The sequence below is a fragment of the Morus notabilis genome, unplaced genomic scaffold (genome assembly GCF_000414095.1).
Source record: "Morus notabilis unplaced genomic scaffold, ASM41409v2 Scaffold99, whole genome shotgun sequence".
In the NCBI taxonomy this organism is placed as follows: Eukaryota; Viridiplantae; Streptophyta; class Magnoliopsida; order Rosales; family Moraceae; genus Morus; species Morus notabilis.
In genome coordinates, this window is record NW_010362482.1 from 1762811 (window position 1) to 1833666 (window position 70856).

A 70856-nucleotide genomic window follows, 5' to 3' on the forward strand; every position below is an offset into this window, starting at 1 on the left:
TTTTTTTCCCCCTCACAATTGTTAGAAAAGAAGCATGTCAGTATAAATTCTGATTGTAGGACACTATGTATTTAACCATGTTTAGAAGAGTCCTCAAAATCGAAAAATTATTCCCTGAGTTTTAGATGAATCTCATGTTTGTCCTTATATTTTTTTATCATTCACACAATATTCATTGTGTTTTTAAACTGTCCAAAAATTGTTTCTTAAGTTTTTTTAAAAGAAATTAAAATAACTCTTTAATTGGTTAAATTACCTTAACAATCAATATTTTCTTAAATATGAATAACTAATTAAATAGATTGAGATAAAAAAAATAAAAATTTTAATAAAATATAATTATGTTTAAAAATCCAAAACTTAACAGGTTAAATTGGTTCAACGTCGTGTTGGATCTTAAGCCCTCTGTTATTAACACGTCACAGATTAGACTTTGACCAGTTAATGGATTATTCTTTTAACTATTTAAACACTTAGATGATAGTTTTGGGGTAATCCAAATTTATGCGGAAGGTGTTTTGGTTTATGAAAAGAGTAATTATATTTGCACCCTAAAAATTTATAAATGTCCCCACTAATTAATAATCCTTTAAGAAGATTTAAAATATTCATCCTTTTATAGATTATATTTTCATAATACTTAATTTAATCCCTACATACCCCACTCTAATGTTAACTTGATTTGATTTATGGAAAACTATACACCATCTTGTGCTTTATATTATATTGAAACATTTCTATTAATGAGCTTTTCAGCTTAATATTTTTTTGTTTGTTTTTATATTGTTGTATGCTTGATAATTCTTTTGACTGCTAGATTGAGTTTGCAAAAATGAGCAGCTATTACATACTATTGCATGTTGCAGTTTTAGATCCGTTATTTTCCTTATATTAGAGTTTTTTCCTATCAGCTATTATCATATTAGAGTTGATCAAATGATTGAATATGTCATCGATTGATATTTATTGCATTTTCCTGTTTTTTTATTAGTGTTCAACAAAATTCTTCCTATATCAAATAAGTTTCTATAGTTAAATAAAAAAGTTAAGCAACAAAAATAAAAATAGAAAAACATTATTGACTTCTAATTATAGTTATTGTGCGTGTATGGTTTCTTCATTTCTTTGAAAAGAATACCATTTCTATTAATAGTTAATATTGGGTGTGTTATTGGGTTTTAGTGTAATTTTAATACAGGGAAACTAGTAATAACCATAAATTATTATTTGATAGGGGTATTAATAAATTTTGCGGATGCAAATATAATTATTCTTATTAAAAATATAGAGGTAAATGCGATATTTAGCTAAAATTGGGGTAGTACTTTTTGGATTTCACCCTAAAAATATGCAGTAGTTATGTAGAAATGCAAACTCCATTAATTAAAATAAAAGCCAGAAAGAATATGAGCAGGAAAAGAAAAAAGAGTTAGGGAAAAAAACTTGTTATGATCCTATATATTATCACTTAGCTCTTTTTTTTTTTTTTTTTTTTTTCCCGTTTATCTCTTACCTCATCTTAACAATCCGTAATTCTAACATGTGTCCATTATCGGTAATATATTGAGCGCGTTTGTAACTCGTTCCAAAATGATTTTATTTTTTGTATGAAAATGAAAATGAAAATGAAAACATTTTCAATCTCATACATAAATTATTTTTAAAAATGTGTTTGGTAGTGTTATCAAAAAATTGTTTTCAATGTAAAAAACCCCATTAATGTCTCTCTTTCTCTCTCTCTCTGTGCTCGAGGGAGGAAAAAATAAAAATAAAAAATAAAAAATGATTAAAAGTTGTTTTTCATTTCTCTCTCATTTTACACTAAACTAAAAAAATCTTTTTCATTTTCGTTTTTTATCTTTATTGCGCCAAACACTGTTTTGGAAACGTTTTTATTTTTTCTTTCTCAAAAAATGTGAAAAATAAAACGAAAGTAATTCCAAACACGGCCATTGAAATATTAACAATCCTACAAATATTAAGTATTGTTTTTATCCCTTGTAAATAGTGACAGGTGCTAGAGTGCATGTGTGAAATTTTTTAGTTCAAATGTTAATGGAAAATATTTTGTTTTTCATTTTAAATGGTAATGCAGTGTGTTAAGCGGTCATAAACCTTTTATTAAAGGCTAAAACAGCGTGTGGTTGGAAACCCTATCATATATATATATATATATATATATATATATCATAAGTGATAGCTTAACTAAGGTTGCCAATTTTGAAAATGCACATCCTTCTCCTTTGACCCAATTTTTTAAATTTATGTAGGGAATTGTTTAAGAACTTTTATTCCACTTGGTTATCTTTTCTTTTATTTTCCTTTTTCTTATCTCTCTCCCTTTCTCTTCTTTTTACAAGAGACTGGTAAAAAAGGTTAGAAAATTATTAGTATGTGTTGATATCTATGAGCAATGTAAGCAATGTAATAAAGTAGTGAAGTTAATCATTTGCATGCATTATAATGGACACTACAATATTTTTTTCAATTTACTTTTTTTTATAAGCGTTTTTTCAATTTACTTGATGAATAGAGAAATCATTATTATTATTATTATTATTTGCTAATCAAAAAGAGAAATCATTAGTTGATCATGAGACTATGGTACCAATTCCCACACAACTAAAAACCATCGAAACAAGAGATTAAACAAAATTAACAAATATGAATTAATAAGTAATAAAAACATAACTAAAGGCATTTTTGCACGAAACACCAAGCATATTCTTTTCTCTTTTTTTTTTCTGACAGAAAACATATGATAACGCACCCATTCCAAATTCCCAACCCTAATCGATACCCTTATCATTTGAAATAGTACACTGCACAAAAAAAAAAAAAAAAAGAAACCAAGGAGAGAGAGAAGTTATCATCAGAATTAGTGTAAAAGGTAGAGTCCGTTTAATTCGCTGATATAAATTTTTAATTTGAGTTAAAATGTGATTTTATATTAAAATTTTTTACTGTAATAAAAAATTAAATGTGACTATATTTGAGAACTTTTTACTGCAGTATAAATTAAATTTTAAATTCGAATCAGTGAAATGAACGGGGCTGTAGAAACCCACAATTACAACCTAATTTTGCAAATATGATAAAAAAAACTAATTTTGCAAATTTTAAGACTCACATTCACATGCAAAAATAAAGGGGAAAATAAATAAATGGGCCAAAAAACAATCAACAATAACTAGAGAAAAAGGTTAACTATAGATAGGGCTGTTCATGGGTTGGGTTGGTGCGGGGTAGGACTTTTTTTTCCCCGCCCCAAAGGGTGCGGGTGGCACATATTTGGCCCCAACGATGTTAGAAAAATTTCACAACCCAACGTTGTTCGGGTTGGGTTGGGACGGTGCGGGGTGGGTTGGGTGGTCGGTTTCAACATTTAAAAAATCAAAGACTTAAAGATCAATATAATATTCAAACTTCATCATTAAATAGAAATAGTAACCATCATTATCAGTCCGGTGAGAGAGCACCGGAGTAAGTGGGCAAGACGGCGGCCGAGAGGACTGAGCAATGAGGAGAGAGTTATGAGGGGGTTCACGGGAGGGGAAGAAGAGGGAAAACTGAAAAGGAAGAGGCAAGAAGAGGGGGTTCACGAGAGGGGAGACCGAGAATGAGATTGTGAACCCTAATGTTAGTGTGCCTAGGGTAGAACTTAGGCAGTTCGGCTTGGGCCAAAAGCTTGGGGGTATGTTGTGCGGGTTGGATTGGGGATTGCGGGTTGTTATGGGCCCAACCCACAATCCACCCCAAACACTTCGGGCCAGAGGTTTAATGAGCCGCAAATTTAAAAATAATACTGCGGGTTGCTTTTTTCAGCTTGGATTGGGACGGGGTGGGTTAGGTTTGCGGGTTGTTCGGGTTTATGAACAGCCCTAACTATAGACATGAAAAAAAAAGAAAAGAAAAAAAAAGGTCTGAAAGGCAAAAGGCAGTTTCATGTATCGCGTAGTTCCTAAGCGAATGATTCTTTCATCTCAACAGTACAAGACTCGAGATTTTCTTTTTCCTTTTCTTTTGTATTTTATGTCAATTTTCGATTTCGATTTTTTACATCATATAATTATACAGTCTATAATTGTTTACTTTCAAATTTTTTTTTAAAATCTATAAATACCCTTTTCTCTCTAGTGTCTTTTTGTATAAAAGGCAACCCAAAGCAAAACAAAGCAAAGCAAAGCAAAAGCCTTGGATTGTGTGTGTGGCGTTTCTCTTCGCGAAGGAGAAGCGAAAGAGCAAAGAGAAGACGATTCTCTTTCTCTCACTTAGGTTTTGACAGAGAAACGAAAGGAAATCCATGGCCGAAGAGTTCGTTGCTGGCTCTACAAACGGCGTTCCCATGGATGCCGCCGCCGCCAAATCCCCCAACTCTATCTCCACCGTCATCCCCGGCTGGTTCTCCGAGATTAGCCCAATGTGGCCTGGTTCGTTTTCTCTCTCTCTATCATCTCTTATATGTTTTGTTTGACTGGTGAGTAATTGCGGGAAAATGAGGCGGATATTCGGGTATTTTTGTCTACTGAAGCTTTTGTTAATGTTTTTCGTTATTTTTGTCTGTGAAACTGATTAAAATATGCTTGTTTCCGAGTTTCTGTGTATGCAATCGGTTTTTGTGTCAACGGAATATGCTTGGCTTTTTTCGTTTTTGTTTTTGTTGGGATTCTTTACAAGCCATGAGTGTTCTTTGAATGAAATTTGCTTTCTTACAGTTCTTGTTTTGTGTCATTTTTGCTTGTCTGTTGGTCTCCGATTGCTTGCTTATCCTAATAGCTTAAGCTTTTGGGATGGATTGGTTAAATAACACCACCATATTATACTTTGCAATTTGCGAGGTTAAGAAATTTGACACCTGATAAGAAAATGAAATAGTTAGGTTTCATCTTTTCATTTGTTCTTTAATCATATGGTTTTTTCAGAAGGTCAAGACATTAGTTTTTTGGGTATGATTGGTTTGTGTACAATATTCATGTGTGGAGCTACTTTATATGCAGGGGAGGCACACTCCTTGAAGGTGGAGAAGATTTTATTTCAGGGAAAGTCTGATTATCAGGATGTGATGGTTTTCCAGGCAAGTGATGATTCTCCGAACGATGTTGCTGAAACTTTCTTGAGCATTGTTTGGTTCTTTCAGTGACAATATTGTGATGCTGTTATTTCTTTCTTTTTGGTTTGCAGTCATCAACGTATGGAAAGGTCCTTGTTTTGGATGGGGTGATTCAGCTCACTGAGAGGGACGAATGCGCTTACCAAGAAATGATCACCCACCTTCCCCTGTGCTCAATTCTAAACCCAAAGAAGGTTATATGTTTAGGAACATGATTTGAAATGACAAGTTTTATTATTTTTTTCTTTTGTCTGCTTTTATAATTTATTCACAAAGTTGTTTTTCTTTAGGTTTTGGTTATTGGTGGAGGAGATGGTGGAGTCCTGCGGGAAGTTGCTCGGCATACCTCCATTGAGCAGATTGATATATGTGAAATTGACAAGATGGTTGTTGATGTGAGTACTGCTGTTGAAAATTTTGTTTTGTGTTACTATTTAACTTGTTTGTGGACCAGCTACAAATTATATATGTGTTTCCTTTATGTGTTGATTGGTAATGAACAAGTAAATCATTGCCTTGTTTTATGAAAGGCCAATTTAAGTGAATTCTTTAGAGTTGCTTGGTAGATATTCTCATAAATAAGTGAGTACAGCATGGATATGCATTTATAAACTCTATCTTTGTCCCACTAGAGGATGCTACTTTACCACGAAAATCTCATACGATATTATTTCAGGTGTCTAAAGAGTTTTTCCCCAATGTAGCAATTGGATATGAGGATCACCGGGTGAACCTTCATATTGGTGATGGTATGATTAGCTTGTTCTATTGCTTCTCGTTTTTTCCTTCCTTTTGTATTTTTTTTTTATCCTGATTTCTTATGGTTTTTTCTCAATCTTGTAGGAGTTGCCTTTTTGAAGGCTGTCCCCGAAGGGACTTATGATGCAGTTATAGTGGATTCTTCTGATCCAATTGGTAATTATATTCTCAAGCAGCATTCTTCCTGTAGAAGTTGCGAACTGCGTTTAATAAGTTCTTAACGTCTGGTTTTTAATTAGGTCCCGCTGAAGAGCTCTTTAAGAAGCCGTTCTTTGAGACAGTAGCTAGGGCTCTTCGTCCAGGAGGAGTTGTCTGTACTCAGGCTGAGAGTATATGGCTTCACATGCACATAATTGAGGACATTGTGGCTAATTGCCGGCATATATTTAAAGGCTCAGTCAACTATGCGTGGACTACAGTCCCTACATACCCAAGGTACAGACTTTTGAAACTATATATGGGTGCAGCTCTCTTTCTCTCTCTCCATGATGAGTATACTTTTACGCATTATGTGTGTGCTACTAAAAAAAATGGACGCAGGCATGCAATAGGAACAGATGTTTGAATTTATTATGACCTGCCAAATGGCATGTTTCTGCATTGCTGATGTTGTTTTATCCTTAACAACTTTCATTTGCGTCTCAGTGGGGTGATTGGTTTTATGCTTTGTTCAACTGAGGGACCACATGTCGATTTCAAGCACCCTGTGAATCCTATTGATGCTAATGACAAGTCCAAGAGACCTTTGAAGTTTTACAACTCCGAGGTGTGATTTGAGAGGAAACATCCCTTCTCCTTTCGTTTTATCCGTATAACTCTCTTATAAGTTATGTGCTTAACTTTTCCTTTTATTCTTATGCCTATTTCTTTTTATTTCCAGATTCACACAGCTGCTTTCTGCTTGCCATCTTTTGCGAAGAGGGTGATTGATTCAAAAGCATGAAGCGAAGCGTTAAGAGCTACAAAATAAGATTGCCGTTTTTCTTCCATTCTCATGAAAGAGCTCATTTAGCAAAAGAAGCAATGAAGGAATAAGCTGAGGTTCAAAATTGACGTCTCTATTTCTTGGCTGTTAAGCGTGATTTTTGGTGGATTACAATGTCTATCTCTTTTTCTTTCAAATAGTATTACGAATTGCAAGTTAAGAAACCCTGCAGGATTTTGTCGATGCAATCAGCTTTTTTGTTTTTCCCATTTCGTTTGGATGAACTCAATCTAGCTGTTCTATTAATAATAATAGCAATTTGGTTAGTGCTTATGCCAAGTTGTGAATGGCAACCAAGTAATTAGAGGAGTATTCATGAACCTGATGGGCGTGGTCGTAACTCAAAAGCATTTTTTTTTATAATTGTATTAAAGTTGAGAAGTAAAAGTAGACACTTGACAAGTTGTTTGATGCTTCGTCCACATTATTGGACCTCGTCGGTTCTATTGTGCAAGATTTGCCAAAGAAAAAGACCCAAACATTGATTAACAAAAAAACTGAGAAATTATTGGCAAATGAAAACAAGTGTTTGCTCCACTAAAATCGTTATTTAACCTGGTTGTAGCTTCATAAGGCTAACAATGCCATGGAATATAAAAAAAAAAAAAGTCACATATACAAGACTTTTAATTTTTACATTCCTTTGCATATCAAGAACTTTGTTTATTCTCATCAACAGCTTCAACCTTTTTGCCTACTTCTTCGTCAACTTTCTTCTCCATAATCCGATTCTTGCAATCGTGGAAATACACAACGCAAGCGACCCATTTAAGCGCATTCCCCAAACAGAACAAGCCAATCTGTGCAACAATCCAACGCTCACTTCCCAAGCAGCCAAATAGGAGGCAAGACAACCTCAAACTCACTCCCAAAACAAAGAAAACAAGCATCAAAATCAACCCGCGACGCTCATTTCCCCTGCTGAAATAATTAGACAAAGCCATTGCTTCAACCCCATAAACACCCTCCAATATGGAAATCACAAGACTCATGTTCCACATGGCACTCCACTCCAAGTAAATCCTTAGCAAAAACATAAAAGCTATCCCACATAATAGTCCAAATATAACATCACATAAAGGGTTCCTTAAAACAACAAAGTAGAGTGTTACTAACCAGATCAGCCCAAGAAGATAACATGTTGACAAGATTGTTATGTAAACAAATGTGACAAAACTGCCCCTCAAAGTTGTTCCGTGGATTGGTCTCTGTACCATATCCTTAAAAGTCATCCAGATTTCTTCTTCTCTGTAAATCTTTGAGGCCAAATCAACGATCACAAGCACGGTGCTGAGCTCGAAGAGATGAAGAGGCAGCAAATAAAGAGAACAGAGTTGAATAAGCTGGTAAGAAAATCCCTTGTCCAATTTTCTTTCGCTTTCAAATGGTATCGGCCAATTATAGCGGAAGTTATCATAGCGTCGTTGTAGAAGAATCTGAGAGGTTTTAACTAGGAAACCTTGTAGGAAAGTTTCATAGTAAACCAAGAAGAAGAAGAAAGGGAGGGAGGTTAGAACAGTGAAGATGATGAAGCTAGGATTCTTGGCAAAAAGTTTCGCAGCTTGTTTGAGTATACCAATGACCTCTAGTTTCTGATTAACGAGAATTACGTTGTTGCTTTCCATCTTCTTCCTAGGTTCAGAACACAATTTTTAAAGGATTTTGAATGAATATCAATGAGTGATTCAGGACTATTTAGGACCTCATAAATCTTGAATGAGATGTTTGTTTTAAGGTTTCGTTCTTGATTCTGAATCACGGTTCTTAGTTTTCTACGGTGTTTGTCTCTCATAAAAAATTTAAATTTTAAAAATTAAAATTATAAATTATGGTTCTAAACCCATAAATCAATCGTAAGTTTACATTGAGGAAGTGGGTTGACTTTGACGTTTTCTTTACCTTGAAGGCTTGAACTTGTCTATTTCCTAGTAATTGGGTCATCACCATTCACAATTATTCTTATTATTAATTATTATTGGCCTTTCGAGATAGAAGGACTAGGAAGGTGTTGGCTTTTCATTGCGTGGAGAGTGGAATTTCATGTTATGGGAGTTACTGTAGAAGCATGAAAAATTTAGCAGTCGTTTTTCTTTCCTTTTAGTTTCTTTTTTGACTCAAAAGAATTGGCTTTCTGCTCCTCCATAATTCACTATGTTTTTTGTTCGTTGTTATCTGGGTAATCCAGTCTGAAGTTGCAATTTTAAGTATCACAGATATCAAAATATGGAATTTTGTAGTCCTTATTATTGTATAAAGTAGTTTTTCATAATATCATAAAAAAGTACTTTTTTTTTTTTTTTGCTCAATAATATCATAAAAAAAGTACTTATTTTCATTTGTTTTTAAGCTTTCCGGTGTTTGCTAATAGTCTTCGCTCTGTCAAATTCAAATGAAAAAAGAAAAGAAATAAATAAAGACGTGATCCCAAAGTACATTAAGAAGCATTTACACCATCTTTTTCCGCTAATTAAACAGACAAAAGGGCTGATAATCAGCAAAAAAAGGCCATCGTCGATTAAAAAGTTGACATATAACAAACAAGGCTGATTTATTATAAACAGATATCTACCACCACAACTAGTAAGATCTTTCTCTGTAACGACTTTCATGCTTGTGTATTATAGTGATCGTCAACAACTATAATTGATAAGGAAATTGAATGCTTAATTTTGACTTTGGAACGAGGGGTTTACAACAGTGAAGACAATAAATTATATAGTACTTGTTACCTAAATCTAAAAGCAGCTTAAATATAGACAGATTATATAATACTATATGGTTTCTTTGCCTTTAATCCACACAAAAAAAAAAAAAAAAGGTACATCCCAACTGAATTACCAATCGTACCTTTCATCTCAATTGAATAGACATTCACTAGTTAAACCATGCGTAACCAAGTCTTCCACTCAAATCTATTAAATAAAGAGACATACTGAAGAAAAATAAAACAAAAGAGCAAGTTCATAAAACAGGCAAGGTGCCTTTACTTGGTAAACACGTAACATTCACCAAGGAAGCCTTGTATACAATAATAGTCTACAAACCTTCATTTCTAGTCAGGTCATATATGTGGAGAGACATCGACAGAAGATAATTGAAAGCTCATTATTATTGCTTTGCCATTGGCTTGACTCTAAATATGGTTTGGAATCATAAGCTTCCCAGACGATTAATACGATTTTTTCATCTCAGTAGTTGTGTTTATTCACGAGCTGTTTTGACCTCTTAATTCTTTACCTTCTTCTGCATCAACTTTCTTCCCAAAAATTCTCTTAATGCAATCATCAAAATACACCACAAACGAGACCCATTTAAGCGCATTTCCGAAGCAGAACAAACTAGTCTGAGCAACAATCCAACCCCATGTTTTATACCCACCAAAAACTAGGCATGGAATTAGCCTCAAACCAACTCCCCAAACAGAGAAAACAAGCATCAAAATCACCCCATTGTGAGCATTCCTTAAGCTAAGATAAGCTGATGAACCTAACGCTTTGGCCCCATACGTTCCTTTCAACAATGAAACCACAAGACCCAAGTTCCATATAGCACTCCAAACCAAGTAAATTCCTATGAGCAACAACAGATTTGCCCCATATACTAGGTGAAAAAAAACATCAGATCCCCTTCCCAACAAATAGGACCTCAAAATAAAACCATTGTCAGAGTCATAATACCTTAAAGCAGAAGAATAGGTTGCGAGTAACCATATAAATCCAAAGAGAGTACATGTCGACAACAACACAACATAGCCATAAGTGATGAGAATGCCCCTTAATCTTGCTCCGTCGGTTTTTACGTCGAGCATGTCATTGAAAGTGAAGGACTTGTCTTCTCTGTAAATCTTCGACGCAAAATCGACAATCACAAGCACGGTTAAGAGCTCTAGGAGATGGAAAGGGACCAAGTAGAGAAAACCCAGTTGGAGAAGCTCGCGAAAAAGATCACTGTTCAATTTTCGGACTATATCAAGTGGTAAAGACCAATTGGTTTCGTGATGCTCGAAGTAAGAGTGAAGGGTAATCACATAGGACCCATTTCCAAATTGAAGAAATTCACGTTCAGGGGTTTCGTGATCTTTTCCTTGAAGAAGAAACGCAGAGGTTTGGAGAAGGAAGTTTTGGAGGGAAGTCTCGAAGTAAAGAGAGAAGCAGAAGAAAGGAAGGGAGACTAGAGATGTGAAGATTATGAAGTTGGTGTTTTTGGTAAAAACTGTGAGAGCTTTTTTCAGGATACCAGAGGCTTTGAGTTTATTGCTTTCCATCTTTTTCTTTGTTTCTCCTCGCTTCCAACCTCCAACCAAACTAGAGTAATATAAAATATAAATGGCGAAAGTTTATTGCTTTCAAAGTTGCCGGCTGAATAGACTTTGACCTTTAACTTATTTGTCTAGAAGATAAGCAATTAAACACCGATGTTTTATCTTAATTTTTCATTTTTGCAATTCATTTTTGAGTAGATCCGAGTCTTATAAATAGTATTAATTTTTAACTGTTAAATTAAATTAATTTTTAATTTTTTATAAAAATTTAATATATAAAAATAAAAAATTATCAATAATTTATTTTTTCTCGTCTCACGAAGCTCCTTCATTTTCCTGTTATTGTAATATAAAGTTAAAACTAAGAGGGATCTCTATGGCTGGCTGATCTGATTATAAGCAAAGGTGAAGTAAGATAGTGAAGCTTCTTAGAAAGTGTTGGGCTTCCGATTTTCAACACTAGTTAGTCAAGGTTGGGATGTAGAAAAAAAAAAAAAAAAAAAAAAAAAAAACGACAAGTCAATTGCCACGTATAACTTGTTATCGTTTTATTTGAAAATGACATTTCGTTTCATCTCACTAGTTTTCTATCGTTTAACCCTGCTGAATAACAATCCGACAACCTCCCATTCCAAACGACGTAGTCGTGTTTTGAAAAAAAAAAAAACAAAAACAGTAGAGGAATTTGTGAAATGAAGCAGTATTGCTTTGATTAGAAAACCGAGAGAAGAGGGGTTTATACACAATCTGGGGAAAAGGAAGCAGGGGTTTGTTGTAACAAACCTCCAACTCAGCAAAGAAAAGGAAAATAAAAAACAACACCCTACTTAGTCTTATTTTCAAAACAACAACTAATTAACCTTTATTTACAATCTCAACCCCTAAAACTCTTAATACTCCCCCTCAAGATGGATGATGAATGTTCTGAATTCCCATCTTGCGCAAAAGAAAAGCAAACTGAGATGAAAAAAGTGACTTCGTCATTATATAAGCAATTTGATGTTGAGAAGCTACATGCAGAGTCTTTAAGTTTCCGTTTAAAATCTTCTCTCGTATAAGATGACAATCAATCTCTATATGCTTGGTTCTCTCCTAAAAGACAGAATTGGCTGCTATATGGAGGACGGCCTCATTATCACAATACAAAACTGCAGGTCATGAATGGTCAACTTCAAGGTCCTTGAGTAAGGAAAACAGCCACATAAGCTCACATGTTGCATTGGCCATTGATCTATACTCTGCTTTACCTGTAGATCTAGCAACAATATGTTGCTTCTTGGATTTCCAAGAAACCAATGAGTCTCCAAGGAAAATACAGAATCCACTAATGGACCTTCCACTATCCGGACAAGAAGCCTAGTCTGAATCAGTAAAGCCTCTCAAGTGAACTGATGAGGTAGAAGGAAAAAGGATCCCTTGCCCAACTGAGGAACTCTTGGTTTGGCAAGAAATTGACTTAACTTGTTGACAGAATATGACAAGTTTGGCCAGGTTATTGTGAGGTATAACAGCTTCCCAATAATTCTTCTGTATTGAGATGGATCATCAAGTAATTCTCCCTCATTTTGAGAGAGTTTCACATTGGGATCCATATGTGTCTTCCTCATTTTACATCCGAGATACCCAGTATCTGTAACACCTCGAGAAATTAAACGAGATTAATTAAGATAATTATGATTTATTAGTGTTCCTAATCTTGTTTAATTAATTGATTTTTGAGTAATAAATGTGACGTATAAATTTAAATATTTCTAAAGAATTTAAATGTTCTAAATATTTATATTTTTACCCCAAAAGTATGTGTAGACACATTTCCTGGACTATCAATTTAAATATTGTGACACCAGTTTCTTTTTCCCTTTTTCTTTTCTTTTTCTTTTTCTTCTTTTCCTTTTTCCTTCTCGTGCATTGCTCACTCTCACTCTTTCTCACTCTCGTTCTCCCACTATCTCTCATTCTCTCACTTTCTCTCTCTCCCATTTTTGTCTCGAATCAACCGGATCTTGAACCAAAAAAGGATTTAAAGAAGTTTTCAACGTCAAGAGAAGAAATTGAGGTAAGATTTATGAAAAACTTCTCTTGAATCTCGAATTTTTCGGATTAGAAAACCTATTTTGGTTCAAAACGGATTTTCATGGATTTTGAGTAAAATCATGGTAGAAATTTAGGATTTTTGGTTCTTTGGACTGTATTTTTCATTTGGAACCTGGACAGGATGATTTCCCTTTGAAATATCACAGATTAAACTCAAATTTACAGGTTTTCAGACTCATTCGGTGAGTTTTCTCGCATTTCTGTCCTCCACCGGTCGACCGGATTGCACTCCACTAGGTTGACCTATGCGGTCAACCGAATTGCACACCACCGGTCGACCGGTGTACATGGGGTTTGACCCTGTTTTGCTTGAAAACCCTGTTTTGACCCAGATTTTTTAGGGGAACCCAAATTAGCTTCATTTTGGGACCTAAAATGAATGGATTACCATCTTTAATCCATGTTTTGAGATTAAAACCCTTGGAATGATGATTTGAAACATGAAATGATTTATGAAACTTGAAATTTGATTAAGGCACACTAATAGGAAATCAAAGGATATAATTGAGATTAAATTACTTTAGGAATGAGAATTGGATCCTAAAGTGTTGCTTTGTATCAGTGCTAGCTGAGGGATCGAATTGAAGGCTTTGAGGAAGCAAAAGCCGGAATTGTGCAACGCTAGTCACAGGTTTGGTACTTGAGAGGTAGGATTTCTTACCCCTTTCCCTGTTGGCCTGATTTTCAAAGAGTTTTGGCCTTGCAAATATTTTAAAGAAATGGCGTGTTTGCGAAAGAAAAGCATTTTGAAAACAATAGCTTGATTTTAGCAATTGGAATTATAATGAACTATTTCAGAAAGTTTAATGAATGATTTCTTAAGATAAGAGATCTTGCGAAACGATAAACCGGCTGATGGCCTAGATAGGATATGGAGAGTGTATCCTTGGGGGCAGAACCCGAAACCCAGACCGGGCCACTACAGTGGTAGAAAAGGCTTGTGCTTGTGTAAGTAATTCATCAGAGGATGAATTACTTGTTGATGCCTATAATACGGAAATTTTTAGTTTGTATTCTTTTCAGAAAAATGATGTGAGGTTCTGGCTGTTGTGTTGGAACTGAATGTCTATATTTATTTAATTGCTTATTCATTTATTTATTTACTCATTCATTTATTTACTTGTTTATAAAGTTATTTCAAAATACATCCTACTAGGCCTTCCGCTCACGTTTTATTTGTTTTATAAATATTAAACCCCTCCGAGGCAACTCTAGAAGCAATGCGGAGTAGATGAGTTAGATTGCTACCATCCGATTAAGAGAGGATCGTGTCCTTCCTCCTTGTGAGTAAATGTAAGAATTGTAAACTCTGGACTTTGGATTTCTAGACTATGGTTGATGTCTGTAATGTTATTTACATGTTCATGTATGTACAATACTGCATATCCTGTGGGTGAAGCCCTGAACGATGTTTGAGGTTCAAGTTTTAACCTCTTGTGATCAAAAGTGGGGGCGACCCCGTAACTTTCATGTAATTTATTTTCAGCTAAATAGTGGGGCTCGTTTGGAGATTTCTTTAATATTTTACTTTTGATTTTGACTATTATGATTATAAATATTTAATTACTTTCTTAATCGCGTTTAACTACTATATGAGCCTCCACGTCACTAACCCTGGCTTCGTGGCGTGACAGTATCTGAAAGAAATTGCAAGGCATAATGTCTCTGGCTTAAGGAGATACTTGCATTTGATCTAGCCACTTCTAACTCCATAAAGTATTTCAATCTTCCTAAGTCCTTAAACTTGAAGCTGGTGTCAAGGAAAGCCTTGAAATCCTCCACTAGTTTCTCATTTTTAGTGGCAATAACAATATCATCTACATAAACTAACGAGGCAATAAAGAAGACTCCATTCCTCTTAATAAACAAAGAGTTATTCGCAACAGCTTGTTTGAAGCCTTGCTCAAGTAATGCACTTAAGAACTTGGAGAACCATTGGCGAGAAGCTTGTTTAAGCCCATAAAGAGACATATAACCAGAAAACATGATTAGGTGGTAGAGGCTCCCCCTCACGATGATAATCAGGAGGTAAGGACATATAAACTTCCTCTTGGAGATCACCATGAAGGAAGGCATTATTTACATCAAGTTGGGTAAGATGCCAACCATGAATTGCAGCGAGAGCAAGAAGAACATTAACAGACACCATTTTAGCAACATGAGAAAAAGTATCAAGGTAGTCAATAGCCATTTGTTGTGTATATCCTTTGGTGACTAGACGGGCTTTGTAACGCTCTAAAGTTCCATCAGCTCGGTACTTGAGTTTGTACACCCATTTACAGCTAATGGGATGTTTCTCAGGGGGAAGAGTGGTCACGGACCAAGTGTCATTTTGCTCAAGAGCCTCAAGTTCTGCAGTCATTGCCTATCTCCATTCCGGGACAACAACAGCCTGTGAAAAACTAGTTAGTTCGAAGTGTGTGGAGACAGCATGAACAAAGGCTCTATGTTCATGGGATAGCATGTCATAGCTCAAACATGGGAGAGAGGGTGAGCTGTGGATGATGGAGTGTGGGAGACACTAGAACAATGATAGTCTCGAAGGTAGGAAGGTGGTTTGACATGACAAGTTAGACGTGTGAAGGAGGAAGGGATAGAATCAGGTAGATTACCTTATATGGGAACATGGGGCTCAGCATCATAGGTACAAGGCAACACTCGGTCAGAGAAAAAGTCTATGGAAGAATCTAAAATACTTTCTATCTTAAAGGGAAACATTGTTTCATGCAAGATAACATCCCAAGAAATGTAAATTGAGTTAGTGGCAAGATTAAAGAGTTTATATCCTTTATACCCGGGGGGTTAACTAAGGAAAACATACTCTATGGCTTGAGGAGAGAACTTATTACGATGTCTAGGAAGTGTGGAACCATAACATAAACAACCAAAGGCCTTAAGATAGGAATAGGATGGCTTCTTCTTCCAAAGAAGCTCAAAAGGAATTTTATTGGACAAAAGAGGTGATAGAGTTCGATTAATGAGATAAACAACTGTGAGTACACAATCTCTCCAATAATGTAGAGGTATGTGTGATTGGAAGTGAAGAACTCTAGCTACATTTAGGATGTGCTGGTGTTTTCTTTCAACAACAGAATTTTGTTGGGGTGTGTCTATGCAAGAGTGATAAGAGATGATCCCTTTTTCACGAAAAAAAACTCAGGTAATGACAATTCCTTGGCATTATCGGACCTAACCGATTTTATGGTCACATTAAACTGGTTTTGGATTAAGATGAAAAATTTTGGAAAAACAGTTTTGACATCTGATTTGGCACGAATCAAGTATACCCAAATAAAACATGTACAATCATCTACAATGGTTAAGAAATAACGATAACCCCCAGTAGTCATTAGTGTAAAAGGCCCCTATATGTCACAATATATTAATTCAAAAGGCAAAGCAGACAAAGAATTGGAAGAAACAAAAGGTAGACGACGTTGTTTAGTCGAATGACATATTGAACAACGCCAAATTTCATTTGTAACATAAGTAATTTGTAATTCATTCCTCAATGTATGAATATTTACATAAGAAGGATGTCCGAACCTATAATGCCAAATTTCATTTTCTGTTAAAGTAGCATTATTACAATTTGCTGTAGACTTAGAGAAAATTGGTAAACAACTAGAGGAAACAGGAAGTAAGCTTGTAGAGTCCAAGATGTAGAGGTTTCTTTCTCTTTTACCCATCTCAATCATTCAGCCCTGAATATGTTCTTGACACACAAGTTGTAGAGTGGAAATTAACAGACAAGTGGTGATTATGAGTGAGTGAACTGATTAACAAGAGATTAAAATGAAATTGTGGCACGTAGAGAACATTGTGGAGAGTGAGATTATCTGACAAAGGAACATAACCTATGCGAGTGATTTCTACGGTGAGACCAGTGGGTAGTGAAATAGAGGAATTGGTTATAGGCTTAGAGCTGTCAAAACATGATAAGGAACAACAAACATGGTGTGTTGCTCCTGTGTCTAGAACCCAAGAGGTGGAAGGAAAATGAGCAGTGGATAAAACAAAGATAGTAGATAGGGAAAGAATACCACTGAAGCTTGACACTGATGGTTTGGGCTGTTACAGATCCGAAGCAGAGCAGGCATTGGTCTGGAGTTGAGAACTCATGAGGGCAATGTCCTGCTGGCATTGGGAGGCAGTTAAGTCCCTAACTGAGGGCTCTAAGGTGCACTATTCAGGCAACGTTGCTGTAACCTGATTTGCTTGTGGCTTAGGCAGGGCTTGCTTAGGCTTAGGCGGGGCTTCCGCCTGGGCCTCGGGGTGAAGTTGGATGCAGCAACAGTGGGAGCTGCAGGAGGTAAGTCTCCCATGGCTAGAGAGGTGGGAACAGGAGCCCCACTGTTGATTGCCCGCTGACGCTCCTCTTGTACCACAAGCGCAAACACCTTGGTTAAAGGCGGCAAAGGGTCCATCAAGAGGATCCGAGCTCGAGTCTGAGAAAAAGACTCATTTAAACCCATCAAAAACTGCATCACGTACTCTTGCTGTTGATACTCCATCCAGCTCTTCATGCCTCCACAGTGACAAATATGGATTGGTTAGTATAACTTCAGCTCCTCCTAGAGAATCTCCAATCGGGTAAAATAAGTGCTTACATCAAGAGCACCTTGATGCAGAGCCGCGAGGTGAGTTTTCATCTGGAAACTCCGCGTGTCATTACTTTGATGGAAGCGTTTCCGAAGATCTAACTAGATCTCAGCAGCAATATCAATATAAAGGAGATTATCAGCATTCAGGATCCAAGAAATCACCATGTTGTTGCAGCGAATCCACACGCCGGAAAGAAGATCGTCAGCTTCAGGATGAGGTATGCTCTTGTCGATGAAACCGAGCTTGTTCTTGGTGGTCAAAGCCATAATCATGGCACGGCTCCAGGTGTTGTAATTGGATCCAGTGAGGAGATTAGAAACTAAAACATACCTGGATGATCACCATTGTGCAGGAAATAGGGACATGTAGAATCCTCCATGGCCGGTGGAGCTGAGGTTCCAATAACCACACAATTGTCGGAGTTGCCGCCGGCCCTATTCATTGGACGAGTAGAGGAAAACTTCCAGAGATTGGCAGAGGATTATCTCTCTGATACCATATTACAAAAAAAAACAAAAAACAAAAAAAAAGTAGAGAGGAATTTGTGAAATGAAGCATTCTGTATTGCTTTGATTAGAAAACCGAGAGAAGAGTGGTTTATACACAATCTGAGGAAAAGGAAGCAAGGGTTTGTTGTAACAAACCTCTAGGTCAGCAAAGAAAAAGAAAATAAAAAACAGCAACCTACTTAGTCTTATTTTTAAAACAACAACTAATTAACCCTTATTTACAATCTCAACCTTCCAAAACTCTTAATAGTGTTTGTCCTACTCCTACACAAGTTTGCGCCGCCGAGTACATGTTAACAACAACACAACATAGGCATGCGTGACAAGAATGCCCCTTAATCTTGCTCTATCGGTTTTTATGTCGAAAATATCGTTGAAATTCAAGGACTTGTCTTCTTTGTAAATCTTCGATGCAAAATCGACAATGATAAGCACGGTTAAGAGCTCTAGGAGATGGAAAGGGACCAAATAGAGAAAACCAAGTTGGAGCATGTCATAAAAGAACTCTAGGAGATGGATGCGTTAGATTTGCCACTTTTGGTCCCCTGTCGTCTCCTTTGGCGCTATAAACTAATCTGTCCTTGCAAATAAGGCAAATATAATATAAGAGATAAATTAAAGAGGGTTGTTATCTTAATAATTATTGTCAATACTTTTCATGTGCTAATGAGCTAAGTCTACTCTTGGTCACATGGTAACGTCATTTTCTAGTAATGATAATATAATGTTTTGAGAGATCTCTGTGGCTGGCCGATAAGATATGCCGAAGGTTCAGAATCAAGATAGTGTATCTTCTCATAAAGTTTTGTTTTTTTTTTCTTTAAAAAAAATCATGTTTTTTGAAAAATGAGTTTTAAGTGTTGGGTTTCCCGTTTGCAGCATTATCAATTCGCATTCAAAATGTTACAACACTAAAAATATTAGTTGGCATTAAAATGGTACTTAGCATTGTTAGTAAGATCTTCAACTTTTAACTTTATCAAATTACTCCTTTTTTTTTTTTTTTTTGCAGTTTTAGTCCATAACACTTAAATTAACGAAAGATTCTAGAGATTTGATAGAAGTAATATTGCAAGGACTAGTAGTGTCACAACGCTCAGAATCATTCTATTATATATATATATATATATATTTGGTTGCTATCACTTTTTATTCGTTTGGTACGAGAATTTAAATCAGGATTTTAATCATGATTCAGAATCAATGATTTAAATCACCTTAAATCAAGAATTAAATCCATAATTCATGATTTTAGGTTCAAATCATTATTCTGAAACCATGATTCAGAATCTATGATTTAAATCACCTTAAATCAAGAATGAATAGTTTTAGAATTATGATTTGAACTAGTATAAAACATCACATCAGATTCTGACTCATCAAAATAAAACACTAATTTTGAATCATGATTCAAAATCACTATAAATAAATACTGATCCTGAACTAAAATTTAAAATCATAATTTTGAATCTATTTACTAAACACACTTGAGTCTCTAAACCAATAGTAGAAGAATGTTCTACTTTTCAGTTGTCAGTCATTTCAACTACACGTTCTTCAACAAGTTGTTAGTCGTTTAATCTAGAAAACGAACATCCCTTCTAGTACAAGAATGTTATATTTTTTCAGCTTGAAATTAAAAAAAAAAAAAAAAGTATCCTTGGGCCAATGAAAGTGTGTAACGTGTAACGGTGAAACGGATATGTACTTCACCTTTAAAAGTTTGCTATTGCTCGAGGATTTGCTGTCCACCTGTCGTCTACTTTCAGAAAATACAAGTAATTTTTGTTCATAAATTTACTAAATACATGAACAATAATGTGCAAGAAACGACAAGTTATTCTCAACAAAGAACAGACGACAAGTACAAACCGTCCCATATTTGGTCCATCTTAAAATAGACAGAAAAATTAGAATGAATACTAGAAGGGTTATTTAAGGATTTGAGAGCAACCCTTATGTGAATAACTTTATTGGAGGTCCCTAAATCTAAGTCCTCTCTGACCAGCTTAAATTATTTAACTTGGCAAAATACCATGCTTTCTTTGTTTTAAAGCTCAAAAAAAAAAAACACTCCTATTGTGATTTTTACCTTTAACAACACTCTCCCCTGCTTCTTGGGATCACTGATATGTATCAAAAACACTTTTATTTCATTGATAAAACAAGAGTAAATGTGTCTCACTTAGTCACATCTTTTATACAAGAGAAGATATAAATCCTGTATCTCAATTCAGCCCATATATATGCAGACACATTGACAGAGAAGAATTATAAAATGCTCATTATAGTTAATTGTTTTCCATGATCATTTGATCCAACTTCTTCATCTCAGTAGTTTTGCCTCTTAGTCTTAACCTTCTTCCACATCAACTTTCTTCCCAAAAATCCGCTTGATGCAATCGTCAAAATACACCACAAAGGAGACCCATTTAAGCGCATTTCCGAAGCAGAACAAACTAATCTGAGCAACAGTCCAAATCCAGTTTTTATAGCAACCATAAACTAGGCATGGAAACCTCAAACCAACTCCCCAGATAGAAAAAACAAGCATCAAAATCATCCCACTCTGAACACTTCTCAAGCTAAGATAAGCAGATGAACCTAATGCTTTAGCCCCATATGTTCCTTTCAGCACTGAGATCACAAGACCCAAGTTCCATATAGCACTCCAACCCAAGTATATTCCGAGGAGTAACAAAAAATTTGCCCCATATACTAGGTGAAAGAAAACATCAAAATCCAAGGACCTAAACGGCATATAATAGTAGAAAAGGTCAGAATATTCATAGGGAAAGTACCTTATAATATCAGAGTATGTTATGAGTAACGTCAAGAATCCCAGTAGAGTACATGTTGAGAAGAACACAACATAGCCATATGTGACAAGAATGCCCCATAATCTTGTTCCATCGGTTTTTATGTCGAAAATATTATTGAAAGTCAAGGATTTGTCTTCTCTGTAAATCTTCGATGCCAAATCGACAATTACAAGCACGGTTAAGAGCTCTAGGAGATGGAAAGGGACCAGGTAGAGAAAACTCAGTTGGAGGAGCTTGTGAAGAGAATCATTGCTCAATTTTCTGACTATGTCAAGTGGTAGAGACCAACTTTTGCCGTAACTCTCAGGGTAGGAGTAGTAATATTGAACGATAAAGTCAGAGTTCTCATCCACTAATTGATGAAATTCTGGGGTTTCATGATCTTTAGCTTGAAGAAGAATCGAGGAGTTTTGAAGAAGGAATTCTTGAAGGGAAGCCTCAAAGTAAAGAGAGAAGCAGAAGAGAGGAAGGGAGATTAGAGATGTGAAGATTATGAAGTTAGTGTTTTTGGCAAAAATTGTGAAAGCTTCTTTGATGATATCAAAGGCCTTAAGGTTATTTCTTGCCATTTTCTTCTGCTTCAGTTTCCTTCACTCCAAGCTCAAAACCAAACCAAACGAAAAAAGCGCTTTTTTCCGAAAGTCTATGGTGATTTTTCAGGTCGTTGCCGTCTAAATCATCTCAACGCGCTGAAGAGATATTAGCTTGACTACGTTTGTGACACCAAGATGAACTGATAAATGTGTGTTCTCTATTTATTTTTCTTTCGTTTGCTTCTTTTTTTTTTTTTTTTTTTTTTTTTTTTTTTTTTTTTTTGTTAAGTGCTAAGAATAAGAAGTCAAGATTGCTGTCCGTCCACACGGTAGTTGAGTCCAGCTGTCTTGGTCTAACATTCATTTTTAATAATTTAAGAATTTGAGAAATTTATATTCACGTTCATTTTATTGATTTGAGTTTTATTACATTAAAAAATTTTAAAAAATAATCGTATTTAATTTTTTTTTGTAATTTTAAATTTTTATATAAAGTCACATTTTAATTCAAATTAAAAATTATAATCAACAAACTAAACAGATCTTCTTACTGGTATTCCAAAATCCTAAGGTTCAAAATTTAAGATACTCCCGTTTAATTCGCTGATTTGAGTTTTTAATTCGAGTTGAGATGTGATTTTATGTGAGAGCTTTTTACTGTAGCAAAAAAATTAGATGTGATTGTTTGTGAGAGCTTTTTACTGTAGCAAAACTCAAATTTTAAACTCAAATCAACGAAATGAACGGGGCCATACACTTGTCAGTGCTTTCCTCACTCTCTCTTAAGAGTGCCACAAGTCAGTTTTCATATAAAACCGTCGTTTACGAGTGTGTTTACTTCACATGAAAGGGAAAAAGAATCATAAAAATAGTAGTTTTAATCCTGCATTTACTTACAAAATTAGGGATAATAGTGTGGTAGACTCCACACAATATAAGAAATGAAAAAAAGAAAAAAAAAATATCAATCTTTACGCCTCTTGGTATTAATTCCTTATTAAAGTGAATGAATTCAAAATTATTTGTATACCCTTAATAAGTTAAAATGTTATAAATCAACAATTAGTTATTTATGTACATTTTAATAAATTACAAACAATATTAAGTAAACATTAGAAATAAATAACTAATTGTATTAATCTTATGACTTGTATTATTTTAAGCGAAAATAGTAGAAAATAAGCCAATATGAAATGTTTAAAGAAGTATATAGGCCAACTTTTAGTTATAGAAATTAATAGGCTTCATAACCAGATAAGTTATGGACAAACTTGTCAAGTTATGGTTCATAGCCAAACAAGTTATGGACAAAATCCGTGATTTATGGATAATAACTTGTCAAGTTATGGTTCATAACCAGACAAGTTATTGACCAGACAAGTTATTGACGAAAACAGTAATTTGGCTTATTTATTAACTTATGTAAACTATTGGCTTATTAATTTTAATTCATCTCAAGTCTTGATCTATTTCTCTCTTTCTCTCTATTTTAAGCTTGACGTGATCGCCAAGGTCATTAAGAAATTAAATTTGACTGACTTCGGCCCCGTTCATTTCGCCGATTCGAGTTTAGAATTCGAGTTTTGTTACAGTAAAAATCTCTCAGTCACATCTAACTTTTTTACTACAATAAAAAGTTCTCACACAAAATCACATCTCAACTCGAATTACAAACTCGAATCAGCGAAGTGAACGGCCCCTTCTTAATCCTTGAGATTTTCATTAAGAAAATACATCGTTGAATTTGACAGAACCCCAAGACTAGAAGTAGTAGGATTTATTCTCATAAAAAAATATGTTAGAAAATTTTTGTAAAAAATTATTAAAATAAAAAATAAATGTAAGATAGCAAAATAAGTTAAAGTTGATCGGTTAGTTCAATTAAGAAATAGGCGTTAGCACTCAATTTCGTTGTTAACAAACATCCAACTAAATTCAATTATTTACTTATTTAATTTCAATGAGTGAATTTTTAAGTTCAACCAAAACTCATTAAACCCCATTTTTAAAATAAAGCATCAAGTGGATGAATAAAAATCATGCTACACGAGTAGAACAAAGAACTGAAAAAGTCAACTAAAACTATCCATCATGATGAATTTCCCATGGCATACTAGGCAGAAACGAAAAAAATAAATAAATAAATACATAAAAACAAACAAACAAAACAATTAAAATCCTTGAACGTTTAGAACAGACAATATAAGCATGAACGCAAAGGAAAGGTTAGTTCGTTAGTACAAGAAAAGATATACTTTCTAAACAACAATTGTTTTTGGGATCCGCAGTTAAGAATATTATGGCCCTATTTACTTCGCTGATTCGAGTTTAGAATTCGAGTTGAGATGTGACTTTATGTGAGAGCTTTTTACTGTAGCAAAAAAGTTAGATGTGATTGTTTGTGAGAGCTTTTTACTGTAAAAAAACTCGAATTCTAAACTCGAATCAGCGAAGTGAACAGGCCCATAGCCTTTTATGCCTCCCAAGAGACGCAAAAGATGAAAAAGAAAAAAAATTCGTTTAATTTGTTAATTTAAATTTTTAATTTAAATTAAAATGTAAATTTATATGAGAATTTTTAACTGTAATAAAAAAATTAAATGTAACTGTTTTTAAAAATTTTTTACTGTAACAAAATTTAAATTTTAAACTCAAATCGACAAAATAAACGAATCCTTACCTTTTACTCTTTTAAACACATTATCCGATCTCGTACTGGTTAATTTATTCACATAGATTTATGTATGTAATCGTCTTTACAAGAGTGATAACGACATAAATTGTTAAATTACAAATGCTTTTCTACGCCAATATTTCTTTTTCAAACGTAACTGTGACTCGAGGAGAAAACAAGATACAACGAGAAGAACCGCCCAACAAGAAATACTCTTCCAATTTGAATTCATAGACCAGAAGTAATAACAAATATTTAAGCCCCGTTCACTTTGCTAATTTGAGTTTTACTACAGTAAAAAGCTCTCATAAAATCACATCTAACTTTTTTACTACAGTAAAAAACTCACATAAAATCACATCTCAACTCGAATTAAAAATTTAAATCAGCAAACTAAACGGACCCTTAGACCCTAATTTCGACAAACCAAAAAAAATCAGCAAACTAAACGGACCCTTAGACCCTAATTTCGACAAACCAAAAAAGAACAAATGAGAGAAAATAAACCATCATGTAGTCTTAGTCTAACAGAAAAAGAAAAGAATCGGTCGTCTTTGTCTCTTTTTCCAAGACAAGAAATTCAACCTCATCAGAAAGGGGAATCGAAACAAAACGTAAAAATGATTTTTGAGAACAATTGTTAACAAATGCATGCTCAACCGAATTTACAAAGTTGTCACCAACCTGAACGTTAAAATTACAACATATACTGTAAGTATCGAGGGTTCGTGCATCTCCTTTTTTTTTTTTTTTTTGACATAAAGGTCATGGTATCTAAATCAAAGAGATAACAACAATGACAAAAAGGAAACAGCAACCAACTGGCGAAATCCCAAATGCAAGATAATCTACACGAGCTTAGAATAAAACAACTTGGTTGACGGGTACAACCAACCACTGCAATCACGCAACTCCATTTTGGGTGCAAAAGCTCAACACCAAATCACAAGACTGCAGTGATTAAAGCGGGAGACATGTCATGGCCCGACAAGGTAATGAACACAATAAAAGGAGAGAGGAAGTTTGGTGGTCACTATTTCCTAAGATTACTACCATGGAAGCTGAGTACCAACCAGTCGAAAACCAAACTTGGACGCATATAACCAATGGTCCAACAAACACCTTCACCTTCTTCAACCAGCTAATTGAGAAGTGGGAGTCTATGATGGGAGCTTTACGACGACAGGGGCGTTCATAAATGGTTGACAGGTTGAGTGCAGCCGAGTTACTAAGGATATTTCAACATGCAAAGTAAGCGAACTAAAATGCAGAGAAAGCAACGAGAAGATCATGTGCAGAGACGCAGAGGAAGCGAGTGCAGTAAACAGCTTCAGTGTCTTTAAGGTTGAGTCAGCTAAAAAAAGAAGATAGACCAGAAGCTTTGTTGCAGAAGAACGCAACAAAAGAGTGCCACACAAGTACACAACCACACTTCCTGTATATTCCAGTTTTACTCACTAGTGTAGACGAGCAACAAGAAGTAGAAGATAGTGGTGCAGAAGCAGAGATGAGAACCATGTGCATTAAAGATGCAGTAAGCGGCCAACGATGCCATTATAGCCAAAAACCGACCTCAAATCAAAACAACCAAGATTTAGAAACTGTTTGCATACCACAATCAATAAGTTAATATTAGAACATATAAGTATAATATGTCAACTAAAAAGTAGGAAAGAGACCTCCAAAATTAAGCTGAAGCAAGAAAGCCAGCGCAAAACGGTGTCCAAAGCACCCCATTTGGCAGCCAACACGCTTTGTAGAAGCCATCCAATACCATGTTTCTAATAAAACCCACTGTCATAATATCAACATAACTAATATGATCCTCGTCCATTCAACCAAATCCTACTAGAACTAAAAGTATAGTGGTGCGTCATCCTGTGAGGTCATCTAGCATTTGCTCCACTTCAGGTTCCAGCTTCAGTCCCTGCAACAAGAGCAAATCATGAAGATTCACTATAAAAAAAAAAAGGTAAAAGAAAATCAGAAATGCTTTGGACAAGTGCCATCATTCAAATTAATATTCAGGAATACTTCCTAAATATCAAAAGTTTAAAGAACCTCAGTAACTAGCTATCACAACATACACACGATATAACATACCCATTGGCATAAGGAGACCCACGACGAGCATGGCGATATGGAGGAGACTTGCTGTAGCTTCGACCTCCTCGAACTGGTGGTGACATGCTACGGCGTTTGGGAGACCTCCTACGCGGACTATAACTCCTGTCACGAGAAGAATAATATAAAAGGAAAAGTTAGACGTAAGACTAGATATCAAGTATTAATTGCATCATACAACTGTTAGGATCCTGATTGAGTCCCATATTGCTAAAGTATGGGCTTAGCGTGTGGGTTTATAACCACTTGGGCACCCTCTCCCTACAAGCTAGCTTTTGGGAATGAGTTCTACCCAAGGGTTTTAACAATTAGTATCAGAACATGCTCCTCCTTAGGCCCACGTTGCGGAAGGGGCGACCTGGGGAGGGGCGACCTAGAAAGGCCAGAGTGGGCCATCCAAAGTGGGCCGCCGCGGACGTCGGTATCGGAAGCGTGGTGGTATGTTAGGATCCTAGTTGAGTCCCACATTGCTAAAGTATGGACTTAGCATGTGGGTTTATAACCACTTGGGCACCCTCTCCCTACAAGCTAGCTTTTGATGATGAGTTCTACCCAAGGGTTATAACAACGACATGTCCCAATTTTTATATATCATTGATTGTTATGGATCATCTTTTAGAACCAATAGTCAGGAATTGAGTATGAGCTCCTTTCCCCTCACGCTTTTATACAACTTATTCTCTTGTACATAGAAATATGGTTTTGCAATCACAAATATAAACGTACATTTGAATTGTTTCTTTCCCGTAAAAATTAAGAGAGAGAGAGCGTGACAAGTTAGTAAGAAGCATGCATGAATATGTGGACAAAACTGAATAAGAGCGAACTGAACAGCAAACCTTCGCCCATATCTATCATAACTTGGGCTTCTGCGGCGTCGAGGAGAAGGGCTTCGACGCCTTCCACCACCCAAACTTCGTGAACCAACACGCAGACGGCATTCTCTAGCAAAATGTCCAGGCTCACCACACTCATAACACTTCAAGTCATCACCTCCACCGCGGCCACGTCCACCCCCACCACGACCTCCACCACCCTTAGAATTATGAGAAAGCTCCACACGCCAACCATTTTTTCCTGTGGAACGAGGATGTGACACTTTAAATTAAAGGAATGAATTTCTAAAAGAATCTAAAATCCATGAAAGAACATCAACTATGCCAAGGTTAAAAGACGAGTATCTCCAAAGCTGCAGCCATCTTTAAGGCCCATAAAAATCAGCACCAAATAAAAGCTACACAAAAATTTACAGACCATCCAAGGCTTGAATTGCATCTAGAGCATCCCTGCGATCATCAAATTCAAGGAATGCGTATCCCGGTGGTCTTCTAGCAACCCAGACGCTGCATCAATTCCATTAACATATCAAAACCCAGCAACAAAAACAACAACAACAACAACAAAAACTTTGCTTTCTTAGTTTAATAACAAGGAAAAATATACTGAAAAATAACTACAAACGTTTTAGCACGTGTTTGCTCTCCTAGAAGACATAATTCAATATAGACTAACATTAACAATGCGATATACTCGGCCAAAACCACAAAATATATATTCGTTTTAAGAGTATGATATACAAAAATGTTTTAACAGAGAAAGATTCAGTAAAGATCACCTCCGAAGAACGCCGTACATCCGGAATTCATCTTCCAGATCTCTTTCAGTCACTCGAGGATCCAAATTCCCAACGTAAACGCGAGACATCGTCACAATTCACAAACCAGTCCCAAATCTTCAAAAGAGAGAAATTAAATTCACAAAAATCGTCGGGATTTGCTTCTTCCCATAAAAGATAATAATCCAAAAGAAATTTCCTCAAAACATCGCATTACAATTTACACCCCCTATATCAAAGAAAATGCAAAAAAAGATACAAATTTTACGAAAAGTCGTTTCCTATTTCCTTCGCGAACTATTTTCCGCCAAACCAAACAGAAAAATCGGATCAGTCGGTGATTTACCGTCGGTGCAAAAAGAACAACTACAGATACCGGTCTTATAATTCAACCCATGGGAAGAAAAATCGAAGCTGAGAAAGAAAGCTTACATGGAAGAAGATTTCTAGAGAAGATTTTCCACCGATCGAGGAAGAAAGCGAATTGACTCCAACAAAAAATCTCAAAAACCCTAGAAACAAGAAAACGCTCTACTTCCCTGGAGCTTTTGAGTTTTAAGTGAACTCTGTGGTACACATTCACGTGTTAGACGTGTCTGTTTTGGGCTTTACTTGGGTAGGCCATTTGTCGGCCCAATATTGCTCCGGAATGGCCCAACCCAATTCACTCTTCCCATCATTTTTTCCTTCTTTTTTTAATTTTGCTTGGAAAATGGAAACAGTTCCATAAATTCATCTCCAAGTTAATCGCTGTACCTACTATTGTCAGTGGTCCCATTACTGTCTCCTCTCTTATTCTTGAAATTTTGTCCTTTTATTTCTTTCTTATTTTTTTTCCTGACTCAATTTATTGTCTTTTATTATTAGATATAGTTTTCAAGAGATAAGTATATATTTTGTTATAATTTTGTGTAGATTTATTATTTATGTCATTTTAAATAATAAATATTATCATATTTTTTATTTTATTTTTATTAATTAAGTAATAATGTTTATTTTTAATAAAGTGGTTTAATATTGTTTACCATCTGAAGTGGTAATTTGATGTTCTCCATATATTTCAAAGAGAAACTGCCTCATTATTCGAACCCATTTGCATTTTCTAAAAAGAAAAAAAAACAATTTTAATGCATTTACCAAACTATAGAAAAATATAATGAGTAAAGTAACGAGATTGTAAAGGAAACTAAAAAAAATAAAAATAAGGATTATTGATTATTATTAAAGTATTTATTTTACTGTTATATTGTGTAATAAGAAAGAATCTCATTTTTTCAATGTTTACTAAAATTAAAAATAACTATATCATCAATATAATTATTAAAATAACTTTTTAAATAATTAAATAATTATTGATTATGTAGTAATTCATAAAAGATAAATAAGTAAATTTAATATTTATTTTCAGTTATCAATATTGTGTTACTGATTTTATAAACACATTAAAAAATAAATCATTCTTTACTTTTCGTTTTCCTCTTATGCGAAGTAAAGACGCATTTATTCTGATCAAAGTTTATTTTATAAAAAATAATAATTCAAATTTTTTTATGAGATAAGTAAAAAATTTTTCTCTTTTTCATTGTAGAGTCTTTACAATTGAGCATGTTTTTTATTCTGTTAGTAAGAACTATGTTTTTACTGTTAAATTAATTTTTTAACTGATAAATTTACAGTGTAAATAATTTTATGTGTCGCATTATTAATATATATTTGTACATATCTTACTATTAAAAACTAATTCAACCTTCACGCCGTAGAATTTTTTTTTACCTAATAAAATATTAAGATAACGTTTATTTTAAAAATTATGTATAATTTAAGATCATAATTTTTAATTTTATTAAAATATTTTTCTCTTATAAAAAATTTAAATTTTAAAAATCAAACTTATAAATCATTATTTTAAAATCATAAATCAAACATCACCTCAACATTCCTCCGAATGTACTGACAAATTATTACGAAAAAGATAATAAAAGCTGACATCCAATCACTCTCTTTGACTAAACAGTAGTGACTGGTAATCAAGAACGTTACGTTATCTTAATATCTTTTTTTTTTTTAATTTAATTTTTGGGCTTATTTTATTTGGTTGGTGGATTCGTGCGTTTGGTAATATTGCCATTGCCCCATAACTATGTTCATTGTCCTTTCGGTTCTCAAATCATCAAGGCTGTCTTTATCTCAGAAGAGCCACAACAATCAGACACGAGTCACGTGATTCGCTGAGCTGAGAAAGCAGAGATTTTGATCACCAATAATAGCTCAAAAACTATACAAGAAAAGGGGAGGAAAAAAAAAAAAAGCTCAAACTTTTGAAGAAATGATGGAAAGTCAAGATTTTTAAGGCCAAGTGGGAGGTTTTGGGAAGTGGGCTTTTGTTATTTTGGTCAAAGAAAAAAAAATGGAAGGAGGAGATAGGATTGAAGAGAGTAGTAGTGTGAGATTGTTGGGGGGAAGTTGGAGTGGGAGTGAGTCAAGGTGGGTTGATGGGAGCGAGGTGGACTCGGAATCACCACCATGGTCTCAGTTTGATGATGAGAAGGAAGAAGGTAAAGAAGGGTTCGGATCTCTCAGAAGGAGGCTTGTCAAGAAGCCCAAGCGTGTTGATTCTTTTGATGTTGAGGCTTTGGAGATTTCTGGTGCTCGTGGTCATGATTCCAAGGTAACAATAATACAATACAATCACTGTTTCTTGGACTGTGATTTTCCCAATTTGCTGTTTCTTTCTGTCTTTGAGTGATATTGGATAAATCTGTTATTTTCATCTGGGGAAGTTATAATATAATCTTGAGAGATTAATATTGGAGTTGGTGTATTTGAGTAATTATTAACTTTTTCTTTATTGGACTTGATTGGAAAATGAAGATGGGGTATTTCTGACGGAGCCAGAAATTTTTGTCAGTGCGGCTAATAAATCAAAAATTTATTAGGCTTTTAGTTTGAAAATAGGGTTATAACATTAATTTTAGTGGAGGCTAATTAGTACCACTATAATATAATACCTAATTATATATATGATTTAAAAGGAAAAAAAAAAATTTTGAGTTAAGCCCCCGCTGGACTAGCTTTGGCTCCGTTTCGTGATCATCACCATACATTTTGCATCCAATTAGGACCAGCAGTTCATTCTTAACGGGACTCACGCAATTGTATATATCAATCTGTAACCAGCTAAAAAAAACCAGTAGTGATGATCACAGCCATTGATTGTTAGCAATTTTTTTCGTGATAGAGAGTTCGGCTTTACCATGTCTAGCCAAGAGCAGTTGATTAAACGTTTCAATAAGAATAAGAAAAATACTAGCGTCAATCTTTCTGTTACTCTCTTTGTCACTTTATGCATTCACTGTTTTGACACATGGACTCTACTAATGTTAGCATTTCTCATAAGAATACAATCACTTCAAGATTTGCAAGCAAGAAAAGTTGCAGTGTTTGATCTATAATCGAACAATTACATCCACATTGGAAGTACAATATATGAAATTCTTTTCCCAACGGGAAAAAGGAAGGAAACTCTCCATCCACTATTCTCTTACAAAATTTTATTACTTAAATAAATCAGGACCTTTCCACATGGAGCACTGTTGCTCTAGCATTTCAAACACTTGGAGTTGTGTACGGTGACATGGGTACAAGCCCTTTATATGTCTTCACTGATGTCTTCAGCAAAGTGCGAATCGAGTCAGAGGTTGACGTCTTGGGGGCTTTATCACTTGTGATGTACACGATTGCTCTTATACCATTAGCCAAATACGTTTTTGTAGTTCTCAAAGCCAATGATAATGGCGAAGGTAGGCATTCTTTTGTTAACGTATTGCCTACTTGCTTCAGTTAGATTCTATCTGGCTCAGCACATGTGCATACTGACGCCTTTATGCTTTCGAATAATAGGAGGAACGTTTGCACTGTATTCACTGATATGCAGGTATGCAAAGGTGCATATGCTTCCTAATCGTCAGCCAGCCGATGAACATATCTCTAGTTTTAAGCTGAAACTGCCCACTCCAGAGTTGGAAAGGGCTTTGCGTATAAAAGAGGCTTTGGAAACGATAGCACCTTTGAAAACCCTTCTCTTGTTTCTGGTCCTAACGGGGACTTCCATGATTATAGGAGATGGTATACTAACCCCAGCGATGTCAGGTGCGTTGCTGCCTGGTGGGACGTTGTTCTTGCAACTAGAAAATTTAGGGAAATAAATGTTAGTTCCTCTTGTAAGTAGTATCCCAAACTTCAAATGTAACTTACATGTGAGTTTGTCATGTTCGATTGTTGCTGATAGCAATGAAGGTTGCTAATAAACTGTTTGAACTTTAAACTAGCAAGTAATGCGATTTTTTGATGATTCAGATAAGGAACTAACTTCATCAGCATGCTTTGTTCAATCTTCCCCACCTCTGTCCCTTCAATGCATGATTAAGTTTTCTTGTTCAGAAATGAAGTGATGCCAATCTTAACATCCTGTAATTATTTAATGTTAGGCTGCTTTTTTTATTGATTTATGTCAGTGTTGTCTGCTGTGAGTGGTCTGAAGGGTGCGGTAAAAGGCATTGATACAGGTCGGTATCTTACTTATCTTTTCAGTACCATTTGATTGCTACGAAGAGCAACCAATAATTACACGTGTAACACAGTACAAAATCTTCGGATTTTTCTTGCAGGTGCTGTGGTTATTGTTTCAATTTTGATTCTAGCTGCGTTATTCAGCATACAGTGCTTTGGGACGAACAAAGTGGGTTTCATGTTTGCTCCAATACTCGCTATGTGGTTCTTCAGTCTGGGATCTATCGGAATTTACAATCTTGCGATGCATGGTTTTACAGTCTTGAAAGCTTTTAATCCGGCTTATATATATTTCTTCTTCAAAAAGAACGGCATCGGAGCCTGGACTGCTCTTGGTGGTTGTGTTCTGTGTATTACAGGTACATCTCACTATAAAGCTTAATTTTATTGTACATCTCTCCTTTTTACTTTGTCTTCCCTGTATTAGTCTAAGTTTTGAAAAAGCTGAAATCTGAAAAGTATAGAGTATATGTACTTAGCTTATGCCTTTTATAGTCCATTTCTTAACATCTCAAGTTCCTAAACTTCAGTTTCTTAACGTGAGATATAACACCACTGTTTATAGCTTATGCCTTTTATGGTGTTTGCGGTCTTGTGTTTGTGTATCTTACGTTAAAATGTCACCACAGGAGCTGAAGCAATGTTTGCTGACTTGGGCCATTTTTCTGTACGAGCCATACAGGTTTGGTTCGGTTTTTCTGATATCATGTCACTTATATCTCTTTTTTTTTCTTTTTAAGTAAAAGTCTTGTATGGCAAATCTGTTCTGCTCGTGCAGATTGCCTTCAGTTTCGTCGTTTTCCCCTGTCTTCTCTTGGCTTACATGGGCCAAGCTGCGTATCTGCTGAAATACCCTGCTTCTGCAGAAAGAATATTTTATGATTGCGTGCCAGGTTATGCTTAATAACATACAAGCACTCCATTTTTTGTATCTTTTCTCATTGTAGCTTCTATGTTGTAAGTTTATATGGTAGCTTATTTAGACTTCTAGTTTTTTAATGTTGGGAACAAACAGATCATCTTTTCTGGCCTGTCCTTGTGATAGCCACTCTTGCTGCAATGATTGCCAGCCAAGCGATGATTTCCGCAACATTTTCGTGTGTCAAACAAGCCATGGCTCTTGGATGCTTTCCTAGGTTGAAGATAATTCACACCTCGAGGAGACTAATGGGTCAAATCTACATCCCTGTCATCAATTGGTTTTTAATGGTCATGTGCATAGTTGTAGTTTCCATCTTTAGGAGCACCACAGATATTGCCAACGCATACGGTTAAGTATCTCCATTCCCTCGTCTTGCTGGAATTGCCCCTCTTTAAGTTGCAATTGGGAATTATTCGACAGATTTTTTAAAAGTCATGTGATATTTCGCATACATATTTTGACTGTTATTTCATAGTTCAGTACATTGTCAATGTCACCGACGAGAATAGTAGATATGAAGTTCTTGAGATGTTAATGGTACCATAACTTTCACTTGCGGTTTCCTCGTCACGTCATACTTCCTTTTTTTTTTTTTTTTTGCTTAATTTATTTTTATGTTCTTATTTCTTGAATGAACAAATCTTGAAACCTTTGTGCTAATAGGTAGTTCTTTGTCAAAGTTGTTTACATTCCAAGGCTCAGCCAATGACATGAATGTCCTCAATATGATTCATAAAGATCTTAAACTTAGTGGTACACATACTAATGCAAGTCATGTTGTTCTTGCAGGCATAGCCGAAGTTGGTGTCATGCTTGTGAGTACAACCTTGGTGACGCTTGTAATGCTCCTCATTTGGCAGACCAACTTGTTCCTGGCCTTGTGTTTCCCTGTCGTTTTCGGGTCAATAGAGCTCATCTACTTGTCTGCAGTTCTATCAAAAGTCTTGGAGGGTGGTTGGCTGCCACTTGTTTTTTCCACTTTCTTTCTCTGTGTAATGTACACTTGGAATTATGGGAGTGTTTTGAAGTACCAGAGTGAGGTTAGAGAGAAGATATCCATGGACTTCATGCTTGAGCTTGGCTCCACACTTGGGACTGTTCGAACCCCAGGAATAGGATTGTTGTACAATGAGCTTGTCCAGGGCATTCCTTCCATTTTTGGTCAGTTTCTTCTTAGCCTTCCAGCTATCCACTCCACCATAGTCTTTGTTTGCATCAAGTATGTCCCCGTCCCAGTTGTTCCTCAAGAGGAAAGATTTCTGTTTCGAAGAGTTTGCCAAAAGGATTACCATATGTTCCGCTGCATTGCCCGGTATGGTTATAAAGATGTCCGAAAGGAGGATCACCACGCATTTGAGCAACTTTTGGTTGAAAGCCTCAAGAATTTTTTAAGGAGGGAGGCTCAAGATCTTGCCTTGGAGAGCAATTTAACCGAAATAGAGTACGATAGCATCTCAATGACGTCAAGGGATTCAAGAGTCCCAACCGGTGATGGGAATGAGGAGCTAAGGATTCCATTGATGCAGGAAGGAAGATTTGATGAGACAGGAACTTCCTCAGCAGAAACTGCTATGGCGTTGCCATCTAGTGTGATGTCATCTGATGAAGACCCGAGTTTGGAGTATGAGCTCTCAGCTCTCCGCGAAGCAATAGATTCGGGATTCACTTACTTGCTTGCACATGGCGATGTGAGGGCAAAGAAAAACTCATTTTTCCTCAAGAAGCTGATTATAAACTATTTCTATGCATTCTTGAGGAGGAACTGTAGAGTCGGTGCCGCAAATATGAGTGTACCCCACATGAACATCCTTCAGGTTGGGATGACATATATGGTCTGATTCTGTTTATTTATTTGGAATTAGCCCATTTTCATTCATTAGTTGTGTATTGCAAGTTGCAATATCTATGTCAAAATCTCAAATGTACTTTGCTTATTTATAAGTAATAATAATAAACAATAAACAGTCTTCGCTTGATATTACTTTTAAACTGCTCACTTTTATTTGTGTTGTGCTCTTGTCAATTTTAGCTTTGACGAATGTTCTCCTTTGTCTCTCCCTTGTTTTCCGGATTTGACTTTTTTACTTGAAAGAATGTAATCTTTTTACTGTTTTAAAAGGCACCCCCCATATCAGATCCTCTTTCAGTGCTTTCCTTGCTTGCAAAAAGATAAATAAATTAAATTTTCACTTTCCACTTTGTCCATGCATTTGCTTTTAATTTTCTTGTTTTGCGACAAAGAATGTTTGTTTCCAAACAGGTTAGAGATTGACATCTAAGATAGTATAGGATTCTGCCCCATAAGCTGTAGGTTTCAAAGTTGACATCTGAATTTGTGATCGATTAAAAATGCATGATGAGAATCAGTCGTAGTGATATATATCATTGCCGTTTTTTAGCCGTTAATTAGAGTTGGTAGGACTGTTTGAGAAAGTAACCATTTGAATCGCTTGGGTTTCATCTTTTTTGCATGCGTCTCCAACTAAATATGGAAGGCGGAACAAGTATTCTCTTCGTGCACAGATCACCTCAAGTGTTAATTCCCTTTTGTATCACTGAGAATTATCTTGTACAAAGTTGTCTTAAATAACCTGTTTGTTGGTTCAACTTTTCTTGTCTTGTTTTCAGGCAAACAAAAAAAAAAAAACCTACCATTAAACACAAAACTTTTGAATTGCTTATCCCTCAAGCACTGATTTCTTTCCAATTTATCAGCTCCCAAACAAAAGTGGAAAAGATACAATTCCTTCACTGACACTAAGCGGCTGGGAAGGTATTTTGTTTCCTACTACAATAGACATTATCAAACTTTTGAGAGTAGGTTTGATATGTTGCCATTTTCAAACCAATTGAAACTACCCGTTGAAGCAACAAATGTGACTTTTTTCCCAAGGTACCTATTTATTCCCACCAATTACAGTGTCACTTGTCAATTCAATATAAGGTCTTTTATTTTTTTGGTTATAGTTGCCGGCATATAAGACTTTTCCATACCAAACTAAGCTATATTTTGGCATTTTGTAAGGAATTAAAACTTGGGAAGATTATAGTTTGGTTAATGAAAGAAAACTTGATTGGAGAAGAAATTGTTTCTTCATTATGTCTGTGTAATTGATCGATCCGAGTCATTATCAAACATTTCGGTTTAGGTTAGTCTTCTCTCAATTTGTCTTGCCAACAGAAATAAAAATAAAATAAAATAATAAAAAGAGCTTCCAACTAGGTGCACAATTAGTGTGCTTGATATATATTGGTGTCAAATCCTATAAACAAGCATTGTCTTCTGACCTTTTTTGTTTTAATGATGTTCTCTAAGCAGATTTTAAATTTACTGAAGTGAGAAAACGGATAAAAAAAAAAAAAACTATAAAACTGAGAGTAACATGTTGGTTTCTGAGTAAAAACCAAGAGCTTTTTTAGTGTTATCATCGTGCTCATTATCATTACTTTATTACACGTTACATCGGAGTGTAAATTTAAATCGGAGTAAGAGCAATATTTATCAGAATAGGAGGTTGTGCTTATGCTTATGCAAAGCTTTCGAGTCTTTTTTTATTTATTTTTAAAATATGTTTATTTGTATAAAAAGATAAGGAAAGACAAGAAATAACTGATTTCCTTTTTTTTATTTAATTATGTGTTTACTTAAAATGAATAATGAAAGTTTAGTGGACTCACATAATATATAAACCTCGTTCATTTCACCGATTCGAGTTTTCAGTTTTAGGTTTCTACAGTAAAAAGCTCTCAGAAAATGTCACATCTAACTTTTTCTGCTACAGTGAAAAGCTCTCAGAAAATGTCACGTCTCAGCTCGAATTGAATACTCGAATCCGCAAAGTAAACGAGGATGACCATCTTTGTACCTATTAGTATTAAATTTCCCAGTTAAAATAAATGAATGTCACATTTACTTATAAGCTTTTAATAAATAACTTCACATGTTAAAAATCAATTGTTGTTGAATTACATAACATGGTATTTTAGTAATTATATTCATAAGGTTTCTATTATAAAGTTTAATAAATACTAGGGAGGAATTAGATTATTTTTCATGACACCGTATAATAAATAAGTAAATTATTAAAAACAGCGAACACTAAAAAGAATGAATTGGAATAATTTAGCAGCGGATCACGAAATCTTGGTGATCTTCTCTAACTAATGAATGAGAAATCTGCTTTAAACTCGTTCACTTTGCACTCTCTCTCCGAGCGCATGCTTTAATCTGAATCATATATAGTGGTGGATTGATAGAACAAAAACCTCTCATAAAATACTTTTTTTTTTCAATTATACCTTCCCTATTATATAGTTTTGTGGTTTGATGAATGCACCTTACAAATTAAAACAAGAAACAAAGAATATTTATGTGATTTTTTTTTTTTGAAGGTGTGGTATGAATATTCGTATCATTAAGTTCTTAATGTGGCGGAATATTCGCTATAGCCAAAATCCCCTACATCAGTTCTCTTTTGTCATTTGACATTAGCGTGTGATTAAAAAGAATGGCGGACTGCCTTTAACGACTAAAATGCAGATAACAAAAAGGACATATGATCAAAAGCTCAACTGGGTTTGTCTAGTTTCCACCATTAAAAATTTAAAAGGGAATAAATGAGTCCCGTTCATTTCACCGATTTGAGTTTAGAATTCGAGTTTTATTCAGTAAAAAACTCTCAAAAACAATCATATCTAATTTTTTTATTACAGTAAAAAATTCTCACATAAAATCACATCTCAATTCAAATTAAAAACTCAAATCAACGAACTAAACGGATGGTCCGAATAATTTTTTTTTTCCAAGCCAAAAAAGGAAAAAGGTCACACGAATATATTTTGCCACGTGTCATGGATGGTAGTGACAATACTGTGAAGTATTGCCCACCCAATTGGAGCCAATTTCATGTCATCAGACAATGACTCAGACAATTTTAGGTAACAGACGAGGACACATAAGAATTATCCATAACCCGAAAAGACAATATATGCTTATAAAGAGAATAATCGCATAAAGCCATATTTGCTTCACTGTATTTCAGTCTTTAACAGTGAAACTTGCATTTGTGCCCCATCCAATATGTTGGGTGGTCCTTCAATAAGACTTGATTAATTAGCAACGTGTAAACATCAGAGGTTACTGAATAGTTATGATTATTTGATAATTAGGTTCGAAACGATTTAGAAAAAAAAAAAAAAAAGATTCGAAATGTTAAATAAAAACTTTCAATTTTCGGTTTAGAACATTGAAAAAAAAGATTATAAATTCAGAATCGTTATTTGTTTTGAAATATCAAGATACTAATCTAAACCAAACCTCAAAAATATTTACCAAGCACTGATTCAAATGAATTTGTTGGTTCAAATGACTTGGACCTATTTACAAAAGACTTGTGAGTAATGCTGGTGTGGTGACGCAACCAAGCCAGCCATATAATCAACACTTTTTTTTCTTCACTCTATCAGACTATATAAATCATTTTCCTATATCTATAGTCTCAGGAATTTGAATGCTTGGTGCTATTCAACCATTATTTAAAATGTTTGTTGAATCACTTTAAGATGCCTATTAATGATATACATAGCTTTTCTTGTTGGAGTAATTTTTTGAAAATGAAGGATAAATGACATATTGTGTTTGACCATAGCTATTGATCTATATATGAAATCCTTTCGCGGATTCGAGTTTTCAATTCGAGTTGAGATGTTACATTTTTTGAGAGCTTTTCACTGTAGCAGAAAAAATTAGATGTGATATTTTCTAAAAACTTTTTACTGTAAAAATCTAAAACTGAAAACTCGAATCGGTGAAATGAACGAGGCCTAAACAAGAGGAATTCTATTTCCATACATATTTATCAATTAAGGTGACCAAGTCATATATATAGTCTGATATTTTTAATAAAAAAAAAAACCTTTATAGGACATAATCTTCTAGCATATTTTTTCAATAACCTAGAGCAAAAGATTCCACATATAATTAATTATCAGTCATCACCTGCAAAAGGTGTAACATATATAACGTGTTTCCTTGCACAAAAAATTATGGCCTTTTCTTTTTCTTCTTCTTATTTTATTGGAAGTTTCCTGGAAAAAGGGTCTTTAAATATTGTTCAAACTGGATCCTAAGAAAAAGGAGATTCATGAATCGTATTTTGAATAAATATTATTGTTAAAGAAAACACTTTTGGCTGATAGTACAAGGAACAGAAAAACTTAAGTTACTATTTACTGTCCACAATTAGAGGATGTTTGGTACTTAAATTCGTTCTCTGATTCGAATAATGATTCGTGATTTGTTATAGTATTTTTTTTTACAAAAAATACACGTAAATTAAAAATAATTATAATCATATAGTTCTAATTCATAAATCAAACGTCACCTTATAAATTAATGGCTAAAAATTGTAATCATTAAATGGTCATGTTTTGGTCCTTGACCTAACATTTTGCTCTGACTTGCCTAATATATGGATAATGCTAAACTTTATATTATGATATTGAGTATGATTAACCTACTTTTGTCCCCCACGTCCAATAATATTAATATTGTTGTTTTATTCATTGAGTGTAATTAATTAGGCAGGGATGACCTTGTTAGTACTAATTTAATTATTACTCCTCTAAAATGCCCCCCTAGCTTTCTGTCCCTATCTTACTCACGTATTTCAATGCACAGACAGACTAATTAATTATTTAAAAATCCTTCTTACTTATCATGTGCCTCCCTCATTACTTCCTTCCTAATTCAAGTCATTTACTACTACAATTTATTATGGATCACACATACAGCTTTACTATCTTTTTTGGGCTCTATTCTTTTCATAAAACGTGTCTTCTTTAATCAATATTTTATAAGTTAGGACTTAAACAAAGGAAAAAAAAAAGCCATGATACAAAATTAATTAATTGAGCTTTTAATTCGGCTATATATATGTGTCATATTTTTCCAATTTTTGAAATTTTGCAAGTTATTGATAAGAAGGGGAAAAAATAAAGGAGATTTGATATACTTTTGGGATCTTTTTAAAAAGTTAAAAAGCCACCTTAACATTTATATTTTGTCAAAAAATAAAAAGAAAATATCTATCCTTTTTGCTCTGAGAAAACATACGTATCTTACACTTCTCATAACAATCTCTTCCAATAATGCTATGTTTGATACCATAAAAAAAGAAAGGAAGGGTAAAGTGAGTTGTTCGGTAGAAAAGAAAGGGAAAGAAAAATATAATAAATAAAAATTGTTATATGGCTCATCAATTTTTATCTTTCTAATATTCGGTGAAAAACTTAAATCCACCTATTAATGACTTAAAAATCTAAAATAATTTTTTACCCTTATTTTCAAACTAAATTAATATTAAATAATTAATAAAATAATCAATTAACTTACTACATAATTTTTTTCTTTCTTATCATACCAAATAACATAAAAAAAAAATATAACTTGTTTCTTTTTTCCATTCTGATCTTTTTCTCTAGAGGAAAAATTCTTTATCGTGCGTATCACATTGACACACTCACTAGCCAACTTTTTCTACTTTGTCACAACCCGGCCAAATCACGCTATTTGGCTCTCAAGCAAAACATGACACATAGAGGACGTTTGATTGGAGGATTCAAACTATGTGATTCGAATTATTTTCGATTTACGTAAATTTTTTGTGAGAAAAAATACTGTAACGAACCATGAATCATAATTCAAATCGGAAAACAAATCGTTCCCTCGACCAAACATCCTCATATTGTTTTCACTTTTTTGTTTTGGTATATAATACACATCATAGTTTACGACTACTATTCAAGAAAAACAGATAGAAATGAAAAACAGTTTCGCAAGTTTTCAACCATGCATGGCGCCACGTGTCATGGTGTAAAAAGTCACGTCTCGCACACGAATCACCTTCATGCACGTACATGAATATTCGTTTGCTTATTTATTATTTAACATATATTATATATATTATATTTCTTATGGGATTCTCAAATAGATCATAAAGCCAGAATTTATTGATTCGACTTCAAAAGGAACACCAAGTTTGATGGTCAATTTTGACATAATTTTTCTACAAATTGGGTTATTCTGGGTTTTCTTTTAGAGTATAACTTGAGTGTAATTTTTGAGTTGAACTTGAGTTGAAGTTGTAATTTAAATAAAGTTGAGTAAAGTTGAATAAAGTTGAAACTTAAAAAAACGTAAACTTAAATAAAATTAAAACTCGAGTTATCTTTTTTTGAATTTTTCAGACAAAAGAACATGCCCTCTATTGTTTGTGATGATGTGATACCGATTGTTGGGAGAATCAAGGTTTTAGCCACAAAATATAGCTGAAATATTATTTACAAAACCCCACCGTACAAATAAATCTTACACGCATAAAACTGATAAAAATACACCTAAACGAGCACTTCTAACCAAAAAAAAAAAAAAAAGTACAAAAGGGCAATTTTCTTGTAACAAGATTTGTTACACCAACCATTCTTTAAGCGGCCGAAAAGGTAAGTAAAAAAGAGAGAACCAAATTAGACTCCCTAGCTTTTAATTTGGCCCTTTATTCGAAAATCACACATTAATTGGAGGATGGGACATGAAAAGTGAAATATGGATGAAAACCGTCCAAAAAAACCTTTTTTCTGATAGTTGAGAAAATAAACAAAGAGAAGCAATGGATGGGAAGCCGTTTGGGAAAAAAAAAGGGGTGTAATAAATTCCACATGAGGATTTCATGATGAAGATATTTTAGGAATTCTCTAGATTGTTAATGATATTTGTTGTCTTGTTACTTAATAAGATAAACATTTTTTCTTTGTTTTCTTGTACTTCATTCACTTAATTTGTTAATTTCCAGATTCTTCCCTTCGTGCATGAATTGGGCCCAAGCTAAAGCCGTGTTGAAAATGTTTTTCAAGTGATTTTAGGTTGTTATTTTCTAATAAAATTCAGAAAAAGTTTAAACTCGAGTTATAATTTTATTTAAATTTATATTTTTTTTATAAAATTTGAGTTTGAACTTGAATTTAAATTCGAGTTTGAATTTAAATTTGGGGCTAAACTCGAATTCAAGTTTCTCCTTCAACTTGAGTTCATATACTCGAACTCAAGTTAATGAACAATATTTTTCTATTCTTAAAAATGTCATAACTTTTTCGTTTTAATTCTGATTGAGATGATTTTTTTTATACATTCACAATGAAAAGATGAATAAAATCCCACTCATATACCCTATTAAAATTTTTCATCACCATTGAGTTTTTATTAAAATACCATATAAATACAAATTTAAATTTGGACTCACCTAAATACAAACTCAAAAAGATTCTCAATTCAAATCATAACTTCACATCCAAACACAAACTCAAGTTGCAACTTCAACTCAAGTTATAACTTAAACTCAACTCAAAATCGTCACTCAAATCATCATAACTAAAAAATGCAAAACAACAACCCTTTATTTTCAAAAAAAAATACTTCAAACACACCAAACCTCCTATATTTATGGTCTAAAATATACGTAGCTTTGCCAGTTGTGGCTAGGAGATTTTTAAATTAATAAACTATATGGTTTAGTGGGGCACAAATTATATATGTAAAACAAAAGCTGTGCAAGCATATCAGATATTGCACGATTTAAGTCCGATTATAAAAGGAATTAATTAAGTTGTTAAGACTTGTTAAATTTTGAACAATGACAAGAGTTTCCAATAAAAAAAAATTAAAAAAAAATAACTTGGCAAGAATTGGGGAAGAATTATCTACTTGGGACTACTCAAGCAACATAGATTCATTAGGTGGACCCAACACTATTATAATTTAATACAAGAAAGATGCTCAAACAGCATAATGAAATGCACAATAAAACACTACTAATCTAATGCAAGAAAAATAACAAATTAACATAAAAGTTTCTTTAAAAAATGAAATAAAATTAGAATCTTAGCAAAATGTGCTAGATTATTGATCCACGTACATTCCTCTTTTATCAATAAGCTATAATTTTTTTTTTCTGTTCTTTTTAAGGCGGGCCTTCTTAGCCACCAAGCCACTTACCACTTAATAGTTGGTTTATTTTATCATCAAATGATGCCAAATTCAGTTTTCATATTTTTTGTTTCCTTTCTTTTTCCTTCGGATTTTCACATTTGTGTAAACAAATGAGAATGAAATATTGGCATAAACAAATGAAAAAAAAATGAAAAAAAAAAAGTTTTAGAATGTCTATTGACTCTTGATAAGTGTTGGGCTCTAAAATAGCCTTCAAATGACATGAAAAGGTAAGTTTTAGAATGGAGTGAAAAAAAAAAAGTCATGAATAAATCACACAAAATAATGAAGTACCTAAACACTTTGTTAATTAAATTTTTGTCCCCCCTATAGGGTCACATATAGATGGAACATAAAGCCAATAGGTCAAATGAGTTATAAAATTCCAAAACAAGTTGTTGCATTTATCAATGACTACCAACCCTACATTTATTACTATCAATAATATATTTTTTTGAGTTTTGATCAATCAATCAATCTGGCTAATTATAAGTATGAGATTTCTACAGTAAATTTTTTTAAAAAAAATTTTGATTAATAATAATAAATAAAATAAAAAATTATTGGTAAATTCATACTTTTAGTCATTAAATCTGTATCAAAACTGGCTATCATGTAATTTTTTAAAAAATTTTGATGTAATTTTAATTAAATTCAACAGCAAGACATCATCGATATAAAATCCAACCGTAGTGTTAGTTTACCAATCCATCTCAAAAACTTAAGTTGTTAAGAGGTGGGCCGACAATAATTTTATACTTTTAATACTCCTCCTCACGTGTCTCGTAATTACACTTTTTATCCATATTTAAATTGTCATCATGTATTAAGTCTTTAATATATCTCAGACTTAAATATTCACGTGTTAGTCTTTTCAATTAATTTACTCAGAATCTCTCGCTCTGATACTATGTTAGTTTATCAATCTATCTCAAAAATTTAAACTAATAAGACTTTTGAGATGAATTGATAAACTAACATGCTCCATTCAATTTTGTTAGGAAATCTTATGCTAGTCTGCCAATAGAGTATCCAGACTCTTCTCAAAAACTTGGAATGATTATGGCAAGATTCCACTTGAACGGCAGACAAATGGGAAAAACATGGGCGTCTACTTTTCTCTAGTCCCCAAAAAGAGCTCTCAATATCAACCATTGCTTATATTAGCAAAAGTGATAGCCTATCTAGTAATATGATATGTCTTGGGTCAAACACAAATCTTATTCACAGTATAAGCTCGACAGAAAGTCATAATGAAAGCTGCTTTCTCTTTGTCATACTATTACACTCACTATTATCAAAAGTTTGGTCCTTTTCTATTTTATTTTTATGTGATTTTACTGTGGTTTTCAGTCAGCATGATAATCAAAATTGCTACAATGCCACATGACCTCAATTCCTTTTTTTTTTTTTTGGCTTTTTAATTCCAACTGAATTTTATTTCATCTTGTAATTTTTTTAATGCACTTTTAGTTAGTAAATCTTCCAAAAATATCAACCTAACTTTTATGTACATTTGTATTAATGTTTTAACTTTATAATAAATTTGATAAATTGACTAAAAAAATGGATTGCAATTAATAAAATTAAATTTTTATCACGTCATATTATTAAATTTCTACTACCGGATAACCACTAATGAAAACGCAGCCACTAAAAACTCATCGTTATAAGATTATATTAAAATCAAGGGCTAATTTTACCTATGTGAATTATAAAAATCGATATTTCATTATAATTTTAGGTAAATTACGTGGTAAAATAATAAAACATGAAGGAACAATCTATCGAATATTCCATCAAAATTTTGAAATAATGCAAAAAAAAATATGTAAATGGTGACATCTCCTAAACTTAAAATAACTACATGTGCAACAAATTGAAATAGGTACAAGTATATTATTGCTTTCCTTTTTTTTCACATATGTACTTTTATTTCTTTCGAAATTTTTCTTGCGGGTCAGAAGAAGAAAAATTATGTGACAAGTTATCAATATGATAATTCAACAATAAATTACCTCACTTGTTAAAATAATATTCTACTTATAAAATATTTTTTCCCCTATTCTATCTAGTGGTGGAACTTTAGGCCGGCGGGCAGACCCGCTGCCCAAATTTTTGGGGCTCGGCAGGCAGGCCCATATGCCGGCCTGTCCAAAGTTGCATTTTTGGGCTCGGGCTCGGGCTCGGGCAACCCGAATTTGGTCACCACGTCGGAGCCTGCCGCCGTGTAGTGCCATCAACCGCCGTCCAATGGAGTTTTTTTTTTTTTTTTTTTCCGTCGAAGCCTGAATGCCCGACCCGCCCGAAGCCTGAAAGGCCAAAATTTTGACCGTTGGTGCCCGACCCGAAAATAAGCCTGCAAACTCAAATTTTGCCCGAATGCCTGAGATGCCTGAATTGTCCGAAAACCCGTCCAACGAATAGTTTTTTTACCGTTGCCGCCCGAACCCGCCGAACCCTAAACTAGCTGTTGCACCCCGAATTTTTTGAAAAAAAAAAATCAATTTTTTAACCTAAAAATTTCCCTATAAATACCCTCATCCCCCACACATTTTTCTCAGTCAAACTATCTCAATCTCTCTCAATTTCTCTCAATCTCTATCAATCTCTCAAATCTCTATTATAATTTTTCTAAAAACTATCACATTATCCTAAAGCTCTCTCTATCAAATCGCTCTTATTTTTTTATAATGGATCCTTTTGGTTATAGTGGTATTCCCGTTGATGCCCAACACAACGTAAAAGAAGGACAATTTCCCACTAATGAATTTGTTACGCAAGAATCTACTAATCCGAGCCCTGGTGAACGTACTGGAGGTCGTGGTCGAAATGGTGGTGGGCGTGGAGAAGCGGCGAGTGCCAGTGCAACTGCGTCTGCAAGTGTTGCAACCTCTAGGAAGAAATGCAAGCACACCTCAACAGTTTGGGATTACTTCGACATAATTGAGGAGATCGACAATGAAGGTAACACTAAACATATAGCTCAGTGTAAATATTGTTTATCTAAATTACAATGTGACATTATTCACGGCACCGCCCACTTGAGAAGACACTCTGAAAAGTGTTTTCAAAAGCTTAGCCAATCCGGCAGACCCGAACTCCGCCAAACACAATTATCTTTTGATCGCACAACCGGTGGTCTAACCACTTAGAAATACGATCCGCAAGTAGATCGTATGAAAGTTGCACAAATGAAAGCTGCTTTAGATCAACTACTTAGTTTTGTAGAACATCCTAATTGGCAACGATATATTAAGGTTGTACATAATCCTAATGCACAGTTCACTTCAAAAACTACTCTTAGAAAATATTTATTAAAATTATTTAAGAAAGAAAAAGAAGCATTAATAAACCTTTCACACTCGACTAGCTGGTGTGTTGCGTTAACGGCAGATATTTGGTATGCCGTTGCCAATAAAGATTATTTAGCTGTAACCGGACATTACTTTAAAGGATTTGATTTAGATAAGAGAATATTAGGTTTTAAATGTGTTATAGGATCACATAGTGCGGATTTAAGCGGATTTAATATATAATATCATTTTAAATGTAATTGACGAATTTAGATTAAGAGATAAAGTAATGGCTGTAACATTAGATAATGTTAGTGCCAATACAAAAGTAATTGAGTTCTTTGAAAATGATTTAAGTTTATTCGGTGACGGTACTATTTTCCACCAACGTTGTGCATGTCACGTAATTAATTTAATTGTTAAATCCGGTTTAAAAAAAATGGGTAATCACATTAAAAGAATTAGATATAGTCTTGCATGGATTCAAGGTAGTAACCAAAGGCAAGAAGATTTGTTTAGGTTCTTACAAGCATTAAATATACCTCCTAGAGCACTAGTGTTAGATATGCCTATAAGATGGAACTCAACTTACATAATGCTTCAACAATGCATCCCCTATAAGGATGCTATAACAAACTATATGTGTGCAAAAGTAAGAGTATGATATATAGACGCATATGATTGGTAAATTGCCGAAATTTTGTATCAATTTTTAGGTAGGTTTCATGAAGTGACTCTAAAACTCAGTGGAACATATTACCCAGCATCACCTTTAGCTTTAGGAGAACTTTTACGAATTAGTATTTTATTTAGCGAATATAGGGATGACCCAATCTTAGCAGTTCCTATACATTCTATGGAAAAGAAATTTATAAAATATTGGTCTAAGTTGCCTTTATTGTATGGTTTATGTACTATTTTTTATCATAGATTAAAATTAGAAGGTTTAGAAAGTGGTTTAGAAAACTTAAGTGAATTTTTAGGCATCAATTGTTCGGACCAATATCCAATAATAAAGGAAAAAATATATTCAATCTATAGTAAATATGATATTACGTTTAGAGTACCTCCTAGAATACAGGTACGGCAACAACAAGACGAAAACCCGCATTCATTCTTGAATGTTTTCGGGTTGAATAAGAAGAATAAAACAACTCAAACAGAAGCTGGGAGTGAATCTTCGTCAACAAGTGGCAGTGGCAGCGGCAACTTTAACGAGCTTATGGCGTACCTCAGTGAAGGCTTAGTAGTCGACAGTACAGCAGAATCGTTTGACTTAGTTCAATGGTGGAGGGCACGGACATTAACTTGGTCAATCCTAACTTGATTGGCAATGGATATATTTTCGATCCCAGTCTCCACTATCTCATCTGAACAAGCCTTCAGTACTACAGGAAGAATACTTGAGAAACGCCGGAATGCATTACAAAGGGATTTTGTTGAAGCCTTGGTTTGCATTAAAGATTGAAATCGGGCCGATCAACGTCTACAAGATACAATTTTGCCGGCAAGCTAAGAATGGATCGATGAATTTAATCGATTAACATTTAATTTTGAAGACGATCCTTCAGCTTCAAATTAAATTGTAAATTTGTAATTTGTAAATATGTATTTACTTTTGAGATTGTATTTGTAATTGTATAACTTTGTAAGTTTGTAAAATTTGTAATTCGTCACAAAATAATTGCACTCTTTTTTTCTTGTCAAGTTTTTATCCTAATTGGTTTTTTTGGTAAGATTTTTAACGAGGCAATCATGACTTACGAATTTAATATACATCATTAATATACATGATTAATTTATTCAATTGTGTTAATAATGTATGTTGAATGTTGATTTTGATTTTTATATAATTTTAACACAAACTAACTTAATAATTATAAAATATTAAAAAAAAATTTCAGGCGGGCTCGGACGGCCCGGCCAGGTTCGGGTAGCCAACTATAAGCCCGCGGCCGATTCAAGAGTATTTTCGGGCTCGGGCGGGTCAGGTTTGGGCTCGGGCAAAAACTCAGTATTTTTAGACGGTCACGGACGGCCCGTCCAAAGTTCCAGCACTAATTCTATCACAAAATTCTCCTTTGTTTTTTTTTTTTTTTGTTGAAGCAAAAATTCTCAATATTTGAGTTTTGAGTTTTGAGGGATTAGTTAGTTTAGTTATGGTGAAAACGTGTAGATAGAAAAATAGGTAGTTAGTTACTTTTGATGCCTCAAAAACACAACTACGCGTTAAGCTGCTGAATTACAGTGCACAGTTTTGCCCACTTCCACAACTCTCTCTCTTTCTCTCTCTCTCTTCACTCTCTCTCTCTCTCTCTCTCTCTCTTCACTCTCTCACTGATATTTTCCATTCTTATACTCCTCTTTTATTATAATAATAACTCTCTTTCATTCTCATATAGTTTTTTCTCTTCCTTTCATCTCTGGGCTTGGCTTTTTCGTGTTTGGTCTTTCCATTCATGGTCGTTCAACTGCTGTACACATTCATTATATTTTTAAATCAAACACTTAAACAAATAAAGTAAATAGATTTAATTATACCCTTCTCTCTAACTCTCCTATTTAAAGAAAGAAAAAAAAAACAACTACCATGTTGATTTCGTGTATTATTATATAATGTTCATGGGTCTTCTTAAGTGTTGAAAGAGTTAGTTTTTTAAAAAAAAAAAAAAAAAAAAATTTGCAAGCCAGGGCAACCCATAATGGATTTGGAAAGTTCACTCTTTTGAATTAAAAAAAAAAAAATCCTTGTTCTTTCTCTGTGCAAATGGGTTTTCTTTGTTATATAGCAACAATGGCTTTTTCCCCGAATCACTGAGACAAACAAAACGAAACCATGGATCTGGAAAGTGGGTCATATCAAAACCAAGCTAATAAGGTCAGTTATATGAAGGAAAAAAAAAAAAACTTATGTTGTTCTTCTTTTTCTAAAGCTCTTCTGAAACTTTTTTGTTTTTGACAGAAAAAATCATGGAGGACAATTCTGAGCCTGGCGTTTCAGAGCCTGGGAGTTGTATACGGAGATTTGAGTACTTCACCTTTATACGTCTACAAAAGCACATTCGCGAAGGACATAGCGCACTCGGACACGAACGAGGAGATTTACGGCGTGTTGTCGTTCGTGTTCTGGACTCTGACTTTGGTCCCTCTTCTCAAATACGTCTTCATAGTTCTCCAGGCCAACGACAATGGCGAGGGAGGGACTTTCGCACTCTACTCGCTGCTGTGTCGACACGCCCGAGTCAGCTCGCTCCCCAATTGCCAGGTGGCGGATGAGGAGCTCTCCGACTACAGGGACAAGAAGGATTCTTCGTTGTTATCGGCATCGGCGCCGAGGAAATCCGGGATTGGGCCGAGGATCAGGGCGGCGCTGGAGAGGCACGGCGTGTTGCAGAGGCTGCTTCTGGTTCTTGCTTTGATTGGGACTTGCATGGTCATTGGTGATGGTGTTCTTACGCCTGCTATTTCAGGTTTCTTTTTTTTTCTGGTTTTTGTGTTTTGATTGATGCAAAATGGGTATTTTGTATTTAATTGTTGTCAGTTTTATTTTTTTGGGTTTGGATTGGTTTTCACTGATTTTGTGTTGATTGGTTGTTGGTGGATTTGTATTGGGCAGTTTTCTCTGCAGTTTCTGGGCTTGAGCTTTCCATGTCTAAAGAGCATCATAAATGTAAGTTTTTTTTTTCTTTCTAAATATGAGCTGATTGAGATTCGATTTTAGTAGGAATTATGAGTTTTCGACAAAGTTTTGATTTTTGTTTGTCGGACTGTTCAATGTATATAGGCGTTCATTTTACTAATTTGAGTTTTCAATTCTTATTTTGCTACAGTTAAAAGCTCTTACAAAAAGTCGCATCTAACTTTTCTGCTATATATTACAAATACTCACATAAAATCACATCTCAACTCGAATTAAAAATTCGAATATAAGTTCCTATCGTTTCACACTGTTTAGTTAATTTATTTTTTTTCTGTGTTTTCCCAATTATGTTCCCTCAATATTTCCCAGACCAAGTACCAAAATTGGTCATTTAAGCAATGCTATACTGACCGGATAGAGCGCCATACTTCCTTCTTCTTTCTCCGGAGAGAGTGGAGATAAGGTGGGGAAGGAAAAAAAAGAAGTCAAACTTTGTTATTCATTCTCTAGTTTGCTTGTTTCTAGTGTTTTTCCTCCTTATATCCTACCATGTGGCATGTGCTTGCATAAGCAGTTAGATTCTGTCACTCTTTAATTTATATCTGTCTTTCAATACTAGAGATTCTTATGTGTTAAATATCTCTAAAAAGAGTTTCATAAAACTTTGCAGATGTTGAAGTCCCAATTGCTTGTATCATACTGATTTGCTTGTTTTCGCTTCAACATTACGGCACCCACAAGGTTGGCTTCTTGTTTGCTCCCATAGTCATGACATGGCTTTTGTGCATCAGTGCCATCGGAGTCTATAACATTTTCCGCTGGAACCATCATGTGTACCGCGCACTCTCCCCGTATTACATGTATGATTTTTTGAAGAAAACGCAAACTGAAGGTTGGATGTCCCTAGGTGGAATTTTATTGTGTATAACAGGTAAATGCTTTTTAGATTTCAGTATCAGCGTTCTGTTTTACTAAATACGAGTGGGTGAGTTTGAAGAAGTTCCTAACGCACATTTTCATTTCTCCAGGTTCAGAAGCTATGTTTGCTGATCTTGGACACTTTTCACAATTGTCAATCAAGGTATGTTTGATTTAGACATTTTGCAAAAGCGCAGTTTAAGTACATGTCTTGCAGTTCATTTCGTTATTGTTATATTTGTTTAGGCAGTGGTTTAGTTCTCCTAAGATATTATTTTGAACCCAAGAGATCATTTCACCAGAGGTTTGAGTCCCCATATTAGGGTCCTAAATAGAACCCAATGCCAACTATACAATATAGATATGATCTAGTTGCATCATCCTTATCTGTTATTCCCATGCACTGTCTTATTCTCTTGCCACAGTTTCATGTCAAGTACTTTTTGTAGTTTTCATTGCAAGTTGTATATAATTTACACATACTGCATATTATGATTGGTTTATTTGGTCAAAAATTCCCAAGAAATAAAAAAATCTTAGGTTTTGTTCTTATTCTCAAATTATAGATACTAATTGACGGTTGAACCACCTGAAGAATCTAATCATTCCGCTTTTAAGGAGTTTGTTCTACACTTTTAAGAAAACTTTCTTTTATGCTTTAGGGAGAATATAACAAGTTACCAATCAAAGCACATCCGAATTGCTTACACTTGTCCTTCTGTGGTTTAAATTAGGCTAATAATATCTGCTTCTCTAACGAGTATTTCTGTTCTCTGCAGATTGCTTTCACTTCCATGGTTTATCCGGCTTTAGTTCTTGCATATATGGGCCAAGCAGCATTTCTGTCTAGGCACCATTTTGATAAAGATCATCATAACATTGGATTTTATGTGTCTGTACCAGGTAATAATCTTCAGCTTGTTTTTCTCAACTCTCATTCGTGTTCGGATAAATATTTATCTCTCAGCTAATCGAAAGCACCCCAAATTTGTCATTGCAGAAAAACTAAGATGGCCCGTTCTCATAATAGCTGTGCTTGCTGCCGTAGTAGGAAGCCAGGCCATCATTACCGGAACTTTTTCGATCATTAAACAATGTTCCGCCCTTGGCTGCTTCCCTAGGGTCAAAATTGTCCACACCTCATCCAAATTCCATGGTCAAATTTACATACCAGAGATCAATTGGATATTAATGATACTATGCTTGGCTGTTACTATTGGTTTCAGAGACACACGACGCTTGGGGAATGCATCAGGTATGCTAGTCTTTTCAAATTATTTGACTTTTTTTTTTTTGGTACTACGGGAGATTCATCAATGGCTGATGGTATATGTCTAGTCATAATAAAACTGGAGAAGTCAGAACAAATTTAACATAGAACTTGCCATGTGTAATATTGAACATAGAATTTGATGTTTCTTGCTTGATAAGGTATAATGTTTGATTGTTTTCTGATGCATCTAGTAATCTGCTCTCTCTCGTTCGCTTGCAATGAAAAACAGCTGACTTCCTCTACTCACTGGTTCCTGTAGCGCAGGTTTGGCAGTTATAACTGTCATGCTGGTCACTACCTGCTTAATGTCTCTAGTTATTGTCTTGTGCTGGAACCGGAGCGTCTTCTGGGCAATTTGCTTCGTAGTCTTTTTTGGCGCGATTGAAGCTCTCTATTTTTCTGCTTCTTTAATCAAGTTCCTTGAAGGAGCTTGGGTTCCGGTCGTCCTTTCATTCATATTCTTAATTATCATGTATGTTTGGCACTATGGAACAATCAAGAAATACGAGTTTGAAATGCACAACAAGGTTTCCCTCAACTGGCTACTCACCCTTGGCCCCAGCCTAGGCATTGTACGCGTCCGCGGTATTGGAATTATACACACTGAACTTGTATCCGGAATCCCTGCAATCTTCTCCCATTTTGTCACCAATGTTTCAGCCTTCCACCAGGTCCTAGTTTTCCTCTGCATCAAATCTGTCCCAGTCCCACGTGTGAAGCCCGAGGAACGGTTCCTGGTGGGTCAAATTGGACCAAAAGAGTACAGGTTGTACAGGTGCATTGTTCGATATGGCTATCGCGACATCCACAAGGATGCCGTGGAGTTTGAGAATGATCTAGTATGTAGTATAGCAGAGTTCATCCGCTCGGGGAACGCTGAATTGAATGAAGACATGGAAAAGGAAGATGGCCAAATGACGGTTGTTGGGACAAGGTCTGCTGCCAATGCAGATGGGATTCGGTTGAGGGAGGACAGTGAAGACTACGAGTGTACAGTTGGAACATCCAAGCATAGGGAGATAATGTCCCCACCGGTGACCCAACAAAAGAAAAGGGTCAGGTTCGTCGTGCCAGAGAGCCCGAAGATTAATGTGGGCGCAAAGGAGGAACTAGCGGAGTTGATGGAGGCTAGGGAAGCAGGGATAGCTTACATACTAGGGAACACGTACATGAGAGCAAAGCAAGGATCAAGCTTAGTGCGGAGGTTTGCGATCGACTATGGATACGAGCTCTTGAGGAGGAATAGCAGAACAGCCACTTCTTCACTAAGCATACCTCATGCATCTAGTTTGGAGGTGGGGATGATCTACCATGTTTAAGTTTTGGTGGAAAAAAAAAAAAAAAAAAAAAGTAGAAAGTGTAAATGTGATTTTGTGCAAATAGTAAAAAACCCACCATTGTTTTCATGGTGGTTAAAAGAGATGTGCGGCAGCTCAGTCATTCGCGTGGTGCAGAGCCTCTTTTTTTTCCCTTCTTTTTCTTTTTTTTCTTTTTTCCCCTTATTTTTCTTTTTGGTGTTTATTGAAGAGGGAATATTTTTTTTAGCAGGCATGTAAAAATGTAGTGTTCTTCTACGAGTACCTTGAAAAAAAAAAAAAAAAAAAAAGTAACATTTTTTTTTTGTTCTGCGATTTACGTTTCTGGCTATTGGTAGATTCATTATTTTTTATGTCATTAAGGGGCATCAAGAATTGGTACGAGAGCTTTTCGTGTTGCAAATAGAAATTGGTATTAATGAAATATCCCAACTTTATGCTTTTTTTTTTTTTTTTGAGGTGAACTTTATGCATTTTAACACCACTTCACATTTAAAAATATCAAATTGAGAGTAGAGTTTTGCTAGAAACCAAGCTGCAAGCTATCTTGAATGCAAATGTCACTAGAGAGTACAAAAATAACATATTCCGTACATCCTTCTATTTTTTGCTGTGATAAATATTGTTATTTCAAATGTTATATCTATCTTTTCTCATAATTGTTGAGGTTTGAAGCTTGTAAAATAATATTTTAATTCTAAAATATAAATATTATAACAATTAAACGAAAAGGTCAATACATTAATATATGGCAATCAAATGTCAAGATTTAGTATATGTTGTATTTATGCTGAATTTTGTATCAAATATAGCATATGTCAAAGTTTATAGAAAAAAAAAAAAAACACTGCATTAGTAATTTTCTTACCCAAATATTAAAATTTAAAATTGTCACACTAATGTTGCACTGCATTGAAGTTGTTAAAAAGGTGTTACAAGTTGCTGGTTTGCTTGCTAAATATGCTTTTTCGTTAGTAACCAGCCAACCAAAACGAGCTGCCTAGATAATAGGATTCTAACTTTCAAAAATGAGAGAAATAAAAACATGTGTTTTTATATTTGAAATCATGTGATTTTTCGTTGAAACTATACGTCGGCAAGGAGGCAAATATTATTTATGTAGGGCAATTTGGTGACATTCAAGCCCAATGTCCACATCAATTTATTTAAATCATTATTGATACAAATAGCACATGCACATATATCTCATCCCCTCTTTAACTTTCCTATTGGTAACGTAAATGGGCTTATACGTCTGGCCCAGAGTTATATTCACGGTGAAGCGTAAGGCCCATAAATTGGTTGCCACGGACCCCATTATGGCCATCGAAATTTCAATGCTATTTGTTTAAGGATAGAGGAGACAAAATATCCTTAAGAGTGGGTGGTTCTAAATTTTTATATTTTATTCTTAATTAATATTGTTTTCTAATCATATAACTATATTAATTAAAAATGTATTAATCAATAGTAAATTTTTAGATTTAAACACACTTAAATCCCGTCCATTTCACCGATTCGAGTTTTGCTACAGTAAAAAACTCTTAAAAACAGTCACGTTTTAACTTTTTTGTTACAGTAAAAAACTCTCACACAAAGTCACATCTTAACTTGAATTAAAAACTCAGAATCAGCGAACTAAACGGTCATAGGAGTATTTTCTCTTTGTTTAAATTTCAAAAGTCTAATCCTTCAACATGTAGTACCATTGATGATGTGAACGTGGGCCTCTTGAAATCAAATTGTTTCTTGAGGTTTTACGAAACCCCTGGCCCTGGATTTGTTCTTCCTATAAAGCTAAACATGTTTTTTTTTTTAATCATGAAAAAAAAAAGCTCAAAATTATTCCCAAAAAAAAAAACTCAACATTATTGTGCATTTAAAGGTTGTGTCATTTCACTGAAAGAAAAAAGAATTGTTAGATCCTGAAATGGCAATCCAATGATAATAAATGCGACGTCTTTCAAGCACGATTTCCTCGTGAAAATCAGAGTGTGTTTGCTTCAAATATTTCTCAAAATAATGTAGGAACAAAAGAGAGAGTGAGAGGATAAGAAATTACTTAATACAAAAATTCTAATGGGGCATAATTTTGCAGTGAATAATTAATATTGTACACTGTAACATCTACATGCCAATATTTAATCCAGAAACACCAAAAATTGTATCTTAATCGTCTAAAAAAAATGTATGTTGGTTTTCAATTTTTACGTTTATATAATCTACACTCTTGCGGTTTTAGAGTAACCAATATGTAAATGTAAGCAAAAACGAGACATATATATATATATATTATATAGGATTAATGACAAAAAAAATTTATGAACTACTATCTTTATAACACTTTACTTCCGATTTTTAAAACTTAACATGATCTGTTCCTCCGATCTATGAATTGTTAATAAAAATGCTCCTTCCATCAGTTTTTTTTAACAAAAAAGTGGCTCATATTACATAATTTAGGGTATTTTTATAATCCTACATTTTCTTGAAAAAATGCTACAAATTATAAATTAAAACTTTATATATAAGACTTTTTTTGTAATTAATTAATTAAAAGAGAAATAAAAAAATTTATTGTTTATTTTATTTATTATCATATTAAATTAAAATTTACTTTTTTAAAAATATAAATTTAAGAATTATGGATATAAGAGTAATTGTGCCTAAATTGTTTAGCAACAATTAAAATTTGTGTAACATGTGGCTATTCCATGAGAAGCACTAACAAAAAAAGCGTTTTTGTTAACAATTCATATTTCCTAAAGAATATGTATTACTTTTTGAAAATCGAAAAGATAAAGTGTTACACGACGAGTCATAATTTATGTGAAATTTTTGTAATAAATCCTTATATATATTATACATGTAGACACACAAACATACACACACTAATGCTATCAAATACTTCACAAAAATGAAGACCCTTTGCCGGTTCCTCAATCCAAACCATGTGAAGCTGATAAAAAGAAATGAGTCTTTGTTCAATGAACTAGAGATTTAACTCAAAACTCTAGTAATATATTCCTTTTATATACACTAATTCCACTGATCCACTACATGACTTCTTTTTTTTTTTTTTTTCACTCTCTCTTGGGTCTAAGGACCATTTCCTGACCACTACACCAACACTATTACAAAAATTCCACTATTTACCAACTTATTACTGAGATAGGCTCTAACATAATCAGAAAAGGTTCAAATAAACATATAGGTTTAGTTCGTCTCGCCGATTCGAGTTTTGAATTAAGATGTGATTTTATATGAGAGCTTTTAACTGTGGCAAAAAAGTTTAATATAACTTTTTATGAGAGCTTTTAACTGTAACAAAACTGGAATTAAAAACTCAAATTGATGAAATAAACAAATAATAATAACACCCAATTCTAGTTAGTGACAAAGACTTTCACTACTATTCAAATATTGCATGCTTCAACTACTCACGGACACCCAAAACTTTTCTTCTTTTATTTTTTCTAAGGAAAAAAAAAAAAGTTTTGTTGTGTGACCTTTTTTTTATTTTTTATTTTTTATTTTTTATTTATTATTTTTTTGTCATTTGACAATAGGATAAGGGAGGAGTCAGATCTGGTATTCTTGCCACATCTTAAGCCAACTCCTCTCATTGTACTAATAATGTTACTTAAACCGGATAAGAGTACATAGCTTTCATTAGCTCTTGAAAAACACTGACCACCAACCTTATCCGCTTTTTAGAAAGGGAAAGATTATTAGACTAGAGTAGAATTTCTTAAAGTCAACGCGACAAAGATATAGGGCTTACCGACACAATATTTGTAGATTTCTAGAGAGCCGGGTAAAAAAATATATTTTTAATTATTAAATTTATATAATAGACTATTTATTCTGTATAATTTTTTTTATTTTAATGTGATTTTGATTATATTTAACGATTAAAATTGTACGTTTAAAAAATCTTGTTGTAAAAAGGTTTTTTCTGCTCTAAAAAAAATAAACATGCTTTCATTTTTTGTGTGTTTGTTTGATAACTTGGAGCGGTAAGAACGATTTTTCATGATATGGGCACGCCATATCTTTCTTTTCTCATCCTTAATTGGTGCATGAACATGCAATCCAAAAAATAAAATAACTTGAGACTTTTTTTATTGTATAAATAAATAAAATATTTTACCCTACACAACAATACTCACGCGCACCATGGTCACTTTTCTGTCATAGTCGCGGTTCATGCATGCTCCTAATCTATGGTCGTGCTTGTGGCTCCCAACTTAAGCTATTGCATTAATACAATATCATTTGCTTGTTAAAACGCATGGTTTTAGGGAATGTTACTTTGTAATGGTTAGGATCATAGATTGATCAATCTTAAAAAGAACTACATAGAGAGAATGTATCTTTCGATATATTTAGAGTTGTGCTTGATTAGCTCTTAAATTAAGAGTTGATCGGCTCCACATCGAGTAGCTCTGTATGAAATGGAGTTAGTGACTCTTACTTTATCAGAACCAATTTATTAGAAAAATAGACTTTTAATCGTTTAGGACTTGTTCTTTTGATATTTTTAAATTAGGTAACTTGAGTGTAGATTTTGAGTTATAACTTGAATTGAAGTTGTAATTTGAGTTTGTGTTTGGTTGTGTACATTTGAGTTATGGTTTGAGATAATAATCTTTTTTGAGTTTGTGTTTGAATAAGTTAACTTGAATTTGTATTTAGATAGTATTTTAATAAAAACTCAATGCTGATAGAAAAATTTTAATAGGGTATATGGGTCTAGTTTTATTCGTCTTTTCATTGTTAACGCATAGAAAAAAAAATCATCTCAATCAAAATTAAAACGAAAAAGTTATATCATTTTTAATAATAGAAAAAATATTGTTCATTAACTTGAGTTCGAGTTTCTGAACTCGAGTTGAAAGAGAAGCTTTAACTCGAGTTTTAGTTCCAAACTCGAGTTTAAACTCAAGTTCAAACTTAAAATAACATAAACTTGAAATAAAATTATAACTCGAATTATATTTTCTTGAGTTTTTCACTCAAAAACCACTCTGCCGAACAATGCCTTAATTTCTTATATTTTATAAAGGAAGTCAAAATCAAACGTTATTTTCAAACAATTTCTAAAATAATTTTACAATCTAATGATGTTTGGGGTGGGTTAGGTGGTCAGTTTCAACATACAAAGTCCCCCTTTCATACAAAATCTGACACCAAAATGTTATCTCATTTTTTGTTATTAAAATATACAATTGTTTTAGGAGTTGAAGGCTCTAATGTTTTTTTTTTTTTTACTTCCCACACCCTTATAACTCTACAATTACTTGACAATTTACTAGAAGAGTCTAATCTAATATCACATGAGGAAAAATTAAATATGAAAAATACTTAAATAATTTATGAAGCGTACTTAAATAATTTATGAAGTGTTAAAATTTAATTGAATGGATAATTAAAGAAATAAAAAAAAATAAGACAACCAATTTTGATTCTTTACTAGAGCCACGGGTAGGAGGGAAAGGAACTCGGTGTATACCCTTATCAATTAACATAGAAATTAGAAAAATAAAATATGAGAGAAAACAAAGATGTGTGTGAGGCTGTTTTCTTTTTTATTTTTTATTTTTTTGGGTGTCTTTTTGGGTTTGGAATAACATAGCGTGAAAGATACGTTTGGAACATTCCATTGGATTTCGGGGAACTAGGTAGTGGGTCCCACTGCAAAAACGAGTTTTAGATAGGGACGAGCCCCAAACCCTACAGGCCCCAACAGCATTTTTATGGTTCTAATCCCGCGAAACGCGGCCACTGGATAAACGGGTCCCACACTACTCCTTTACCATGAAATATGTAACACCCACTAATAGCTAGATCATCAATATCAATAATCATTCCATCACCGTTTAACCATTGGTTTATGAACCTTTCTTTTTTTTTTTTTTTTTTTTTGCTCGCATGCCCGTAGTTAGGGCTGTTCATAAACCCACAAGTCGAATCCACTCTACCCTAATTTAATCTAAAAAATATAATTTTTAGTATTAATTTTTTTTTTCAGCTCATTCAATGTCTGACCTGAAATTTTAAGGTGGGTTGTGGGTTGGGTCTATAATGACTCGCACACCTCAACTCAACTCGCACTCTAACTTGCCTCTTTTAATATCTAACCCTAGGCATACAACTCATTTCTACTATCTAGTTTCTTCATGTTTGAATTAAGCATCTATGTTTACTTTATGTTAAGACTAATTTATGAGTGTAGACTAATTTATGTTTGCTTTATGTTTGATGTTGGATGAACTATTTTACTCTGTGTTTGATATTGGATTGAACTTTGAATTTTATATATTTGAATATTGAAATTATTATTTCTATTTGATTATGAACTTTGAATGTTAGATTGAACTTTGAGTCTTTGATTCTTTGAATGTTGAAACTAACCACCCAACCCACATCGCACAATTCCAACCCAACCCAAACACCGTTAGGACTAAATATGTATAACCCACAGAATTTAAGGCGGAAAAAAAAAATCTTATCCCGTACCAATCCAACCCATGAATAATCATGAAGTGCGTCCCGTAACAAATGAGAATATACTTTCCTTACTTTTTTTATTTAACCCATATGAATAACAGATTTTATTTTTCAAAAAAAAAAACTAATAACTTTTTAAAATGAATATTTTTTGAAGTTATTTTATTCAAAAAAAAAACATTGATTATTACAATTTGTATTAACACAAAGGTTTGTTCTGTCCACGGACTCTACTTATTATTATTCCTATTAAACTTTACTCACTTTTTTGTAAGTAAGAAACTTGACTTCCTCTCAAAAAAAAAAAGAAAAATTTAAATTTGACCTATATGATATGTATATATATGGAAGTTTTTTTTTAGTAGTCTGCCCTATTATTAATCTCAATTTTTAACCGTTAAATCTAATTAAAATTACATTAAATTAAAAAAATATATAAATCAGATAAATTTTAATATAGATATAACAATTAAAAAATAAAAAATTATCAATAATTTATTTTTACAAGAACTATTAGAGAAAACACCTGTATAGGAGAGATGCTCGCAAAATATGATGTATAATAATAGCACCAAATTATAATTTACCACCCCTGACAACAAATATTCCAACAACATAATAGTAACAAAGTCCTTATTATTAAAAAAAAATGGCACAGTTTCAATTATAAACTTAAGCCTCGTTCATTTAACCGATTCGAGTTTTCAGTTTTAAATTTTTACAGTAAAAAACTATCAGAAAATATCACATTAACTTTTTCTACTAAAGTGAAAAGTTCTCAGAAAATGTCACATCTTAGCTCGAATTAAAAACTTAAATCCACGAAATGAATAATGCCTTAAATAAAATGCCAAAAAAAAGGAAAAAATAAAATAGTGTCTATAGGTAAGGCCTGTCACACTATGTAATTATCTTTATCTTATTTATTTGAGAGTTTCATTAGTAAAAAATGTTCTACTGACAGAGTTAAGTTTGGTTTATTTTACCGATTTGAGTTTAAAATTTTAATTTTGTTACAGTAAAAAGTTATCAGAGATAATCACATTTAACTTTTTTATTATAGTAAAAAATTTTCACATAAAGTCACATCTCAATTTGAATTAGCAAATTAAACGGATTTAAAACTCGTTTAGTTCGCCAATTCGAGTTGATAATTGATTTTATGTGAAAATTTTTTAATGTAATAAAAAAATTAGATGTGATTATTTTTGAGAATTTTTTATTTTAATAAAACTCAAATCGGTAAAATAAAGGCATCGTTCACTTCGCAGATTCGAGTTGAGATGTGATATTTTCTGAGAGCTTTTCACTGTAGCAGAAAAAGTTAAATGTGATATTTTTTGAGAGTTTTTTATTGTAAAAACTTAAAACTGAAAACTCGAATCAGTGAAATGAATGAGTTTCGTTAAATTAGATTAAAATCACAATAAATTAAATTAAAAAATATATAAAATAAATAATTTTTTTAACGGTAAGAAAATAGAGACTTTTCGGTGTCAGGAGAGACTCCCAGTTTGTTTTCGTGCGAACCCACACTCTAAGCTCACATGGAGGCCACGCGTCGCGGACCATGACTGCCTCAGGCTTTCCTGACGTGGACCATTTTAGTCTGCATTCGCAGGTGAGGCCCAGGTGGGACCCAGAATAATTTTGTCGCTGGTGGAGTTGGGGAGGGGAGGCAAAAGCGTTACACGTGTTTCGATATCCGTACTGTGGGAGAAATTGGGGAAAGTTAGTGGGACGAGGAAAATGGTTGGAGGGAAAAAAAAGTTTGAATCTCCCCATCCAATACACGAAAACAAAATAATAAAAATTAATATCCTTGTCCCGTCGACTTTATCCACTTTCAACAGCCATCATAAATAATCAAGCTAATTGTTTGCTCAAATTACATGTAATGCCATTATCATTTTCTTTTTCCTTCCTCATTAACGTGTTTGTAGTAATAGTTTTATATTATTTAGATAATTTGACAGACGGACAGACAGTTATGCATAACACGTGAAATGCGAGTTCCATCGTGCATAGATCTTATTTTTTTTACGATTTAAATTTTATTATTATAGTCTTTTTTTATAAGAATTTAAATTTAACTCTTTTATTATAATAATTTTTTTATATATATGTAAATTAAATTTATACATAATTTAAATTGTGAAATAAACATGTTTTAATTTGTACTCAAATTTTCCACCAAACAGAATAACTTTTATAATTATTGGGTCACCACTTATTAGGGGACATACTAAAGAAATAAATGAGGAACGACAAACATATAAATTTAAATTTTGAGGAAAAACGAATATGTATGTATAATTTCAGGAAGTAAACTACATATTTAACAAAATACTAATAAAAAAGAATAATATTTTATACTGTCAAGTAACTTTTGTTGTCGAAAGTCAAAACTACTACTTTGTGAATTAGAGCAATCTTATGTCGTTATAAATTTTTAATGTGAATAGTCAAAAATTAAATTATTAAAAACAAATAAAACAACAAATTATATCGTACATGTTTTCATACGGTTACTAGTGATCATCACCTTACATTTACATTTATTATAAATTGATATAGTAAAAAATTGTGAGAAATAGTCACATATTATTTTTTTTACTATAATAAAATTTTTTTATATAAAATCACATCTTAACTCAAATTAAAAACTCGAATCAACGACCTAAATAGGTCATAATAATAATCGTCATTAGGAAGAAAGAAGATTGATAATCTCATTTGATGCTAGGGCCCGCATTCATTTTATCAAATTAATTTTTTAATTTTAATTTTATTACAGTTAAAAATTTTAATAAAAAATTACATTTAATTTTTTTTTACTGTAATAAAAAAAATCATATAAAATTACATTTAAGTTTCGAATTAAAAATTCGAAACAAACAAAGCCGAACAGGTTCATTTCATGCAACAGTTAAGGGGTAATCTCGTAAAAAAGTGGAAAGCTAAGGGCAACGCGTAAAGGTTGTATGGTAATGCTTATCCGAAAGCCAGCTAAGCTAAGGAAGTGGTGTGGTCGGACAGCAGTGTGCTGTCTGGGTCACGCTCACCGAGTCAATCCTCTCTCTCTCTCTCTCTCGTGATTTTGATTAATTTTAAAACTTAATCCAAAAGTAATTATTTGATTAATTTTAATTAAAAAAATGCCCTTCACAGTGTTTTCCTTTTCGGGAGAACCAAACGCGTACTTCACCTTTTACCAATCCCCAGCTGTCATTTATTATCCCACAGCTCATCTTATCTCGTCCACTTCCTCCTATTAAATTTAGGGATATTTACGTCTTTTATTTTGAATTTATTAAAAAAAATATACTTTTAAATTAAAATTAATACTCAAATTTATATTTTTTTCACAGTTAAATTTTAATTTTAAACTTAAAAATACTTAAAATACCCTCGAATAAAAAAAAACTTTAAACTTACAATTTTAATCTAAAAAATATACAAGATACTATTGAAATGGATTCTTTTGTGTTTTAAATTTTTATTGTTTATTTTTCTCTTCTCTCTGTTTTTTTTTTGAGATAATTTTATCACTTTAAAAATTAAAACTAATTATTGACTGAAATAAAGTATAAATTTATATATTAAATATAATTTAAATATATATATTTAATTATATTCAAAATTAAAAATATATATTTTAAATAAATCTAAAATACACGTATAAAAATGTAAATATTCCTTAAATTTATCCACCAATTCTCTTAATTACCCCTACTTTCTACTTTTTACCGGATAGCATCTTTTATGTATCTTCCATAACATTAGTATATATGCATATTGCTTTTGCTCTCCCATTAAGGCATCCATTCTATTTGCGCACGTGACTTTTCTATGTAAAGATCGTTAGATATTTTTATTGAATATGTGCTTTTTAGCTTTTTATTTACTTGTTTTAATGTTTTATTTAGTTGATGAAATTTTTTAAAATTTAAGCATCGTTTATTTTATCGATTTGAGTTTTAAATTTTTATAGTTAAAAATTTTTAAATTATGTCACCTTAAAGTGAGCTTTTTATGTTAAAAAAAATGAAATGACCTTTTGTTTGTGTTGGCTTTATATATCTTTGTTGCGCGTCAAAATCTGTTACATTGAGTAGTCAAATGGAGTTTTCTTGCGGCCTTGAAAAACGCATATTAAGTTGATCATGCATTAAACAATAACGACAACATCAATAATAACAACAATAATACTAATAATAATTTATTGAGGAGAAAGTGAAGCATTATTGTGAAGATGGGATCAATTAAAGGTTGTATTTATTTTTAGCTTTTTTTCCACTTCAATTAGTTCATTAACAATAATCACTACTATTGGTTATGAACATGCTTATGGCATTTGGGTAGAGTCGCCACGTCCATATGACATTTTTTCTTTCATGTTAAAATTTAGAATCCAAGGATTTGAGTAATCAGATATCAACTTCAAGCAAAATTTTGATACCACTAGGTGGCATATTATTGGCTACAAGACACACAAACGAAAAATAAATAAATATCGTTATGAAAGTCAACCTCGTTCACTTTGCGAATTCGAGTTTTCAATTTAAGTTGAGTTTGTGACATTTTATGAGAGCTTTTTACTGTAGTAGAAAAAGTTAAATGTGATATTTTTTTGAGAGCTTTTTACTGTAAAAACTTAAAATTAAAAATTAAAATCAGTAAAATAAATGAGGCCGAAAAAATTAAATGTGACATTTCTTGTAACTTTGCTTTTATTTATACAAATGCATTTATTATACGTAGAGCCCTCTTTAGTGGCCTCAGTGTACTAGATCTTTCCATATATACATGTATAAAAATAAGTACATCCTCAAAATACTCTAAGAAAATCGAACCAATTTGACATGACATCTACTATTTCATTTTTTAATAGATGAAAGACAAAAATTCAACAATATTAATGAGAATACGAATATTGTGATCACTTTTTCGAAAAGTTTTTTCAAAGAATTCAAGCGACAGATTAAATGATCTCCACCATAATCTGTTTAAAAAAGATTAACAAAAAAAAAAAAAAATTACGGAAGTACAAAACTGGATATGTTTTATTACCATCCACTCGCATTTAAGACCAACATTTTTTTGGCTAAAAGCGAGAAAAAAAAAGAGAGGAAAATTTAGAGTCTGTTTGGTTAAAGGATTTATTATTTGATTCGAATTATAGTTCATGATTTATTATAGTATTTTTTTCACAAAAAATACACATAAATAAAAAATAATTTTAATCTCATGATTCTAATCCATAAAAATATTATTTATTTATTAATTTGAACAGTGTAAGCCTCCTGGTGTACAGATAACCACACTTTAAGCCATTAAGGTCCCTAATGGGCTGCGGCACGTAAATTAATTAATTAAGCCGTTACTTTCCACGTTTTATTTTTGTTTATTGTTGGAGATAATGAAATAATATTCTAATTGGTCTAATAAATTAATGGAGCCTAGAGAGCCTAATCCCTACTTATCCTCATTTGACTAAGACTCCATCTAGTATTAAATTAAAAGTTATTCAAAGTTAAAGGAAATTCATTGGTTGGGACAAGTTAAAAAAATAATTGGGCATGTAGAAGCCTGCTTCCCCACTAAATGTTTAGGTGTTTTAGTTAGGTTAGCCAATCTATCACTAATCACTCGTTTGATTTATTGATTGATTATATTATATTAGTAAAATATATGTACTTTTAACAAATTATCGATTAGAATAAAAAACAAAGTTGTCTTTGAATTGGTCTCTCTCTTTTATGCTATTACCCCCTACATTTCTTAGAGTATTTGCTATATATCATAGCAATTTGTTGTTGGGTCCAACTAAACGTTATCTCTTGTTTATTTCTTTATTTTAAGGGAACTTTTTTCTTAATCGTGTTATCATGTTATTATTATTGTCATGTTATATAATTTATCAAATGATAACTTATGAAGTGCATCCACGCGTATTGTGCTCCTTTTAAATTTAATCCCTATCGATCCCCAAGAACAAATTTTTAAAGCTATTAAGGTCTCGTTCACTTCGCGGATTCGAGTTTTCAATTCGAGTTGAAATGTGACATTTTCTGAGAGCTTTTTACTATAACATCAAATTTTGATGTGACATTTTCTGAGAGCTTTTTACTGTAGAAACCTGAAATTGAAAACTCAAATCGGTGAAATGAACGATACCTAAATTTATAAATAAATACAAAATCACTTTTACAGTTTGATAATTTTGTAAAAGTCACCTTGTATTTTTTGAAAACTGTATGAATACTTTGTATACATTACGTTTCACTTTTCATTTCACCTCTCATACTGTTCAGAATCAAATTAAGTACCAAATTGGCTCTACTAAGTACATGCTTTGTCTTGTTTTTTATCTATAATAATGGAGGCGGTCACTTCATTTTTTAGTTTTAATTGTGTGTCCAATCCGCTAGAGTTAGTACTCCGTGGTGTTGTGTGTGGCTTTTGTGCTATAGGTATTTTAGTTTTAATCAATAGGAGTACTCCGGCAATTATAAATGTATTATCGAGCGAGCCTTATATATGCTCGATAACTAGTGTTCCTTTTCAATTATTCGTTGTTAGTACTCGGTACACGTTTTATCCTTTTAAGCGTTGTACTAGAACTTATTATTGGAATCAATATGTGGTTGGGATTTAGTTTTCTTGTGTTATGAGGTCATTTGAGTTTATATCAACGTCACACTTCCCTGATTTAGAATACCATTGCCTTAAAAATTCACAAGGCTTGTGATTATTGATAATAATAAAAAAAAAAATTCACATTTGAAAGTTTTTTTTAGTAGGTCACATTTGAAAGTTTTTTTTTAGTAGGTCACATTTGAAAGTTGTAGTATAAGAAAGCGTTTGGTAGAAAGGAGAGGGGTGGAGGTAGAGAGATGGAGGGAGAGCTCCAATCTATTGTTTAGTCTGATGGGGAGGAGGAAAGAAAGGAGAGGTGGAGGACGATCCACCAATGAAACGTTTTAAAAGACTAGTTTATTTTTAAAAAATTTAGTGAAATGATAAAAACAACAATATAATAATTAAACACATACTCATTCATTCATCATTTTAACTTACTCTCCCTCATATCAAACAACATAAATGATTATCATAATTCTCTCAATACTTCACATTCCCAGCCTTCAAACTCTTCTCCATCCCTACTCTTCTTCGTCCCTCCAATCAAACATAGTTTAAATGTACAATATAACATCGATAAATTAATAATAATTAAATAATATTTTTTTTGCATGTCCCAACTTAGTCTCAAATGTAGTAGGCCTCGCTTGTTTCTATGGTTTAAATTTTCAATTCGAGTTGAAAAGTAAATTTATGTAAAAGAATAAAATGTTGCATTTCAACTATAGCACAAAAGATTAAATTTGAATTTTTATGAGAGAAACCATTATAATAAAAATTTGAGTTGTGATTTGAACCAAAGAAAATGAACAAGATTCTATTTATCTTGATTAAATAATATCTCGATTAATTATTAAATTTTATGGTTCTTCGGGTATTAATTTATAAAAGTTTAGCAATTGTATGCATATTTTTTTCCCCAAAAATACTGAAACGTAGTTAATTATAAGGGTAGTTCTGTATGTTCCATTAATTTTGTATCAATTGTTAGAAAAGAGAAAAAAGTAATTATTGTGTACGGACGAATAAAGGGCATTTTAGTAATTCAAAAGAGAGTTGAAAAATTTGAAGCGCAATCCGAAAAAACACAGCTCATAATTCAGAAATTTTAAAATGGGCAAAAAAAAAAAAAAAAGGAAAAGAAATAAAAACCGCGGTAAAGCTTTTTTATGGACCCTATCCCCACGTCTCTCTGCGATAATATATATGCAATATATGTGTGTGTATATAATATCAATCTCTCTCCTTCGGATCTCTCATATTTTATTGAAACATCCAGCACAGCCTCCATTCTCTCTCTCCTCTCTCTCTTTCTCTCTCTACACTTTGCGTCGTTCTCAACGTGAATTGCCGCCCCGGTCGCCGAACAACCACCGTCTCTGATCGCCGGACGTTCGACGGGAAGGTAATCCTCGGTTTTCTTTTCTTCTTTTGTTTGATTTTTCCGGTTTCGTTTTGAAATTTCAAACTCGTTTTCTCTCTCTGATCTGCCGCTGGACTTGGCGTGAGTTTTCCTAAATTTTCGTGTGTGTTTGGTTTGGTTGGTGAGGGAGTTTTCCTGATGTGAAAGTGAGAGAAAGGATATGGAAGTTTTGATCCGAGGTGTTTTTTGTATTTGCCTGGAATTTTCGTTTGCTTTGACGAGTTTAGTTTAGTTTAGACGAGTGAGAAATGATATTCGGGAAATTTTTTTTCTTTTTGTCGTTATTTTTGTGAGTTTTTCTCGGGAACCAAACAGAAGGTGAGAGCTTTTGTTCGTTTTGATCCTATTTTGGATCGTCTTCCGAATGATGTGGTATAACTTGACCGTTCTCTTGATCTAATCTCCTCACAAGATCGTTAATTTTTTTCTTTAAAAGATCTTAGATACGAAAAATTGTTCTTTGGATAATTAGTCTTAAAAAAAATTCATTTTATTGTTATTATTTTCAGAAATACAAACTTCGGAAAACCTCTTGGTTATTCTGAGGAAAAGTTATTTTCCTAGTATTAGCTATAAATAGATTAGATGACTTAAGGAGTAGAGATACTATCTTTTGCCGAACTTACCTTGTATAGTACCCTTTCTCAGGCTCTCCGAAAGGGGAAACATGGACAAAAATGAGAAAAGGGTTAGGCATGCCTTTTTGGAGCCGGGTAATCAAATAAAGCGAACGTGCCCAGTATGAATTCTATGGTGGATTATGTGAATGCGAGATTACTTATTTCCTTTCATTTTTGAGAAAACTTGATGTTTTGTTTAATCTGGCTAGACGACTGGAAAGAACAATGATCAGGAGTTGTTTATGAAACAGTCATTTATTATATATCCTATGAGGTTGAGAGAAAATTTAGAAGTATGGTAATTGTTATTTTTTTTCTAGGGCCATGAAACTGTATGGTGCATAAGGTAATTCATAAGAAACTAAGAACATGATATCAATTATTACATCATGCGGTTGTGGTTAACTTTAATGATGTTATGCATATTATTTATTTTGCATTTGTATAATAAACTAAAATCAAACAACAAAGTTTGAAGACTCAAGGTTTTTTTTTTGTCCTCCCAAGCTGAATGCTATGATTCCTACGTAGTGAGGAATATGGGATATTGGACTTATCATCATTATTTTTTAGGTTCCTGGACATCTCTTTTTGTTTCTCTACTTGTTTGATGATCTCAACATTATTACTATTAAGTGAGGAATATGGAGCTCAGTCATCTTGTCTTACTGTACTGAATGTTGACATCGGCATTCTGTCTTTTGCTGCAGGTATTATACATCTCTGATTGCGCAGAAATTTTTTAGCACCAAGTGTTAGCTCTGTATGTCTAAGTTTCATACATGGCATCAAGGTCGTGCGCAAACCTTTTAGATTTGGCCTCTGGAGGCCTATTGGATTTTCCGTGCACTCCTAGTCCAAGGCCCCTTCCAAGGGTGATGACTGTCCCCGGCATTATATCTGATTTGGATGGCGGTAATGATGCGGACTCAGATGCTGCTTCATCTGTTTGTCTAGATCGGAAAATTTTAGTGGCAAACATGTTACCCTTGCATGCAAAAAGGGATCCAGAAACTGCTAAATGGTGCTTCAGTTTTGACGAGGATTCACTTCTGTTGCATCTAAAGGATGGATTCTCTTCAGAAACTGAGGTCATTTATGTCGGTTCACTCAAAGCTGAAATAGATCCGAGTGAACAGGAAGAAGTCGCACAGAAGTTGCTGGAGGACTTCAATTGTGTACCTACTTTTCTTCCCCATGATCTCCAGAAGAAGTTCTATCTGGGATTCTGCAAACAGCAGCTGTGGCCGCTTTTTCATTACATGCTACCCATTTGCCCAGACCATGGTGATCGCTTTGACCGCTCGCTCTGGCAGGCCTATGTATCTGCTAATAAAATATTTGCAGACAAAGTAATGGAAGTGATTAATCCTGATGATGATTATGTATGGATTCATGATTATCATCTAATGATTCTTCCAACATTGTTGAGGAAGCGATTCTATCGCGTCAAGCTTGGATTCTTCCTTCACAGCCCATTCCCTTCTTCAGAAATTTATCGGACTTTGCCTGTTCGTGATGAAATTTTGAGGGGGTTGCTTAATTGCGATCTCATTGGTTTTCATACATTTGATTATGCACGTCATTT

The 70856-nt window shown here is 33.5% G+C and overlaps 8 protein-coding genes across 11 annotated transcripts in view; 4 read left to right on the forward strand and 4 right to left on the reverse strand.

Moving 5' to 3' along the window:
* Positions 1-4129: 4129 nt before the first annotated feature.
* LOC21410406 (spermidine synthase 1) lies at positions 4130-7174 on the forward strand. Its single transcript, XM_024168107.1, has 9 exons — positions 4130-4430; positions 4998-5074; positions 5182-5304; positions 5401-5505; positions 5787-5859; positions 5954-6025; positions 6109-6304; positions 6515-6635; positions 6750-7174. The coding sequence occupies exons 1-9, from the start codon at positions 4304-4306 to the stop codon at positions 6810-6812; spliced, it is 957 nt and encodes a 318-aa protein (XP_024023875.1). The 5' UTR covers positions 4130-4303; the 3' UTR covers positions 6813-7174.
* A 311-nt stretch (positions 7175-7485) lies between these two features.
* LOC21410407 lies at positions 7486-8560 on the reverse strand. The gene has a single exon (XM_010102184.2). The coding sequence runs from the start codon at positions 8477-8479 to the stop codon at positions 7505-7507; it is 975 nt and encodes a 324-aa protein (XP_010100486.1). The 5' UTR covers positions 8480-8560; the 3' UTR covers positions 7486-7504.
* A 1172-nt stretch (positions 8561-9732) lies between these two features.
* LOC21410408 lies at positions 9733-11169 on the reverse strand. The gene has a single exon (XM_010102185.2). The coding sequence runs from the start codon at positions 11116-11118 to the stop codon at positions 10060-10062; it is 1059 nt and encodes a 352-aa protein (XP_010100487.1). The 5' UTR covers positions 11119-11169; the 3' UTR covers positions 9733-10059.
* A 9288-nt stretch (positions 11170-20457) lies between these two features.
* LOC21410409 lies at positions 20458-21859 on the reverse strand. The gene has a single exon (XM_010102186.2). The coding sequence runs from the start codon at positions 21712-21714 to the stop codon at positions 20677-20679; it is 1038 nt and encodes a 345-aa protein (XP_010100488.1). The 5' UTR covers positions 21715-21859; the 3' UTR covers positions 20458-20676.
* Positions 21860-24984: 3125 nt separating this feature from the next.
* On the reverse strand, positions 24985-28625 carry LOC21410410 (serine/arginine-rich splicing factor RSZ21). 3 transcript variants are annotated; one of them, XR_002902525.1, is made up of 7 exons: positions 28524-28625; positions 28092-28208; positions 27731-27819; positions 27316-27553; positions 26456-26581; positions 26032-26279; positions 24985-25809 (listed from the first exon to the last, which is right to left on the reverse strand). XR_002902525.1 is itself a non-coding variant. In XM_024168121.1 (6 exons), the coding sequence occupies exons 2-6, from the start codon at positions 28178-28180 to the stop codon at positions 26273-26275; spliced, it is 549 nt and encodes a 182-aa protein (XP_024023889.1). In that variant the 5' UTR covers positions 28181-28208; positions 28524-28625; the 3' UTR covers positions 25872-26272. The 3 variants fall into 3 exon arrangements, 1 of the variants encoding a protein (XP_024023889.1); XR_002902524.1 differs by having other exon boundaries at positions 24985-25924; XM_024168121.1 differs by lacking the exon at positions 24985-25809 and having other exon boundaries at positions 25872-26279.
* A 1561-nt stretch (positions 28626-30186) lies between these two features.
* LOC21410411 (putative potassium transporter 12) lies at positions 30187-35549 on the forward strand. Of its 2 annotated transcripts, XM_024168164.1 has the most exons (9): positions 30187-30759; positions 31663-31891; positions 31992-32240; positions 32606-32656; positions 32759-33019; positions 33290-33342; positions 33439-33553; positions 33676-33930; positions 34372-35549. In XM_024168164.1, the coding sequence occupies exons 1-9, from the start codon at positions 30499-30501 to the stop codon at positions 35418-35420; spliced, it is 2523 nt and encodes an 840-aa protein (XP_024023932.1). In that variant the 5' UTR covers positions 30187-30498; the 3' UTR covers positions 35421-35549. The 2 variants fall into 2 exon arrangements, with proteins under 2 accessions (XP_024023932.1, XP_024023933.1); XM_024168165.1 differs by lacking the exons at positions 33290-33342; positions 33439-33553; positions 33676-33930.
* Positions 35550-49217: 13668 nt separating this feature from the next.
* On the forward strand, positions 49218-54264 carry LOC21410412 (potassium transporter 6). Its single transcript, XM_010102189.2, has 8 exons — positions 49218-49798; positions 49883-50390; positions 50537-50590; positions 51231-51491; positions 51589-51641; positions 52258-52381; positions 52479-52733; positions 53016-54264. Exons 1-8 carry the CDS (start codon positions 49757-49759, stop codon positions 54068-54070), a joined length of 2352 nt encoding a protein of 783 aa, XP_010100491.1. The 5' UTR covers positions 49218-49756; the 3' UTR covers positions 54071-54264.
* Positions 54265-68465: 14201 nt separating this feature from the next.
* The window catches only part of LOC21410413 (probable alpha,alpha-trehalose-phosphate synthase [UDP-forming] 9), a 5262-nt gene continuing 2871 nt past the window's right edge, over positions 68466-70856 (forward strand). Inside the window, exons 1-2 of the mRNA XM_010102190.2 lie at positions 68466-68630; positions 69979-70856. The exon at positions 69979-70856 is cut by the window's right edge and continues 1182 nt beyond it. Of these exons, the coding sequence (XP_010100492.1) occupies positions 70051-70856 (806 nt within the window). The 5' untranslated portion in view covers positions 68466-68630; positions 69979-70050. The remainder of the gene's footprint in view (positions 68631-69978) is intronic.

Excerpts from the sequence above, each read along its gene's own strand:
- LOC21410409 (XM_010102186.2), bottom strand. The coding sequence starts at position 21,714 with ATGGCAAGAAATAACCTTAAGGCCTTTGATATCATCAAAGAAGCTTTC.
- LOC21410407 (XM_010102184.2), bottom strand. The coding sequence starts at position 8,479 with ATGGAAAGCAACAACGTAATTCTCGTTAATCAGAAACTAGAGGTCATT.
- LOC21410411 (XM_024168164.1), top strand. The coding sequence starts at position 30,499 with ATGGAAGGAGGAGATAGGATTGAAGAGAGTAGTAGTGTGAGATTGTTG. Across the intron at positions 30,760-31,662 it reads CTCGTGGTCATGATTCCAAG|GACCTTTCCACATGGAGCAC; the intron begins GTAACAATAATA and ends TAAATAAATCAG. Across the intron at positions 32,241-32,605 it reads ACTAACCCCAGCGATGTCAG|TGTTGTCTGCTGTGAGTGGT; the intron begins GTGCGTTGCTGC and ends GATTTATGTCAG.
- LOC21410408 (XM_010102185.2), bottom strand. The coding sequence starts at position 11,118 with ATGGAAAGCAATAAACTCAAAGCCTCTGGTATCCTGAAAAAAGCTCTC.
- LOC21410410 (XM_024168121.1), bottom strand. The coding sequence starts at position 28,180 with ATGTCTCGCGTTTACGTTGGGAATTTGGATCCTCGAGTGACTGAAAGA. Across the intron at positions 27,820-28,091 it reads ATGTACGGCGTTCTTCGGAG|CGTCTGGGTTGCTAGAAGAC; the intron begins GTGATCTTTACT and ends GAATTGATGCAG. Across the intron at positions 26,582-27,315 it reads TATGATAGATATGGGCGAAG|GAGTTATAGTCCGCGTAGGA; the intron begins GTTTGCTGTTCA and ends TTCTCGTGACAG.
- LOC21410406 (XM_024168107.1), top strand. The coding sequence starts at position 4,304 with ATGGCCGAAGAGTTCGTTGCTGGCTCTACAAACGGCGTTCCCATGGAT. Across the intron at positions 5,075-5,181 it reads AGGATGTGATGGTTTTCCAG|TCATCAACGTATGGAAAGGT; the intron begins GCAAGTGATGAT and ends TTTGGTTTGCAG. Across the intron at positions 5,305-5,400 it reads CAATTCTAAACCCAAAGAAG|GTTTTGGTTATTGGTGGAGG; the intron begins GTTATATGTTTA and ends GTTTTTCTTTAG.
- LOC21410412 (XM_010102189.2), top strand. The coding sequence starts at position 49,757 with ATGGATCTGGAAAGTGGGTCATATCAAAACCAAGCTAATAAG. Across the intron at positions 50,591-51,230 it reads GTCTAAAGAGCATCATAAAT|ATGTTGAAGTCCCAATTGCT; the intron begins GTAAGTTTTTTT and ends AAAACTTTGCAG. Across the intron at positions 52,382-52,478 it reads ATTTTATGTGTCTGTACCAG|AAAAACTAAGATGGCCCGTT; the intron begins GTAATAATCTTC and ends TTGTCATTGCAG.